General features: G+C 40.2%; 3 protein-coding genes across 11 annotated transcripts in view; all 3 read left to right on the top strand.

The window, feature by feature from the left end:
• Positions 1-1,275, top strand: part of slc25a24l (solute carrier family 25 member 24, like) — a 4,423-nt gene extending 3,148 nt beyond the window's left edge. The window contains exons 8-10 of the mRNA XM_061979864.1: positions 117-284; positions 344-482; positions 552-1,275. Coding sequence (XP_061835848.1) covers positions 117-284; positions 344-482; positions 552-739 — 495 coding nt within the window. The 3' untranslated portion in view covers positions 740-1,275. The remainder of the gene's footprint in view (positions 1-116; positions 285-343; positions 483-551) is intronic.
• A 1,670-nt stretch (positions 1,276-2,945) lies between these two features.
• On the top strand, positions 2,946-32,100 carry fubp1 (far upstream element (FUSE) binding protein 1). Of its 6 annotated transcripts, XM_061978940.2 has the most exons (20): positions 2,946-3,090; positions 3,541-3,664; positions 10,665-10,700; positions 10,787-10,823; positions 10,914-10,960; positions 11,047-11,118; positions 11,196-11,253; positions 11,341-11,503; positions 11,580-11,678; positions 11,764-11,964; positions 12,046-12,148; positions 12,335-12,574; positions 12,647-12,807; positions 12,890-13,041; positions 13,116-13,192; positions 13,290-13,415; positions 13,654-13,728; positions 14,161-14,223; positions 14,506-14,672; positions 31,849-32,100. In XM_061978940.2, exons 1-20 carry the CDS (start codon positions 3,004-3,006, stop codon positions 31,930-31,932), a joined length of 2,172 nt encoding a protein of 723 aa, XP_061834924.1. In that variant the 5' UTR covers positions 2,946-3,003; the 3' UTR covers positions 31,933-32,100. The 6 variants fall into 6 exon arrangements, with proteins under 6 accessions (XP_061834924.1, XP_072771333.1, XP_061834919.1 ...); XM_072915232.1 differs by lacking the exon at positions 13,654-13,728 and having other exon boundaries at positions 13,284-13,415; positions 31,849-32,096; XM_061978935.2 differs by lacking the exon at positions 13,654-13,728 and having other exon boundaries at positions 31,849-32,096.
• Positions 32,101-45,227: 13,127 nt separating this feature from the next.
• usp33 (ubiquitin specific peptidase 33) overlaps positions 45,228-72,089 on the top strand; it is a 39,712-nt gene continuing 12,850 nt past the window's right edge. The window contains exons 1-12 of one of the 4 annotated variants that reach the window (XM_061978926.1): positions 45,228-45,376; positions 50,061-50,161; positions 55,922-55,975; positions 56,070-56,132; positions 60,639-60,788; positions 60,975-61,083; positions 61,180-61,249; positions 64,133-64,246; positions 65,481-65,559; positions 67,259-67,697; positions 67,770-67,910; positions 71,154-71,269. In XM_061978926.1, the coding sequence (XP_061834910.1) occupies positions 50,078-50,161; positions 55,922-55,975; positions 56,070-56,132; positions 60,639-60,788; positions 60,975-61,083; positions 61,180-61,249; positions 64,133-64,246; positions 65,481-65,559; positions 67,259-67,697; positions 67,770-67,910; positions 71,154-71,269 (1,419 nt within the window). In that variant the 5' untranslated portion in view covers positions 45,228-45,376; positions 50,061-50,077. The remainder of the gene's footprint in view (positions 45,377-50,060; positions 50,162-55,921; positions 55,976-56,069; positions 56,133-60,638; positions 60,789-60,974; positions 61,084-61,179; positions 61,250-64,132; positions 64,247-65,480; positions 65,560-67,258; positions 67,698-67,769; positions 67,911-71,153; positions 71,270-72,089) is intronic. The other 3 variants (XM_061978927.1, XM_061978928.1, XM_061978930.1) reach the window with 3 other exon arrangements.

Below are 72,089 nucleotides of genomic sequence, written 5' to 3' on the forward strand. Positions count from 1 at the left end.
AGGACCGCTATGATATCCTGATATCTTGCTTACATTATTTTGAAAGTTTTGCAGCATTCACTCTCAATATCTGACAATATTGCAATTTTTTGTGTGTATAAATATTTGACCAACAGGTGTTGAAAGTGAGACTCAACCTGCAGCGAGTGGGCACCTATCATGGTGTGATGGCGTGCGCCCGCTCCATCTACAAGGACGAGTCCTTGACCTCGTTTTACAGGGGATTCAAACCCAGCATCCTCTGCATGATCCCTTACGCAGGCGTGGAGTGTGCCGTCCATCAGGTGAGACCAACATCCAACATAGAAAGATCATTATTTATATTTGTTTATGTCACCGTCAGTCTATCATGAACTGGGCCCGGAGCGATCCAGCCTACAGCAGCGACTCCAGGCTGTTCTTTTTCAGTTTTGTGGCCTTTGCTAGTGGGCAAATGTCCAGTTACCCTCTGGCAGTCATAAGAACGCAGCAGCAAGCAAAAGGTACAAGCGTCCATTAGACTTCGGACATTTTTAGACAATTTCACCACCAGCCGTCTTGTTTTTTTTCAGCATTTTCCTCACAGTCACATGCCAATTCGAGCATACTGCAAGGCCTTCTCGGGATTTATCAAAGCCACGGACTGAGGGGATACTACAATGGAATGGGAGCCAGCTTCGTCAGGGCTGTTCCTTGCGCCTTAATTAATTTCACATTGACAAAAACTTTTGAAAATGTTTTTTCCTTGGCAGAAACCTGAGATTTGGCGGTTTATGTTTCTCGAGGAGGAAATGAATGGGTGCTCACTCAGATCAGCCGCATTGGATGATCTTGATTTAAACTTTAAAACTTATGCAACTGTACCAGAGGCACTCTATAGTTGTTTTTTTTTAATGTAAATGTTGTTGCAGAGTGATTGTGTAATTGTTTAGGTATAGTCTTAGTTTAGGTATTCAGGAGTCAGGTGTCATTAGGTGTTTAAGTGTATAGAATACATGTATTTAGTGTAAATAGCTACAGATATTTCAATGAACTAAAGACAACAGCTCTCCACTGTGTGGGGTCATTTTTTTCATCTCATCCCTCATGAATCATGATAATAGATTAATAAAAATTACGGCAAGTGTGGGAGTCAAGTCAGAATATAAGGGATCAAAAGTTACTTTTTGGTTGGCCAACGGTTTACGTTGTATTGCGCACCCTGACGGCAAGTGTGGGAGTCGGTTCTGAAGTATGAAGTAAAGAGACGTAACTTCATCACCTCGCCTGGTTATTGACTCCAACCCAGAATATTACACTGCCCATACCTGTGCTCCTTCAAAGGCTGTGCTGCTGGCTGCAAAGCATTGCACTTTCAAATACAACAATGAGTAGAGAGGAGTGTTATGTGTGTGTATGTGTAAATAAATGAACAGTGAAATTCAAGTATTTATTTTAATTTTATTTATATGTATATATATATAATAAAATACATATTTATACATAGCTATAATTCACTGAAAGTCAAGTATTTATTGTATCTATATATATATATATATATATATATATATACCGTATTTTTCGGACTATAAGTCGCGGTTTTTTTCATAGTTTGGTCGGGGGTGCGACTTATACTCAGGAGCAACTTATGTGTGAAATTATTAACACATTACCGTAAAATACCAAATAATATTATTTAGCTCATTCACGTAAGAGACTAGACGTATAAGATTTCATGGGATTTAGCGATTAGGAGTGACAGATTGTTTGGTAAAGGTATATGTTATAGTTATTTGAATGACTCTTACCATAATATGTTACGTTAACATATCAGGCACTTTCTCAGTTGGTTATTTATGCCTCATATATCCATCCATCCATTTTCTACCGCTTATTCCCATCGGGGTTGCGGGGGGCGCTGGAGCCTATCTCAGCTACAATCGGGCGGAAGGCGGTGTACACCCTGGACAAGTCGCCACCTCATCGCAGGGCCAACACAGATAGACAGACAACATTCACACTCACATTCACGCCAATTTTAGGGCCAATTTAGTGCTGCCAATCAACCTATCCCCAGGTGCATGTCTTTGGAGGTGGGAGGAAGCCGGAGTACCCGGAGGGAACCCACGCAGTCACGGGGAGAACATGCAAACTCCACACAGAAAAATCCCGAGCCCGGGATTGAACCCAGGACTACTCAGGACCTTCGTATTGTGACGCACTAACCCCTCTGCCACCGTGCTGCCCATATAACGCCTCATATAACGTACACTTATTCAGCCTGTTGTTCACTATTCTTTCTTTATTTTAAATTGCCTTTCAAATGTCTATTCTTGGTGTTGGCTTTTATCAAATACATTTCCCCAAAAAATGCGACTTATACTCCAGTGCGACTTATATATGTTTTTTTCCTTCTTTATTATGCATTTTCGGCCTGTGCGACTTATACTCCGGAGCGACTTATACTCCGAAAAATACGGTATATATATATATATATATATATATATATATATATATATATATATATATATATATATATATATATATAGTGTCCTTGGGCAAGACACTTCACCCCTTGCTCCTGATGGCTGCTGGTTAGCGCCTTGCATGGCAGCTCCCGCCATCAGTGTGTGAATGTGTGTGTGAATGGGTGAATGTGGAAATACTGTCAAAGCGCTTTGAGTACCTTGAAGGTAGAAAAGCGCTATACAAGTATAACCCATTTATCATTTATTTATTTGGAGGTCTCCTGGTTGGCAAGTATGGGGGGAATTGAGTTTTTAGTTAAATTTTAATCTAATTTTAAATTAATTAAATTAAATTACATTTTAATTAGTTAAAGTTAGTAAAGTTTCTTGTCAATGAAAACTAGGAAGAAACACATGAGTTTAGAAGCGAAAAAACAACTATCGTAGAATGACGTCACGTGCACCCAAGTATCGCGAGACAACCGCCCCCCTCCTTCCTCCTCCTGGATGGAAGCGTCATCCTCCCGCGTATGTAAACCGCCATCTTGTAGCGCCGCGGAGGTGAAGAGCACCAGATATGTCCGACTACAGCAGCGTGGCTCCGCCGTCGTCTGGTGGCGGAATGAATGATGCTTTTAAAGACGCGCTTCAGCGGGCGCGACAGGTAAGAAAGCTACTACAATGTTTACGTTGGGTCTTAGCTCCGTTTTTGTCGTGTGAATGGCGGATTTAGTCGGGTTCTAGGTTTTTTTCTTCTTTTTTTCTACTGGCGACCTCGCCTTGAGCTAAGCTAGTTAGCTCGCGATGTTAGCGTGGCGTGACCCCACGCCAGCAAATACTGTAAAAGTCAAACACATACAACGCGACTGTAAATATTCCATTTATCTAACCACACACGTACCCCAATACTAGCTATATGTGTGTTGACTATGTGCGTGTAAATAAGCCAGGCAGCACCAATACGACCTTACGGTCATTCCTTTGTTGCTTCAGACTTCCGGATAGGAGAGCAGCACAAGGCCACAGCCTGCATGTCTTCCCCACACTGCTACATCAAAGAACGTGCGACCGCGAAGCTTATATATATATTTTTTTTTTTGTGTGTGTGTTTCAGATCGCAGCGAAAATAGGCGGCGATGGAGTTGCAGCACCCCCATCGGGTGATTTCGGCTACGGGGGCCAGAAAAGGCCCCTGGAGGACGCGGGTGGGTATTTACCAATGCCTAACCTGAATATCGGTCAGTGGTTCAAATCTAATCCAATGCAAGTTTTGTTAACAATGATGCTTGCCTTGTGAATGTTGTAATGGTTATTAAATGGTAATTAAACGAATTGCTTAGCTTCTTACACCTCAACCCATAAGCAGGGTCATTTTTGTCCTAAAAGGTTGTAATATGTTTGTTACTAGCATTGGCCTGCATAGTGAAAATATGAATTGTACCAATTGGGGATGTCCGATATTGGATTTTTTGCCGATATTGTCCAACTCTTAATTACCGATACCGATATATACAGTCGTGGAATTAACACATTATTATGCCTAATTTGGACAACCGGGTATGGTGAAGATAAGGTCCCTTTAAATAAAAAAAAAAGATAAATTACAAAAGAAAGTCCATCCATCCATCCATTTTCCTCCGCTTATCCGAGGTCGGGTCGCGGGGGCAGCAGCCTAAGCAGGGAAGCCCAGACTTCCCTCTCCCCAGCCACTTCGTCCAGCTCCTCCCGGGGGATCCCGAGGCGTTCCCAGGCCAGCCGGGAGACATCGTCTTCCCAACGTGTCCTGGGTCTTCCCCGTGGCCTCCTACCGGTTGGACGTGCCCTAAACACCTCCCTAGGGAGGCGTTCGGGTGGCATCCTGACCAGATGCCCGAACCACCTCATCGGGCTCCTCTCGATGTGGAGGAGCAGCGGCTTTACTTTGAGCTCCCCCCAGATGACAGAGCTTCTCACCCTATCTCTAAGGGAAAGTCCCGCCACCCGGCGGAGGAAACTCATTTCGGCCGCTTGTACCCGTGATCTTGTCCTTTCGGTCATAACCCAAAGCTCATGACCATAGGTGAGGATGGGAAAGTAGATCGACCGGTAAATTGAGAGCTTTGCCTTCCGGCTCAGCTCCTTCTTCACCACAACGGATCGATACAGCGTCCGCATTACTGAAGATACCGCACCGATCCGCCTGTCGATCTCACGATCCACTCTTCCCCCACTCGTGAACAAGACTCCTAGGTACTTGAACTCCTCCACTTGGGGCAGGGTCTCCTCCCCAACCCGGAGATGGCACTCCACCCTTTTCCGGGCGAGAACCATGGACTCGGACTTGGAGGTGCTGATTCTCATCAAAAGAAAGTACAACAATATAAAAACAGTTACATAGAAACTAGTAATTAATGAAAATGAGTAAAATTAACTGTTAAAGGTTAGTACTATTAGTGGACCAGCAGCACGCACAATCATGTGTGCTTACGGACTGTATCCCTTGCAGACTGTATTGATATATATTGATATATAATGTAGGAACCAGAATATTAATAACAGAAAGAAACAACCCTTTTGTGTGAATGCGTGGAAATGGGGGAGGGAGTTTTTTTGTGTTGGTGCACTAATTGTAAGTGTATCTTGTGTTTTTTTATGTTGATTTAATAAAAAAATTAAAGATACCGATAATGGAAAAACCGATACCGATAATTTCCTATTTTACATTTTAAAGCAGCACGGTGGAGGAGGGGTTAGTGCGTCTGCCTCACAATACAAAGGTCCTGAGTAGTCCTGGGTTCAATCCCGGGCTCGGGGTCTTTCTGTGTGGAGTTTGCATGTTCTCCCCGTGACTGCGTGGATTCCCTACGGGTACTCCGGCTTCCTCCCACTTCCAAAAACATGCACCTGGGGATAGGTTGATTGGCAACATTAAATTGGCCCTAGTGTGTGAATGTGAGTGTGAATGTTGTCTGTCTATCTGTGTTGGCCCTGCGATGAGGTGGCGATTTGTCCAGGGTGTACACCGCCTTCCGCCCGATTGTAGCTGAGATAGGCTCCAGCGACCCCGAAGGGAATAAGTGGTAGAAAATGGATGGATGGACATTTTAAAGCATTTATCGGCCGATAATATCGGACATCTCTCGTACCAATCATGCAACAACCATTAAATTAAATCATGCCTTTCGGTCAAAGGTAACAGTGTACTTTTTGACCCGAAAACGGCCTTTTTTTTCTCCCGCTTGGGTTAAAGTCCATCCATTTTCTACCGCTTGTCCCTTTTGGGGTCGCGGAGGGTCGCTGGAGCCTAGCTCAGCTGCATTCGGGCGGAAGGCGGGGTACACCCTGGACAAGTCGCCACCTCATCGCTGGGCCAACACAGACAGACAACATTTACACTCACACAGTAAAAAAGTTAAAGTATCAATGATTGGCACACACACACTTGGTGTGGTGAAATTTGTCCTCTGCATTTGACCCATCCACTTGTTCACCCCCTGGAAGGTGAGGGGAGCAGTGGCCAGCAGCGGTGCTGTTCCTGGGAATAATTTTTGGTGATTTAACCCCCAATTCCAACCCTTGATGCTGAGTGCCAAGCACTCTGTTATAGTCTTTGGTATGACTCGGCCGGGGTTTGAACTCAACCTACCGATCTCAGGGCGGACACTGTAACCACTAGGCCACTGAGTAGGTTGAGAAAGATAGGGTCGTTTGATGAACGATAGGGTTGTTTTATGTTCATGGTTTTCCATCCATCCGTCCATTTTCCTCCGCTTATCCGAGGTCGGGTCGCGGGGGCCGCAGCCTAAGCAGGGAAGCCCAGACTTCCCTCTCCCCAGCCACTTCGTCCAGCTCCTCCCGGGGGATCCCAAGGCCTTCCCAGGCCAGCCGTAGACATAGTCTTCCCAACGTGTCCTGGGTCTTCCCTGTGGCCTCCTGCCGGTCGGACGTGCCCTGAACACCTCCCTAGGGAGGCGTTCGGGTGGCATCCTGACCAGATGCCCGAACCACCTCATCTGGTTCTTGATGTGGAGGATCAGCGGCTTTACCCGGATGACAGAGCTTCTCACCCTATCTTTAAGGGAGAGCCCCGCCACAGTGATCTTGTCCTTTCGGTCATAACCCAAAGCTCATGACAATAGGTGAGGATGGGAACGTAGATCGACCCATAAATTAAAAGCTTTCACAAACATGTTCTCGTTCACATTTTTTAGAAAAAGAGCTAATCTTATACTTTGCCTAAAATGTTAATATAGACAGCATAAATGTCAGGACCGAACAAATCGAAATTCGATTTCGATGATGGCTTCTCGTGATTTTGAAAATAGAAAAATTGGAAAAAACGATTAAAGAGCCGTGCATCGTGCATGCAAATTCCGGAGTTTGTTGCAGTGAAACAGAAGTTTGGGATCTCACCATGGTTGCTGTTTTTATTTGACACAATGCAAGTATGGCTAATCCATAATCACTAAATTCCATAGAAGTAAGGCATGTCATTTCTGGCCAATAAAATTTAATCCGTAATAATATCAGGGAAGTTGATATAAAAATAAGTGAAATGTTGTCATTGTTAGGAGAAGATACATCTATTCAAGGAAATCAGTCCGGTAGCGCTCACTTATCCCCAACACAAACGCCGGCCCTCCTGAACTAAACAATTTTGAGTTGACCGCTTGAAACGGTTACTAAATTCCGAAACTAAAACTAGCAGGAAAAATCCATAAGCCCATAAGTTATGACATTGTGGATGTTATATTAGTCTACATACAGTGGTCGCAAGTTGAAAGACTTTCTTTTTTTCTTTACTTGTCAAGCTGAGAACAACTGCACAGCACACTTCCCCTCCTTCACGATAATAGCGCGGTGCGCCACATCTGGTCTAACTGCGGTTTCAAAAAAGTACCATACACAAGCATAATGTACTTAAAACACTTATTGATACATTTACACAATTATTATGCTTTGACCTAAAATATTGGTCAAAGATGTATTGCCCCAATAAGTGTGATGATTTTTGCATTTATTTGCAAACATTTTGTTAAATTTTATTTAGCACAAAAAGCACACACTATGCTGGTAAAAAGGTTTAAATGGTTAGCTGAGTTAAAAACAAACTGGAAAATTTTAATTGTATGTTTTTTTTAATATTGACATTGTTTAAATGTATTGTTATTGCTGTTATTTTACTTGTTGTGGTTTGTTACTCATTTATATTCAGTTTTTTAAACTATATTTAAAGTTGAGTTTTGGTGGTACAACAAATACTCATGTTTTCAAAAATAATGAATAATCATGATTATTATTTTTGTCATCGTCCAGCCCTAATAATAGTTACAGGGGTTATCCTTAAATGTAATCGATCAGGACGCACCGCCATGGAAAAATAAAAGAGCCAAGGTGCATGATCTTGTGTCAAAGCGCGCACACAAAATACTTACAAGCAATAACATCGTGGAGAAGAAGAACGACAAAAAAATAAAATTCTACTGGTTAATAAAGAGGGTGTGTGAAGCGCAATATATGGGTATTTGGGCTTCAAAACTACCGATAAAGGTGATGCTTTAAACAGGGAGGAGCCGCCCTGCAAGTACTTCTTTAAAACACACCTTGCCAAATGTGGCGATTAGTATTACCACCTTTGCTTTAAACATTATTAAATAATAAGCATTCAGATTTGCACAAGGATTTCTAAAGAGTGACCAGTAATGTAGTTGTTAATCCTTTCCTGCTGTTCGGCTCCCATGCAGGCCGTTGTCGAGGAGCACAAGGCAGACGTTCCCTCCAGCGCCAATGTTTTCGTCGGGGGTAACACCCTTCACTTTACCCGGCAATATGTCTAAGCTACGCTGCGCTTCCGGGTCAAAATGACGAGGCCGCCAATTTGTGACAATATGGGTGCTTTATTATTAGTTTTGCAGGACACAACTGGACACTTTCATCTTTCTACTGCACAGTGCACAAGCTACCTCTCCCTCTTTACTCGCCCACTCACTCACTGATGACACTCAGCCAACACATTGCCATTCTCGCAAACACACATGCTACTCATAAGTTTACCAGCTCCCCTGCTGTGCACATGTAGATACATTGACGCGCACACAGCTGCTTTAGCAGAGTTAAAACCGCTCAATTAGCGTCAACCAATGCAAGTAAAATGAGTGAATTTTGTAACAAATTCCTACAATTTGTGTTATCTTTAACAATGTGTGTTTTACTTGCTACATGACTTATCTGTTTACATTATCCATACTTTTGTTTATAGTCATAAGAAAAATACAATTATTAGTAATAGTACAGACAAGGAGTGGCTACTATAAACTTTCTGTTGCATTCTAACCTAATCTTTGATTATGGCAGACTATATGTAGAATGGAAAATTGTTCTGAGTGCTACAAGAAAAGCCCAATGTCTTTAATGCATTTTTTATGTATATTTTAACCTTGTAAGATTGTTCTTTGAGTGCAATAGGAAACACATGTTTAATGTATTGTAAGATTTTCTGTTAAAATAAAGCCAATCCTGACATTTTTTGTAGTCCCCTTTCATTTGGAAAAGTATCGATATACATTTTGGTACCAGTACCTAATTATTGGTATGGGAACAACCCTGTAGCCTCCAGAAGAAGTTACACAAAGTGTGACGCTTTTTTAAAAACTTTTATTGCCACTCTTTATTTTAGCAAGCGGCCCAATTCCAACACGGATTCCCTCTCGTTCAGACATGTCCGTCTCCTTTCTCATTCTGTCATTCCCCCTTAACTTCAGGCATGATGTGTTCATGATCATGGGAAAATGAACAGCAACATACACGTTGAACACCAGCAGATTGTTATAGTATGAATGGATATATATATATATATTATAGATAGATGGATAGATACAGAATAGTCACTTATTTGTGCACTATTTACTGGTGATGCACCGAAAATTAGGCCACCGAAAAGGACTTTGTCTCCAGCAACACCACTGCCGAAACCAAATGTTATGATATAGGCTAGATTAGTGCGATTGTCTGCAGACATATTAGAGCTAAACCTGCAGACAGCCAAGTACAAAATGTGTAAATATTACAGGACGGTGTTAGCTTTTAAGGAGAGACATCTTGAGTGTTTTGAGACAGTAGAGACTTGTGGTATACATGGAGTGACAAGTAGTCTTAAAACATGAGTACCATCTTAAGTAACACCACATAAAGAGGCTAAATTTATTGCTAGTTTAAATAAAGAAAAAGTAATTAAAAGTATCTAGATAGTTGAAATATCCTCAACAAATTACATTGTACAATAAACAGCAACAATTGAAAAAACAGCAAAATGATATATAAAAAAATGTCCGTACTAGTAACAGACATGTTTTTAAATGTGTGTATATTTTTAGCCTTTTTTTTTTTTTTTTTTTTAAGAAAATGTATGCATCATAATGATCACTCCCCCACCGCCACAGGTCTCTTGGCAATCTGGTGGAAACCCTGCCACATACTCATTATAGGATGGAATTTTGCAGGACTGTGGTATTTTGAGTGGGTTTTTATAGCCCCCAATACATTGGTGTTTGTCTATACTAAGTTGTACAACTAAGTTTTATTTTCTGATGCACTGTAAAGGTGCTATAAAACTCAGAGGATGTGTTAAGGTTTTAAACATTGCTTTTTGTGTGTAAATGGGGCTGCAGCTATCGGATTATTTTAGTTGTAAAGTAATTAATTTATCGATTTAGTTTTGTTCGAATAATCGGATAAAATGCACTGAATAGCTTCAATGCGTATTTTAGACCAAATATTAAAAATAATTTTTCTGCTTACCTTTTATTCTTTTTTTATAAATGCACATGGAATTGCATTTTTAACATGTGTGCTTTAATAAAAAAAAATCATTTAGTAATTAAAAAAATTCCACTGTTTGTCGCCACACAGATCGCAACAAGCCCATGCCAAAGCTTTCTGTGAGAAACTACCCGCGTATTTAAAATACTGGGGACTTTTTGCGGTGCGGATTTGATACATTTTATTACTCAAAGCAACAGAATAATACAATTTGTTCCCCCTAATCGATTTAATCATTGCAGCCCTATTTGCAAAGTGGGTCACAGAAGTCTGGTTTATTTGCAAAAGCTTTTCAGTAAATATACTATTAAAAGTATCTAAATGGGAATATAGGTTCAGTCTCCCCTTAGTCATACAACTGCAGAAAAGGCTGGCCTTTCCCGTGTATGGGGTTAAGTTGGTGTTAATACACTTACTGATGCTTATGTTATGTCGTCGCAGACCAACCAGAGACGAAGAAAGTGGCAACCAATGATGGTGGGTTTACTGACAGCAACAGTTAGTGGTAACCTTGCAAATGTATTTATAGCCTGGTCGTCTCATTACAATTCATTTTCCCCCAGCTTTTTCTGCCATGGGAGGAATGGGTGGCGCCTCAAGGTGAGCTAATTGAGTAGGGCACAACCCAGGCTACCCCACCCTGCAATGTCCTAATAAGTTAATCAATTTAATCCTTTTTCCATCTCTCAGGGCAGTGTCCGAAGAGTACAAAGTTCCTGATGGAATGGTTGGCTTCAGTAAGTTCATTCAGCACTTACTTGCTAGTATCTGGTCAGTGTTAACAATGGAATATGTGACATTAAAGCGTTTTATTCTCTTTCAGTTATTGGAAGAGGTGGCGAACAAATATCACGTCTGCAGCAGGAGTCTGGATGCAAAATACAGATCGCTCCTGGTACGTTTGGATTTGATCCATTCACTGAAACAGAGAAAGCTAACTTGTTTTTACGTGTTCGAATTACTGCCTTATAGACAGTGGAGGGATGCCTGATAGGTCAGTGAACTTGACAGGACCACCAGAATCCATCCAGTAAGTACTAAATGCTTTATGCAGTATTTTGATGCTATTATACTGCGCTTCCTTGTGTGACATTATCACCATTTCTTTTCCGAATAGGACGGCAAAGAGGTTGCTCCAGGAGATTGTTGAGAAGGGACGGCCAGCCCCAGCATTCCACCACAATGACGGCCCAGGCATGACAGTTCAGGAGATTATGGTCCCTTCCACTAAAGCCGGCCTGGTCATTGGGAAGGGAGGCGAGACAATCAAGAGCCTTCAGGTATGTGTTCGGAATGGAACAGGCCAATGTGGTTGCCAGTACTGTCAGCTCATACACTCGTTTGTCAATTTTGCAGGAAAGAGCTGGAGTAAAGATGGTCATGATCCAAGATGGCCCTCAAAACACAGGCGCAGACAAACCTCTTCGTATTTCAGGAGAGCCATTCAAAGTTCAGGTGGGTCATTGTGCTTCTTGATAGCAGCTGCTAGTTTTTTTTCCCATGGGAAGACTTTGACCTTGACTGAAACTGTCTTTGGTAGCAAGCTAAAGAGATGGTAATGGAGCTGATCAGAGACCAGGGCTTCAGAGAGCAGAGGGGCGAGTATGGCTCCAGGGTCGGAGGAGGTGGAGGCGGCGGCGGTGGAGGAGGAGGAGGAGGAGGCGGCGGTGGAGGAGGAGGAGGAGGAGGCGGCGGTGGTGGTGGTGGTGGAGGAGGAGGAGGAGGAGGGGAAGGCTTGGACGTAAGTTGGTTTCTTTCTGAGGCAGGCAGACGGGTGTTTTCCAGCAGAATTGTCAATGCATTTTTTTCTCTGCCTCCCAAGGTTCCTGTTCCCCGGTTTGCAGTTGGAATTGTCATTGGTAGAAATGGAGAGATGATCAAGAAAATACAGAGTGACACTGGGGTCAGGATCCAGTTTAAACCAGGTGAGTTACAAGACCCACCTTGGATTCCCTTTTTGATGAAGTATTGGTCTATGATGAAAACTCATGCACCACGCTGACAAACTGATGGATATACCTAATCTTAAATGATCTGAGACTAAAGACATATTAAGGAGAAACCAGTTGTTTAGAATGATGACATCTAATATCTTTCTTGCTGCCTTTCAGATGATGGCAGTGCACCAGACAGGATAGCACAGATCATGGGTCCTCCTGACCAGGCCCAACACGCAGCAGAAATCATTACCGACTTGCTGAGGAGCGTCCAGTCTGGAGGTGGTCCTGGTCATGGTGGCGGAAGAGGCCGGGGTCGTGGGCAGGGCAATTGGAACATGGGTCCCCCTGGTGGCCTGCAGGAGTTTACTTTCACTGTTCCAACCATGAAGACTGGCCTCATCATTGGAAAAGGTAAGATCACCTAGGGACCTTCTGACATGGCAAAGGTTGGGTCTAAATTATTGTTGTGATGACTTCTCTTAGGCGGTGAGACCATTAAAGGCATCAGCCAACAGTCTGGAGCAAGGATTGAGCTGCAGAGGAACCCTCCTCCAAACTCTGATCCAAACGTAAAAATGTTTACAGTCAGAGGCTCCCCCCAGCAGATCGACTATGCCAGACAGCTGGTAGAAGAAAAAATTGGGGTAAGTACACGTGTCTGCATAAGAGTATAATCAAAAATAGATCTGTAAATGTTGTCTCATTTGTTTTTTTGTATTTGTTCAGGGACCCGTCACTCCAATGGGTGGCCCACATGGTCCCCCTGGTCCACATGGAGGTCCAGGTCCACATGGTCCTCCCGGACCACCAGGACCCCCTGGAGCTCCCATGGGCCCATACAACCCTGGACCTTACAACCAGGGACCCCCAGGACCACAGTAAATACAGTACAATAACTGATGTGGTTCATAATTGCAAAGCTTAACTTTTTGTATTCCCCCTGCCCCCAAAGTGGTCCCCCAGCACCTTACCAGCCTCAGGGGTGGGGAAATGGTTACCCCCACTGGCAACAGGGACAGCCTGACCCAAGTGAGTAGCCGACACTGCAGGTTATGTAGTTTGCCTTGAATGTCCTAAAAGACAGATTTCTCTGAAAGTGTTTTTGTGTTTCCTACAATGGGTTCAGACAAAGCAGCAGCTGATGCCAATGCTGCAGCGTGGGCTGCCTACTATGCCCAGTATGGACAACAACCACAGGCTCCAATGACCCCCACCAGCGGAGCACCGGGCACTACTCAGTCCAATGGTCAAGGTAATAGTCGTGGATGAGCATAGGAGAAGTATAGTGTAGTGGACTAGTCTTAAACCTTCTTTTGGTTTCCAGGAGACAAAAAAAAAACAGTTTACCAGACTTAAAAACATTTTTTTTTTAATAAGAGGCCAGGGACATGGTATATTGTCCACCATATTTAGGATAACAGCCCCCCAGGCAGGTGGAGGAAGATCTACTCAGAAGGATTTAATAATTACAAGTACCGTTTTTTTAACAGGTGACCCACAGGCTGCAGGTCAGAGTGGACAGGCAGATTACACCAAGGCCTGGGAGGATTATTACAAGAAAATGGGTATATGACTGTAGTCTCAGTGTACACCAACAATGCGACAGTCTAAACAGCAACAAGGCTGTCAGCTTTTGTCTATCAGTTGTCTGGGTGGGAGTGATTAGTATTTCAAGCTTGTTGTGGAGCCGTTCTTTTCCAGTACATCTCCACGCGGTTTGGCCCTGGACGGCTTGTGCTGTTTAGACTGCACCATACTCAATGTCTCCTGGAAGGAGTTTTGGACAAACCTCCTGAGATTAGTTATAGTCCTATTTCTAAGATTATCTGTTGGACATGCTATATTTGTCTTAATTGCTGCAATGTGTGCTTCAGCGTTCTATTGATTGGACAGTGTCATGTGTACAGTATGTGGGCTTTGCATACTTTGAATGCTGTTGCGGATCCCGGGTGATGGCACGATGTACTGAAGGACAAAGTGTTGTCTTTTCTCTGCAGGTCAACAGAATCAACAGCCTCAAGACTACACTAAAGCTTGGGAGGAGTACTATAAGAAACAAGGTGGGTGTTGTTGTGACTGACTTAGATTTGAAGGGCAGCTGTTCCCCTCATGCAGCGCTTCTGTAGTGAAGACGCTGCTATGACAGCCTCCCAATACAAAAGCAGAAGGTTTCTGACCCCCCATTTATAAAGATCAGTGGTGGGTTCGTTCCCCTTCTTATAAACCATTTCCTTGTGTGGTAGAGCTCAACTAAATGTCTATTCATTAATTAGCTGCTAACGTATCCGTGTCTGATTTTGGTTCGTCTTGGTGCCTCATCAAATCTTCCCCTCCACTCCCAGGTCAAGCTGCTCCTCAGGCAGCGGCACCAGCCTCTGCGGCGCCAGCCACCCAGGCCGGTGGCCAGCCCGACTACAGTGCCGCCTGGGCGGAGTACTACCGGCAGCAGGCGGCCTATTATGGCACAGGCAACCCTCAGAGCATGGGTGCAGCGCCACAAGCCCCTCAGGTATGCCCCCTCCCTCCTAGATTAGAATGTGCATGGAAGAGTCCATGATTGCTTCCTAACCTCCTCGCCCCCTGCAGGACATTACAGGGTTCCAGTGAGTGCAGATCCAGCGTCGTTTAACCAAACCATTCCTTTCTAAACAGGATTAGCTGTTTATTTTGGGAGTCCACTGTTTTCGCTGTTAACATGCAATGTATCTTCTATGTATTTCTCCTGCACAGGGCCAGTAATGTGAAGTGGACATAAAGTAAATGCTTCATTGTCGAAAACAAATCCTTTGTTAAATGTTTGGATGCAGACGCCTTGATGAAGATCTTAAATTTCCTTGGTTTGAAAGTGTTTCACATAGATGGCAGAGTACCCGCCGAGCACGTTCTCCATTTGTTTTTGTTTTTCTTTTGTAAATGCTTTGTTTTTAGTGAGTTAACTCTTCATATGGTCATTCCAGCCCTGTATCTACATTAAATGTGGTTAGAAGTCATGTTTATTATTAAACTGTAGACATTACCATGTAAATCATCTCAGTTTTAAAAAATGCTATTGCCTGTTGTTTTTGCAATAAAACTAACTGAAACCTCCTGTGTGGGTAAGTTGGGAAACATCTTAGAGAAAAGGGGGCTATATTTCTTATTTTAGGGGCGTGGCGTTAGAAAGGTTAGCAGGCCGTGTGTGGGTTTCAATGTGATTGACACAAAGTGATACTGTCCTGTTTCTCTCCAACTGTCTATAAGACACTCCATGGGTTCTTGTTGATTCTCTTCTTACCCTTGCTGTTTGCTTCCATGCTTTGACTTAATGCTGTAGACAGACATCAGAACAGAAAGTGATTTGTTACATTAACTGTTGCGCAGTGGCACGCTTTGGTGACATGGTGGAAATCGTATGCACTGTTTGTTTTACCCTGATAGACACTTCCTCCCCCACAGGCAAGTGTAGACAAGTGGTAAGCAAGTATTATTTTTATGTCCATTTGTTACTCCCGAGAAAAAACATGTTGCCTAATTAGTGTCCCTATTTTGTGTGCACACTGTTCTTCTTCTAGGACAGTCAGGTACATTTGCCGCTGTATGACATTGATGCATTGAAACGTTTTGTCGACTGTAACCTAATTACGCTTTTTCTGAAAAATGTTTTGATAAAAAGAATGCACAAAACAAATGATTTTTGCTGTGCCACTGTTAGTCTAATATGAGATCTGGAGGCTCGCAGTCTTCATCCAAGTTGAGCCCTCCCGTCCTGTAAGTACAAAACTGTTGATGCTTGCAAAGTATATCAATATATACATTTATTTAATGTCAAATCTTGCCATTTCCCCTTTGTCTTGGGTAAGTATCCAATGTTCTAAAGCGCTGCGTGAGACTTGACTCAAATGGTCGAGACGTTGAATTGATCACTTTTGTGTCGGCTGTTTTTTATGGTAGTGGTTCTCGGTTGTTGACCTGACTGTCCTTTTTTTAAATCTCCCTGTGCCCCTTTTCTTTTTTTGCAACATAGATGTCACTCAGCGCGAAAATGAAATATCACGGCATAGCATGTTTCAGTCTTCTCTCTCTGCTAATGTTCCATTTGAGCATGTGATGTTAGTCATGGACTTGTTCGGCACAGACAAATGAAAGTTGATTTAAGATTGAATGATGACCAGATCAGAAATTAATCATTTTGACTGCAAATATCGCAAATATATATATATATATATACACATATATCTGATCTTTGCAGTGTCCCCCTTCCTCAGATCTTGCACCTTAGGTTCTGCTGCAGTAACCCAGGTAAGCAAAGCCTAAGGAGTCATTAGTGTTTAAATTGATCTATGCAAAGAAATGCTCACCTTTTCATTGCCTAACTGCAAGACCTGTACGACTTTGTTACATGACTTTGTGGACTTGACTTGAGCACAAACTTGTTGGTTTTGAGGAAATGTTACAGTAGTCTGCATTGTTTTTTCCCCTCTTCTCTCACTGGGTGAAATGAACAAAAGTGCATGTCATGTAAAGCTGATGGTCAGGGTTGATACATGATTTATTGCTGATTTTGTTTTTCCTGAATCAATTGTTCTGTGGTGGTTGTCAATCTGCTGTCAAGTGCAGTGCCGATGTGTTATTTAAATGCCTTCACTTCTCGCTCACAGTGTTGGAGGACGCTGAAGCTTTAGGTGCTAGAATCTGTCGTAGTTTGTCCCCCCCTACGCACAAAAGGAGTCAAACCCTCTGCCGAGCGTAGGCCGGGCAAGAGCTCCAGTGCTAAGGTAAAAAAAACATGAAATTGAATTGTTGTGACACTAAAGTGCAAGTCAGTCATATTTTCTGCTTGGGTTGTTTTTAATGATGCTATGAGTGAACTGAGCTGTCTTGATTGGTTGTCATCATGGTTGCAATGCTTAAGAAAGTTGGATGAGGACAGGAACTGAACTTAAAACATGTTTTTTTTTTGCTAAATATTAGGCTAGTATTTTAAAATGTCCCACTCAGGCTCTGCCTTTTTTTAAAAACCAAAAAAAAACTTTCCTGATGTGGGGGAGGGAATGAGGGATAAGAGAAAGCATGCCTTGGGAGGTTAAAAAAAATCTTGTTTTGTGTATATTCACACTACTGTTGATTCTTGTTCACTAATAAAGGTGTGACAAATAATCTGGTGCTCTAAGTGGCTCTTTAGACCATCTTTTATTTCATTTTAACAACTTTGAATGTGGATGAAAAACATTTAATGTTCTACAAACTGATGTGCATACATTGTAACGTTTAACTTGTGCATTAATTCTCAAGCGCCAGTGATAAGGACTTCATGATTAAAATCCATGGTTGCTTTTTTCCCCCTCAATATTCTCTTAAAGACATTATTCCCTTAAGAAGCAACTTGCAGACAAATTAGGTAACACAAACACACTTAGTAGATGGACATCTACACACAATATTGCAGAAATGTTTAAAAATGTTACTCAACACTTTGCTGGTGGCAAAGTCAAGTCAGGATTTGTATCACTCTATTAATGGGATATAAATGATGTTACATAGTCATTAGCTTGTTCAGTAAGCTTTTGGTTTAACTGTAATCTATAGCATAAATACAGTTGGACACATTCAGGGGAAAACCACAATACCGACAAAAAAAATATTGCTTTGAAGTAGGCAGTTGCACAAGACCGTTACACTGCTGATCACGTGATATCGCAATGTGTGAGTCTTCAAACTTTCAGTGCCGTGTCACTGAACATAAGCCTCCATGGGGGCGCCGGGCATCAGCTGCAGTGTGGCAACATTGTGACTGCTAGCAGCTCGCAGGGAGTCTGCACCCAAGTAGGACAGCAGCAGTTCAGAGCGTCTGTGTAGCAGGTGCAACATGTCCTCAGCCAGACTTTCCACTGACGAGTAGCGCACCTTGTCCAAATCGAATATGTCTTTGAGGAAGTGCAGCACCTGGTCCTATAAATAAACAAACATTATAAATATACATTATTAATCCGCATTTACACAAGTGGAGCGTGTTGAAAGAACCAGACCTTGAAGAAACAGCAGAAGTCATGCAAGGGAGTTTTTGGTCCCAGGAAGCCCCATGCCAGGACTGGACTGATCTGCTCACACAGCGTGTAGAAGCGGGCGATGAAGCCATCTGCAACCTGCGCTCGTTTCATACAAAAACATTTTTCAACTTTCTGACCAGTTGGGGAAGAAGAGTCAGGCATGCCTCACCTTCATGTGCTGTCTCTTCTGCTTCAGGACAGACCAGCAGCTGGACGCCACAGCCTGTAACAACAATTTACTTTAACCCTTAGGCCCAAACCAGGCAATGTGTGACTTTTAGTTTGAGGCCTAATGGTCTGAAGTTTTGCAGGAAGTTAACTTTTAATTATTTTTTAAATAAAAAAAATAGCATCTTTTCTGATTGCAATGTTAGATCAAGATACAAGTACCGTATTTTTCGGACTATAAGTCGCAGTTTTTTTTCATGGTTTGGCCGGGGTGCGACTTATGTGTGAAATTAACATTACCGTAAAATATCAAAATTATTTATCTCATTCACGTAAGAGACTAGACGTATAAGATTTCATGGGATTTAGCGATTAGGAGTGACAGATTGATTGTTTGGTAAACGTATAGCATGTTCTATATGTTATAGTTATTTGAATGACTCTTACCATAATATGTTACGTTAACATACCAGGCGCGTTCTCAGTTGGTTATTTATGCCTCATATAACGTACACGTATTCAGCCTGTTCACTATTCTTTATTAATTTTAAATTGCCTTTCAAATGTCTATTTTGGTGTTGGGTTTTATCAAATAAATTTCCACAAAAAATGCGACTTATACTCCAGTGCGATTTATGTTTTTTCCCTTCTTTATTATGCATTTTCGGCCAGAGCGACTTAAACTGACTCCCATTTTAACAATTGTTTGAACGGACCGTAATCATAGTATTATTTTTACATGACAACCGAATTAATTTAATTTTTGCTGCCTGAAAAACATACTTTTGTGCCGTAATTGCGCTCATTAACCAGATTGTGCTAGAAAACCATGGTTGCGTAATTCTAAATGAGTTAAAATGCTGATATGCAATATAAATAATGTTGGGCCGTTTTATATGTACATCTGCTGTTATAAAACTTGTGTGAACCTAACCTATCTCAAATACTCCACTAAGCAACTTATTTTTTAAGAATTCTCACGTATTTTGCATTTTCCCCCCATTAAAAAAAAAATTGGCACAAAAGGGCAACAAAAACTTTATGCATGGATCTAAAGTTAAGATTTTAAGTGTTTAAAAGTAAACCAAAAAAAAGATTGCTGATTTATGACACTTATGAAAAGGTCCCTTCTGGAACCAAGGAGCATGTATAGTCAATCTTAAACTTGCAGCATTATTCTGCTGTATATATGCAGCCCCAAATTATGCGTTTTTTAAGTACAACTGCTAGCATGCTAATGTCTAGTTTCTCACAATAAGAAAGTAAACACTAAAAAATAAATGTTTAGCATTCCTGGCTGTCAATCATAGATACCTCGCATGCCCACCACAAAACCAATTGATTTAAACACAAATACTACAGTTGCAAGAAGGATGTTGAACCAGAAAATGAAATTCTACACTTTCCCAAACCGCTTTTAATGTTTCCTGCGTGTGTGAGGTTGAAACGTCCTCTGGCAAGCATGATTTTTCCGTCTAGTCTGAAATCCATTTTTTTATCTCTGCAAAAATAAAATTATTCGTTTTTTCCGACCGACAATGTGTGTTAAAATCTTGATCGGCCTCTTTGCCATACCTGACAACTACGGTTTTCCCGTAATAACTAATGCTTTTGATAATCCAGTGGTAAAAAGTCCTGTTTTCCATTAAAAATCGAAGCTACGTAGCAAAGCGACTCCACAGGCAGGGGACAAAATATACGGGAAACATCGAGGATTGGATGGTTTACGTATAAGAAAATCCATGATTGGTTGGTTGGTTTACTATGATGAGTCACGATTGGTTAAGATAAGGGCAAAACTTTACGGAGAGGCCAATCAGAGGCAAGTTAGTCATCAAACCAGGAAGGGAAATCGCAATAGACGCGCACAACCCAAATTACAAGAATATTCAAGCAGCCGATTTATATATTAAACAAAACTAGTGGAAGATGGCAGAGTAAGAGAGAACCCACAATGTGTTTACTTGGCCACTTTTGGACAAATGTCTGGATAAAACAATGCCCAACACATTAATTTGAGTTGTTTACCATGTAAGCCCAAATCAAAACTGCACTCGACATGGAATACACATTTAAGAACACACGATTGTGGCAGACATCGTGATGACTTTGGCTACAGTATAGCATGTCTAAATGCTACATTTCATTTTCATTGGTGTTTTAGAAGAAGACAGTAGCTGACAATGTGTTCATTATTTCTACTGTTTTGTTTTGACATTGAATAGTAGAATCATTTGGAAACAAACATGACTGCAAGACATTTGTTATTTCGTGCTATAAATCACAAATGGCTATTCAGATAAAGGAAGTTAGCTAATAGAATAAACATTGTTTGTACTCTTTATGATTTTTGCACTTGGAGCAGTTAAAGTGGAGAGGGAGTCGAAGAGATAGAAATTGGCTATAAAATCCAAGGCAGAATCCACTAAAGCAAAAACAAGGAAAATACAAGATGCTCAGAAATATGCCAGGAAGGCTCATGTCAGAGCCATCAAAGCAAAAATGCCAAAGTAATGTGTAAATAATTACACATTACTTCACAATACATCTGGGGCTGTGAAGTGAACACTAGTAAGGTTGTAAATACTGTATAGAGTAGGCTAACCCATGTGGTTCCTCTGGATATGAACACAAGTTGTAATTATTGTAGTGACTAAATAACATAATGACTGAAACAGATAGTGATTAATGGGTTATGTATTTATGTAACGCTGTTGATCATTTTTCAATTCTTTAAACACAAACATCTTTAAATGGTGCTTTGCTAATTTTTGCATGTTCAATTGCAAGCGGCCCACATAGAATGCAAGCATTCCATAGCGGCCCCCGGCTTATTTTCAGGTCTTTTTCATTAAGTTCACCTCACTGTGACATACACAAGATAGGAGTATAATGCCTCACCGTCTCCTTGAAGGAGCTGTTGAGCCAGCGGTTGTTGATGACATTCTGGATGGAGATGGGCGGGTTTTCCAGGTCCTCAAAGGAGTCCATGAGGATGAAGTCCAGCACGATGTCGTAGAAGTTTAAGTGTTTCACCTGACGATGCAGTTATCGTCAGGCATGAGGGGTGTCTTCAACAACAAAAAGGGTATACATACCCCACGTGTGGCCAGCTCCACCGCTGTGTTCTCCCAATGCTCCGTCTGCTCCAAGAATATCATCATCTCCTCAAACACTTGCTCAAATCTATCTGGGCTCTAAAATATACACAATGATAGTATTAGGTTCAAGATAGCGACATGCCTGTTAGCATTTAGTGGTATTTTGTCTGCAATCAATCAAAAACATCCAAGACTTAAAAGGGCAACTGCACTTTTTTGGGGAATTTTGACGAGACAAGAAGAAAAGTTTATTTTTATTGGCAGTCTAACATGTCAAAATGAACTTTGTCTAGGTGGCTAGCAATGCAGCTAATGGGAACAATCCATTCTACTTCTGAATTATTTTAAAAATACATTCAAAAACGGCCAACAATACTTCATTTACGTTCCGTAACCTGTAGAATAATCACACTGTAGTGACTTTGTTACAGTCAGAGTCAACACAGGATTCTTTTTTCCAGTGGAGTAACACCGGTGTGCTTTGGTATTAGCTGTAAAAGCTAACTACGGCAAGAGGTAAGTTATCTAGTAGTACGGTACAATTTACTAGTATTCTTGTACGCCAGCTAGTAGTAGGGTACAATTTACTACTATTAGTGTACGTCAGCTTGTAGTACGGTACACTTTACTAATATTAGTGTACGTCAGCTGGTAGTAGGGTACAATTTACTAGTATTAGTCTACGTCAGCTAGTAGTACGGTACAATTTACTAGTATTAGTCTACGTCAGCTAGTAGTACGGTACAATTTACTAGTATTAGTCTACGTCAGCTAGTAGTACTGTACAATTTACTAGTATTGGTCTACGTCAGCTAGTAGTACTGTACAATTTACTAGTATTCTACGTCAGCTAGTAGTACGAGCAAGACACTTATCCCTTGCTCCTGATGGGTGCTGGTTAGCGCCTTGCATGGCAGCTCCCTCCATCAGTGTGTGAATGGGTAAATGTGGAAGTAGTGTCAAAGCGCTTTGAGTACCTTGAAGGTAGAAAAGCACTATACAAGTACAACCCATTTATTAGTCTACGTCAGCTAGTAGTACAATTTACTAGTATTAGTCTACGTCAGCTAGTAGTACGGTACAATTTACTAGTATTAGTCTACGTCAGCTAGTAGTACGGTACAATTTACTAGTATTAGTCTACGTCAGCTAGTAGTACGGTACAATTTACTAGTATTAGTCTACGTCAGCTAGTAGTACTGTACAATTTACTAGTATTGGTCTATGTCAGATAGTAGTACTGTACAATTTACTAGTGTGAGTTCCTCAGCTTGTAGTACAGTACAATTTACGTCAGCTAGTAATATGGCACAAATTTACTAGTATTAGTGTACATTATCTAGTAGTACAGTACAATTTACAAGCACGAGTGTACATTAGTAGTACCATACAATTTACTAGTATTAGTCTACGTCAGCTAGTAGTAGGGTACAATTTACTAGTATTAGTCTCCGTCAGCTAGTAGTACTGTACAATTTACTAGTATGAGTTCACTTCAGCTAGTAGTACAATACAATTTACGTCAGCTAGTTATATGGTACAATTTACTAGTATTAGTGTACATTATCTAGTAGTACAGTACAATTTACGTCAGCTAGTTATATGGTACAATTTACTAGTATTAGTGTACATTATCTAGTAGTACAGTACAATTTACGTCAGCTAGTAATATGGTACAATTTACTAGTATTAGTGTACATTATCTAGTAGTACAGTACAAATTACAAGCATGAGTGTACATTAGTAGTACCATACAATTTACTAGTATTAGTGTACGTCAGCTAGTAATACGGTACAATTTACAAGTACAGGTGTATGTTATCTAGTAGTACGGTACAATTTACTAGTATCAGTGTACATCAGCTAATAGTACTGTACAATTTACGTGTACGAGTGTACGTTATCTAAGTAGTACGGTACAAATTACGAGTAAGAGTGTACGTTATCTAGTAGTACGCTACAATTTACGAGTAAGAGTACGTTATCTAGTAGTACGGTACAATTTACTAGTATTAGTCTACGTCAGCTAGTAGTACGGTACAATTTACTAGTATTAGTCTACGTCAGCTAGTAGTACGGTACAATTTACTAGTATTAGTCTACGTCAGCTAGTAGTACTGTACAATTTACTAGTATTGGTCTATGTCAGCTAGTAGTACTGTACAATTTACTAGTGAGTTCCTCAGCTTGTAGTACAGTACAATTTACGTCAGCTAGTAATATGGCACAAATTTACTAGTATTAGTGTACATTATCTAGTAGTACAGTACAATTTACGTCAGCTAGTAATATGGTACAATTAACTAGTATTAGTGTACATTATCTAGTAGTACAGTACAAATTACAAGCACGAGTGTACATTAGTAGTACCATACAATTTACTAGTATTAGTCTACGTCAGCTAGTAGTAGGGTACAATTTACTAGTATTAGTCTCCGTCAGCTAGTAGTACTGTACAATTTACTAGTATGAGTTCACTTCAGCTAGTAGTACAATACAATTTACGTCAGCTAGTTATATGGTACAATTTACTAGTATTAGTGTACATTATCTAGTAGTACAGTACAATTTACGTCAGCTAGTTATATGGTACAATTTACTAGTATTAGTGTACATTATCTAGTAGTACAGTACAATTTACGTCAGCTAGTAATATGGTACAATTTACTAGTATTAGTGTACATTATCTAGTAGTACAGTACAAATTACAAGCATGAGTGTACATTAGTAGTACCATACAATTTACTAGTATTAGTGTACGTCAGCTAGTAATACGGTACAATTTACAAGTACAGGTGTACGTTATCTAGTAGTACGGTACAATTTACTAGTATCAGTGTACATCAGCTAATAGTACTGTACAATTTACGTGTACGAGTGTACGTTATCTAAGTAGTACGGTACAAATTACGAGTAAGAGTGTACGTTATCTAGTAGTACGCTACAATTTACGAGTAAGAGTACGTTATCTAGTAGTACGGTACAATTTACTAGTATTAGTGTACATCAGATAGTACAATTTACTAGTATTAGTGTACATCAGATAGTACAATTTACAAGTATTAGTGTACATCAGCTACTAATACGGTACAATTTACAAGTACGAGTGTACGTCAACTAATATGGTACAATTTATTAGTACGAGTGTACTTTATCTAGTAGTACGGTACAATTTACCAGTATTAGTGTACATCAGATAGTACTACAGTACAATTTACTAGTATTAGCGTACATCAGATAGTATTACAGTACAATTTACAAGTATTAGTGTACATCAGTTAGTAGAACGGTACAATTTACTAGTACGAGTACTTTAGTAGTACGGTACAATTTACTAGTATTAGTGTACATCAGATAGTACTACAGTACAATTTACTAGTATTAGTGTATGTCAGTAGTACGGCACTAGATGGCTGCCATTATACACATTTAACATTGTAAAAGGGCACCTTTCTAATCTTACCTTCTGTGCTTTGACGATGATAGAGGACAGAATCTTCTTGCCGGTGTCTGCCAGGAACAACCTGGTGGTCTTTTCACGCAGAATGAGCTGGAAACAACACAAAAGTACTCGCATTGTTCCAACTTTTACCTGAGGTGGGTTCCAGCTCACAATAATCCCAGTAATTTGATTTTGATTGATTGATTGAAACTTTTATTAGTAGATTGCACAGTACAGTACATATTCCGTACAATTGACCACTAAATGGTAACACCCCAATAACTTGTTTAAGTTGGGGTCCACGTTAATCAATTCATGGTAAGAGCAGTAATATTTGACTAAGTACAGAGCTGCTGATTAATTAGTCACTAATGATGGAAGTGATTCACAAGAGCCAGAGCGCCACCTAGGATCATGGCGGTGGCCAACAAGCGTGTGTCTGCCCTACCTGACAGGCCTGCCGCACACAGTGCAACTTGGCCAGGAAGTCCACGTCACCCAAGCACTCCAGTATCTCTGTCCTGACAAAAGTGGAGTCAAACTGCTTTCAGTGTCTCCACCAGGCATCTGGATTACAATGTAGTGAGTGTTTACCTCAGCACCCTGCAGGAGATCTTGCCCTCCTCCGCCATCTGCAAGGCCTCCTCGTAGAAGGGGTTATTAGTCAGCATGTAGCGTAGCTCTCTGTGCTCTGACAGCTACGACACGGCGTGATATTACTGAGTGCCATCATCGCTAATGTGAGACGATCCTTTGGTTTTGGCTCACCTCAGCGGCGGACACGAAGGAGTCGGTGGAGGCGATGCTGATGCTGTCCTTCAGGCACACGTCGTCCTGCTCGTCTTGGGCCAAACCGTCTGACGGGGACAGGCAGAAAACATTTATGCCTACCGTATTTTTCGTATTATAAGTCGCAGTTCTTTTCATAGTTTGGGGTGCGACTTATACTCAGGAGCGACTTATGTGTGAAATTATTAACACATTACCGTAAAATATCAAATAATATTATTTATCTCATTCACGTAAGAGACGTATAAGATTTCATGGGATTTAGCGATTAGGAGTGACAGATTGTTTGGTAAACGTATAGCATGTTCTATATGTTATAGTTATTTGAATGACTCTTACCATAATATGTTACGTTAACATACCAGGCACGTTCTCAGTTGGTTATTTATGCCTCATATAACATACACTTATTCAGCCTGTTGTTCACTATTCTTTATTTATTTTAAATTGCCTTTCAAATGTCTATTCTTGGTGTTGGCTTTTATCAAAATACATTTACCCAAAAAATGCGACTTATACTCCGAAAAATACGATATACAAATAAACTGGGATTGATTGATCATGGTGCACTCCTACAATGAACACAATAGAACAAACCTGTAAGTGCTTTTAATGCCAGATTAGCGCTCGCTGCTCGTTGAGGAGAGCGATACGTACTTTTATTTTTGTCTCTTTCATGTGAGTGCAGAACATGTTGCTGAGCTTTTTTTTATCTAAACAATCTAGGAGTCTGAATACTCACTAAATATTACTAAAATGGCCTTGTGTGTTAAGAAGCAGAGTTACAATGCCATGTCCTGTCCGGAGTTGTATTAACCGGCTGCATTTATAGACAGTCCCCTTAGAATGTCTTTATTCGTGAGGCCACGTGTGGGTCACAAATAATACCATCGCAGAAAGGCGGTGATGATTACGGGACGTAGCGGTAACTGACCCTGGCTCCGGGCGTCGGATGAAGGCTCAGACATGCCCAACACGCCCTCAAACTCCCCCTGGAGGCGGTAAGCCCTCTGCAGCAGAAACTTCAGTCTGTAGATGAACTCTGCACTGATAACATCCTGAACCTGACGAACAGGAAAGAGAATGTACACAGGAAGTTGTTGGGTGAGCAGCAGTGGCGTGTCCAGACTTTTTTTCCCCCAGGGGCGGCACCCATAAAACAGTCAGTCTACCCCAGAAGCAGCTGTAGCTACTATAGTTGTTTACCACAGTTACCAAGTACAGCATACTTGCCAACCTTGAGACCTCCAATTTCGGAAGGTGGGGGTGGGGGGCGTGGTTAAGATATATATATATATATATATATATATATATATAATAAATACTTGACTTTCAGTGAATTCTAGCTATATATACTGTATGTATGTATATATATATATATATATATATATACATATATATATAAATAAAATAAATGAATTTCAGTGTTCATTTATTTACACATGTACACACACATAACACTCATCTACTCATTGTTGAGTTAAGGGTTGAATTGTCCATCCTTGTTCTATTCTCTGTCACTATTTCAGAACACACACATTATACAAATATACATTTTAAAATCAATAAGAAAACGGGAGCTCTAATTTGGGAGTCTGAATTTGGATCAGAAGTTCCTATATAAACATTGCGCACTCACGTCGCCTTTTTGTATTGATTACTGCAGCTGTGCACTGGATTCATTCACAAATACAAACTACAACTCACAAACACTTTAGAGTTAGGCTCCACCATCAGAATGTGTACTTAAACTTATAAAGATCACATGGATATTATTCAGTGAGTTGCCAAAACTAACCTGTTATACAGGAGGAAAAAGCACACAGGACGTTTCAATTGTTCACAGACTGGTCGCGCTCATCAGCATGACAAGACACTTCCGGTCTGCAGGTGATAGCATTCAATTGGGAAGAAACGCCCTACTGCCCCCTACTGACCAATGTGAATACTGATAAATGTGTAATGACAGCTCCAAAAACGAATTCAAACCACAAAATAAAATAAATAAATCAACACAAAAATGTGACACATTATGGGTGGGTCACATATGCATGTACAGTAGATGGCAGTATTGTCCTGTTTAAAAGTGTCACAACATTGCTGTTTACGGCAGACGAACTGCTTTACGGTAGACGAAAACTTGACTGCTGTTGTTGTTACCGCGCTGGGAGGACGTTAATGAAACTGCCTAACAATAAACCCACATAAGAAACCAAGAACTCGCCCTCGATCATTAGTTGTTTATATTGTGGGAAAGCGGACGTGTGAACAGGCTGTCAACATGTCACTCAAGTCCGCATGGAGCTAGAGGGGGCGTGGCCTCCAGCTCCGCCTGAATTTCGGGAGATTTTCGGGAGAGGCGCTGAATCGGGAGGGTTGGCAAGTATGAAGTACAGAGTGAATCTTGTAAGAATATTGCTGACATTAAGCTATTACAAAACGTCGGACAACTTGCAACATTTGGCGCAAAATACAAATATTACAATGTACTGCAAAGTGAACTGGACTGTGTATCCAGTAAAACAAAATACATCATTCTGGGCCATAAACATACATAAAAAAAATGTACAGCCTTTGCCACTTACTTAAAAAGGCATTTTTTGGAGCATGTGCATGAAACTGAGCTGCAAGGGTTAACCATAAATTATCAATTGAATTGGTCTTGTCATAGAAACAAGATTGTCTCTAAAATGGGCAGGACTGTTTCGGTTATTAGAATATGTGCCTATTTTATGACTGATTTTTCATTCACACAAGTTCCCCAGTCACTGTGTCTCATCTCGATAATTGCTTTGACGTGATTTGGTCATGCGCTTCAAAAACACCAACTTACGCAAAATAAGGCGGCACGATTAGCATACTTTGGACAAGTAATGACAGTATGCACCACAATCTATAATGGTTATATGTTGATAAGCACTGACTAAAAAACCTGCTGGTATTTTATTTATTTTTTACTATTTATACTGCAACAAGGCCAACAATCTTACACTCTAAAATATAATGTTTGTAACAAACATAAGCACTCCACTAGACAACAGACTAATGGAAACATTGTTGAGCCACGAACAAGAACATGTGCTATGCAAAAAAACTGTTGTACAGAGCTGCTTCCCAGTGGAATCGGCTACTTTGTGTATCAAATGAGTCAAATAATGTAAGGCTTTTAAAAATAAGCTTAAAAAAGCTACTCCACTAAATAATTTTTTATTCCCATTTAGTCTTTATTTTACATATGATGATTGTAGTACTGTCTAGGCATATCGTTTCATAAGCATATTCTTTGTTATGGAGTGTCTTTTCTATATATGTATTTAAATTTTATTCAGATGTTATTGTCTTGACCCCGGGAAGATTAGTGGCTACTGTGTAGAAACTAATGGGGATCCATTTTAGACAAATAAACGGTATGTGAAATTTCCTCTTTAATAAAGTACAATTGTAACATAAACATTGTATTTAAATTTAAACAGGTTAGGTCCCTATTCAAAATGCACTCTTTACATATATGGCAGCAGAATTATTTAAAATATCACAAAGTGTGCCTTTAAGAGTATTTGCACTACAAATAAATGATCTGGACTGAGTAGAACTAGAATCACGGTGGAATAACAAAGATGGTGGAACTGAAATAACGTTCAAAACTGATGAATGCGCCTCTTCTTGTGTTGGCACGCAAACAATTTAAACGCGCTTGTGTAAAAAAAAAATATTGTAACTAAAATTACTTAGGTTTAGTAAAGGACCAAGGATGTCTGGACCTCGCTGCTCATCATCGGTTAGCATCAATCAAAAAGAATGCCCGCCACCCGGATATGTGCGCGCAGATATCGATTGCCCACCAATACCTGTATGTGCGCCGCAAAAGATTACCCGCCACCTGGATATGTGCGCGCCGAATCCGCCTTTTAAGATTGCCGGGCAATATATGCGCGCCACACAGGAAGACGGCGTCGTCTACGCAAGTTACGCGATGCGTACACACCAAGCTTTTGATTGCCTGCCACTACAATATGAAATATAATCGAGAAACATTGAATACTAAAAGTATGTGAATCCTTCTTACCTTGTTTACTTCCCTGACCTCCTAAAAGATTTGTAATCCATCAGATATATCTAGCCATCCATCCATTTTATATCGATATCCAAGTGTGCAGAGTGTTTTGCATATATTACCCATCAGGTCTACTAAATGGACTAAATGGGTGTATTTGAGTTGTGTGGTACGATTAGACATTTTTCATAATATCCACATAGTTCAGTGGGCAAATTGTGTGATTTTGTATCCATCCATCCATCCATTTTCTACCGCTTATCCCTTTCGTGGTCGCGGGGGGTGCTGGAGCCTATCTCAGCTACAATCAGGCAGAGGGCGGGGTAAACCCTGGACAAGTCGCCACCTCATCGCAGGGCCAACACAGATAGACAGACAACATTCACACTCACATTCAACACACTAGGGCCAATTTTAGTGTTGCCAATCAACCTATCCCCAGGTGCATGTCTTTGGAGGTGGGAGGAAGCCGGAGTACCCGGAGGGAACCCACGCAGTCACAGGGAGAACATGCAAACTCCACACAGAAAGATCCCGAGCACAGGATCGAACCCAGGACCTTTGTATTGTGAGGCAGACTCACTAACCCCTCTTCCACCGTCCAAATTAGTACATATATACGGAATCTGTGCAGTATGTTCTTTTGTGCGGCATGTGGTCAGTTCCAACTCCTGCGAATTATGCCTAACGGATGGTGTTCATATCTATTAAAACGAGGTTCCAATGTAAATTTAGAAAATCATCGCACCACCTGTAATAATCAAATTTTAGGCGTACCACTGGATGGAGCCAGAGTGGTACACGTACCACAGTTTAAATAAACACTGCTTCAAATTGCTGTAATTTATTTTTATTATGTAAATGTTATATTTTTATCAACATGTGATAGCAGGGACCCTGCCATTCAAAACTAAGCTGCTCCATTACTAATGAAAAAATAGTACAATAGCAATAGGAGAGACTATTCATCCCTGAACACCATGGAGTTCATGTAGGCTTAATGATGCAGTTACCTTATTATATCAACTATCAGAGACAGAAACTCTTCATTTAACATAAAGTCCTTTTTTGCTGCTTCAACACAGCTCAATCAACACAGAAAAAGGTCAAGTGAAATAACAGACAGGGCTTTGCTGTTCGTAACACGCACACACCGCAAAATGAGATAACGTTACGCTAAAAGCTAATTAGCCTTCACCTCAAGCCAGGATTGCGAGCAAGCTGAGCTGCCGTTTGTTTCTAGAACGTCAACGGGTTCATAGTGATGTTACTAGTAGTTGACTGGGAGGTGGTTATTTTAATTTGGGGAGAGTCCGCTGCCTGATGCTTACCTGCTAAACACCTACTGTATCTGATAACCCCACTGCAGAAGCACTGACTACATGCGCTCTCAATACGCAATGCTGATTGGCTGTTACCACTCTGTGTGTAACCAATCAGATGGTTGTGTGGGTGGGACAATGCTGGGTGCTGTGTAGAGTACTGACAGAGACAGAGGCAGAAGAAGTGGAGCAGCTTGTTAAGACTTTAGCTTAGGCGGCTACTTAATATGTTCGTGTGGAAACTCGTTTGGTACACCTCCGAACCGAACCAAAACCCCTGTACGTAAAGGTTCAATACAAATACACGTACCGTTACACCCCTACTAAACTGTATACTATATTAATTACTGACAAGATACAGAAGCACATACTTCCACGTTCTGCTCGGCGATGGCGTCTTCTGCTCCCGTCTTGACGGACACTCGGCTCAGGTCATCGTCCCCCTGCTTGCTCCTGAACGTCAAGGCCTCCTCCCAGCGCCGCAGAGCTTCCTCGAATAAGTCCATACCTGCCAGAACACACACTACAAGTCTTAGCACACATCAAAATAAGAGTCATAGTTAATCCACAAGTCGTTACCCATAAGGTAGAGGTTTTCAGGTGTGGTGACCACGCTGCAAAGGTCGGCGTTGCCCAGTCGGTCCCAGCAGCTGGGCTCCATGGCACAGGTTCCGCTGCTGGACGAGTCCATGCTTTGCAACTGTGGAGAAAAAAAAGCATCAGTTCCACAACTTTGGTTTTTGCTCATTCCTGCTCACGAGTCTGTGTTACGGTTTCTTACAGACGCCAGGCTGTGAACAGAACCAGAACGTTCCCTGTGGGCCTGAGCAGAGAGGACCGCTGCGGAGAAGCCAGACTTGGACTTGAGGGAGAGCGTGATCTGCTGACTGGTGTTATCTGGATAGACGCAGGTGGGCCAGTGTGAAGACAGGAAGCAACGTTTTGATTAAATGTTTATATAACGTAAATCAAATATTCATGCGTTAAGGACATATTTTATAATGTGTTGAAGCTACGATGAAATAAATACAGTTTTGATTTCCCTATATGCATACAGAGATGCTCAATTTACTGTATAAATATTTTTTGGCATTCTTGTAATTGTTTGAGAATTTTATGCGGTCTTATATTTTCAAACATTCTAATAAAAAAAATGTTATATATATATATATATATATATTTTCTCTTCTCAAATAATATAAATATAATTATTTTTTGTAATTTCTAAACTTACAAAAAAAATATTGTAACTATTTTGAGAAATGTTTTTATTTAAGTATTTTGATAAACATTTTTTTAAAAGTTTGAAAAACTAAATAATGTATTACAGTATTTTAATTGAAAAATGCAAGCAACATTTAAAAAATACAGAAATTAATTATAATTTAGAATATTTTATTTAATTTTTTTAAGTTACATTTTTTAAAAGTATTTTAATAAAAAAAAATTACAAATATGTATCATACTTCTAAGTATTTCATTTGAAAAAGTAAAGAAATTACTAAATTTATATGAAGTTCCTAACTTTTTTAGATTTTATCAAGGTACTGAATTGCCTTTGAGTATGAAAAGCAAAAAATGTATTTGTAGCCTGCCGCTTTATTTTGGTACATTAGTCTACCATCACGTAATCCGATTACATCACATGGAGTACGCCACTGATGTCTGAGGGTTCGTGCCTCACCATCCTCCATTGTGGCGGCGGCAGCTGAAGAGAAGAGCTGGATGGCGGCCTGCTCCCATGGCGGCGACGCAGTCTTCTTTCGACCCCGCCTCCTCTGAAAGTGGCGGGCAAGGAAGAGTAGCGAGACGGCGCCGAAGGCAGCTGCCGCAACCACCTTCTTGGTGCCTGGGCTTACCTGGCGGACGGAAGTGATGCACAATCGTCATTTGTGGACAGCTTGCGTGCAGTGAGCCTGTCTATAGTCAGAAGCATGAGGGAGATTATCCAGCAGACGAGTGAAGATTACATCAACGCTGTGATGACTGTCAAGACACGCCATCGTTTTACCACCTGTTTACATAGCCTAAACAACTCCAAAACTACTCTGATTTCAAGTTAGATTTTTCTCCGCGCTGCATTTACAAAAGTAGTATGACACAGCACCAGGACATGCTAACTGGAATAGGTCCATGTTCATTTCTGCCAAACAAGATAATATAGATTACATTAGTCTTGCGTTTACACCTTCATATTCCACATTTAGTATATGTCCAATGACAAAGAATAAGATAGCACGCTCTCTAAAAAACCTAATAGAACACAGTGGAACCCGCTTATGTAAGCCAGTGTTTTTAAACTACTGTGCCGCGGCACACTAGTGTGCCGTGAGATACAGTCTGGTGTGCCGTGGGAGATTATTTAATTTCACCTATTTGGGGTATAAACATTTTTTGCAAACCAGTAATTATAGTCTGCAAATGATGTGTTGTTGTTGAGTGTCGGTGTTGTCTAGAGCTCGGCAGAGTAACCGTGTAATACTCTTCCATATCAGTAGGTGGCAGCAGGTAGCTAATTGCTTTGTAGATGTCAGGAACATGGTTTGTCGTGATCACAATATGCAGACGACAGCAGGAGGCAGCATGCAGGTGAAAAGGTATCTAATGCTTAAACCAAAAATAAACAAACGGTGATTGCCCCTAAGAAAAGGCATTGAAGCTTAGGGAAGGCTATGCAGAACGAAACTAAAACCGAACTGGCTACAAAGTAAACAAAAACAGAATACTGGACGACAGCAAAGACTTACTGTGGAGCAAAGACGGCATCCACAAAGTACATCCTAACATGACATGACAATCAACAATGTCCCCACAAAGAAGGATAAAAACAACTGAAATATTCTTGATTGCTAAAACAAAGTAGATGCGGGAAATATCGCTCAAAGGAAGACATGAAACTGCTACAGGAAAATACCACAAAAAGGGAAAAAGTCACCAAAATAGGAGCGCAAGACAAGAACTAAAACACTACAAACAGGAAAACAGCAAAAAACTCAAAATAAGTCAGGGCATGATGTGACAGTACACCTACTTTGAGACAAGAGCTATATTGATGCATGCTTGGTTATGGATTAAATTCATATCCAACAATTGCGACAACGACTTTTTACTGTCAATATTGGCTGCTGAGTTTAATTTCTTAATGTTTTCTGCTGGTGGTGTGCCTCTGGATTTTTTCAATGAAAATAATGTGCCTCGGCTGAAAAAAAGGTTGAAAAACACTGATGTAAGCAACCCATCTATGTGAACGGACTCAACAAATCCAGTTTAAATGAACATTGATATAGAATTTGGGTAACGAGCCTTCCCACCAATAGTTGGCATAGCGAATGTCACAGTAAACCCTGTAAAATCCGACAAAAAAAATCCGGTCTTACTTGCTAGCATTAGCTTACAGCTAGAGATGGACATTAATTAGTTTTACAATTGTGGGGAGGAAGAAAGTGAGTGAGAAGGAGAGTGCTGAAAAGATTAATAATATTATTTGAATTAAAATAAATAAATCATCAAAAACACGACCGAGCATGTATCACCTTGGTGAAGCAGTTGGAGCGTAGCACTGCTCGTCTGCACTATACTGAAGCGGAATGAGTCGATAACATCTTGTTAAAATAATATCTAAACGGCGGACATTTATTCATGAAAATATGGAGAAGCTGATGATGGTGTGTTTGACAGAGAATCAGCGAGGAGATATCGTAGACGTCCACTCCAAGTAAATGCTGTACGTTATTATTATTTTACTTCATAAAACTATAGTAGTTGTTTAAAGGACATTCTATTGTATTGATTTTCATACAATATTTCTTATTTAAAATATAATTTTAAAGACGTACGTTTTACATTACATGTTAAAATTGTGGTTTTTGGGGGAGGCAAGCACCAATTATTATACTGATTTTAATTGATTTCAACAGCAAAGGCGAGTTTTCTAAAGTACGAACTGCGTCACAGAACCAATACTCGTATCCCGAAGTACTACTTTTTTCGACATAAAATCTGAGAGCCAATAAGGTGTATATAGACGATAAATGATAATATATTTGTCCAACGATAGAGCTTTTAATACGTTATATCATGCATGTTGAGGACACATTCTAGCTGTGTTCCACAAATCTGACAGCAAATAGAGAAGGTCCTCGACGCAAGGTAACATTCTCTGTAAACTAAGGTTCTTACAAGAATTATTATCATATTCCCACATCTGCGGTCCTTTCCAGGGTTTCACATCGTTGCCATTGGGTTGAGTTTTTCCCCATACTTGCCAACCCTCCCGGAAGACTCCCGAAATTCAGCGCCTCTCCCGAAAACCTCCCGGGACAAATTTTCTCCCGAAAATCTCCCGAAATTCAGGCGGAGCTGGAAGCCACGCCCCCCTCCAGCTCCATGCGGACCTGAGTGACGTGTCAACAGCCTGTATTCACGTCCGCTTTCCCACAATATAAACAGCGTGCCTGCCCAAACACGTTATAACTGTAGACTTATCGAGGGCGAGTTCTTGGTTTCTTATGTGGGTTTATTGTTAGGCAGTTTCATTAACGTCCTCCCAGCGCGGTAACAACACACAACAACAGCAGTCATGTTTTATTCTACCGTAAAGCAGTTTGTCTGCCGTAAACAGTAATGTTGTTGTAATATATTGAGTTGGAGGCAATAACCAGGCGAGGTGATTAAGTACGTCTCTTAACTGTAGACTTCAGAACAGACTCACACACTTGACGTCAGATGCGCAACACCACGTAAATCGTTGGCCAACCAAAAAGTAACCCCAGTACGCTATAGCCAACATTCACCAGGAGATGGCAACAGACAAACATAGATCACTCTATTACATTCCTCCCCTTTTAGAAATGTAGAAGTTACTCAAAATAAATAAACAACCCAACCAAAAAATGTAGCAGCTCAATTAAAAAACTGTACTTAAGCCACATTCTTTTTTTTTTTTTAGTACTGAACTCTTAACCCTCATTTGTAAACAATAACATGCTTATTATACAAACAGTATTTGTACACCTTTAACACAGATTTTTATACTGTCTTCAGAGATTCAGTTTTTTTGGTGGTACTCGAAACCTTTCTGGTCAAGTATTTCTTACACACACACACATATATATATATATATATATATATATATATATATATATATATATATATGAAATACTTGACTTGGTGAATTCTAGCTGTAAATATACTCCTTCCCTCTTAGCCACGCCCCCCCCACCTCCCGAAATCGGAGGTCTCAAGGTTGGCAAGTATGTTTTTTTCTTGCCCTGGTGCGGGATCTGAGCCGAGGATGTTGTTGTGGTTTGTGCAGCCCTTTGAGACATTTGTGATTAAGGGCTATATTTGCAAACTTTAATTGATTGATTGAATAGTTTTGATAAAATAATGCAACCGGAAGTGATGTAACATGTTTATGCAAATATCCGCAGCTATATTAGAAACCTTTGTAACCTGTTTTGAAATGGTTTGATTATCATTTACATACCAAAGAGTGATGTATATTGTTGGAATATATATTGCAAAAACGATTTTTTTTTTTAAAACAATTATTTTTAGCATTAAAAAAATATACATATATGTGTCAACAATTATGCAAATTATGTGATGATGTCACATTGACCAGGCCCCTAGCTAAATGCATATTGGCAAGCTGGGGAAAAACCTGAACAGAAACCTTCGGCGGCGTTACGCACCTGCAGCTGTGCCAGAGAAGCACACACGGACAGCGGCAGGTGGATCACGCGCAGGGCGGCGGCCTTGGCCGACAGCTGGGAATAGGCGAGGCTCTCGTGTGTCATTGCGCCGCTCTAACCATGACTCCGCTCTACCCCACAGGCTCTCGCTCGGCTGGAGCTGTGCAGGACATACAATGCAGCACAAAAGAGAAAAATGGTCATTAATGAATATTGCTTAGATTTTACGGACATCACGTCGGGCTCACGTCCCTCCCATTAAATATGCGTGGCGGTCAAGCTAGCTCTGTTCTCAATGGGTATTAGTCGCATTTAAGCCTTCCACAAAGAAAAAATGCCCTTTGCTTGTCTTGTTTTGGCTGTACGAATCGTTTTAAATTGTTTCTTCAGAGTTCCTCGAGAGGTGATCAAAAATGGGCGGAAGAGTGCAAAATTTTACGAGATGACGAAATAGCATGCAGCTCACACTCCGGTCCAAGGGACCAGAGTCAAAGAATGCATGAGTTTGCAGTGATCACTTCATTAAAAGTTTGATATATTTTTTACGTTTATTGTTTCTCATTAATATGTTATTGATATTATTTGTATTTCTTAAACACATGTTTGCTACAAGTGTTTCAAAAAGCACCAACTCTGTGAGTCTAGATAAAAGAAAGCAAATGTGAGCAAAACCTAAAAGAGTTCAGCTTTTAACCAAAGGCAACAATCACAAAGGAAGCTTTCAGCACATACACAATGTTGACATATATAGTTATATTTTGATGAAGACGAGTAAAAACACGCTACATACACACACATAATGTGTGTGTGTGTGTATGTATGTATATATATATACACAGTCGCGATCAAAAGTTTGCATACACGTGTAAAGAACATAATGTCATGGCTGTCTTGAGTTTCCAATACTTTCTATAACTCTTATTTTTTTGTGATAGAGTGATTGGAGCACATACTTGTTGGTCACAAAAAACTAGTAAAGTTTGCTTCTTTTATGAATTTATTATGGGTCTACTGAAAATGTGAGCAAATCTGCTGGGTCAAAAGTATACATACATCAATGTTAATATTTGCTTACATGTCCCTTGGCAAGTTTCACTGCAATAAGGTGCTTGTAGTAGCCATCCACAAGCTTCTGGTTGAATTTTTGATCACTCCTCTTGACAAAATTGGTGCAGTTCAACTAAATGTGTTGGCTTTCTGACATGGACTTGTTTCTTCAACATTGTCCACACGTTTAAGTCAGGACTTTGAGAAGACCCTACCAAAACCTCAATTCTAGCCTGATATAGCCATTCCTTTACCACTTTTGACGTGTGTTTGGGGTCATTGTCCTGTTGGAACACCCAACTGCGCCCAAGACCCAACCTACGGGCTGATGATTTTAGGTTGACCTGAAGACTTTGGAGGCAAACTTCCTTTTTAATTGCCCCATTTAAAGCACCAGTTCCATTGGCAGCAAAACAGGCACAGAGCATAATACTACCACCACCATGCTTGACAGTAGGAATGGTGTTCCTGGGATTAAAGGCCTCACCTTTTCTTCTCCAAACATATTGTTGGGTATTGTGGCCAAACAGCTCAATTTTTGTAGAAATTATTGGAAACTCAAGACAGCCATGACATTATGTTCTTTACAAGTGTATGTAAACCTTTGATCGTGACTGTGTGTGTGTGTATAATATATATATATATATATATATATATATATATATATATAGAAAAAACAAATACAAATTATCTTAAGAGCAATCTGTTAGATAAAAAGCAGTTAAAAAGTTAAGAACAGTTTAAACAGTTCAAAGTCTCATGCTGGGTTAAAAAGACAGTGAGTAAAAATGGGTTTTAAGAAGAGTCTTAAAAGTAGCCAAAGAAGGGGCCTGTCTCACATGGAGAGGGAGATCGTTCCAGAGTTTGGGACATTGGTTGCACTTTATTAAAATAAGATGTGTATGCATTGGCCATTAGTTGTTGTTGTTTACTTCCTAGTTTGTATCCATAATTTATTTATATCTAATTCCCTTACGAGAAATAACAGGAATATAGGAAACTTCACCTGCAGTGTCCAATATCCAGTATTTATTTCACAGTCACACTGGTTTAATTTTTTTTCCCCTAAAAAGTTGCTGAAACGATTTCAACTCACTGAATAGTTTCGGATCGTATAGTTCTCAAACAATTATTGTCCCTGAATCGTATTGGCAACCACAAATTCTGAATCAAATCCAGTCGGAATTGTTACACCCCTAGTCAACATGTAAAGTAGTGTAAAGCAGGGGTGTCAAACGTACGGCCCGAGGGCCGGATCAGGCCCGCAAACAGGTTTTATCCGGCCCGCAGGATGAGTTTGCTAAGTATAAAAATGTACCTGAAATGTTTGAATGAAAGAAACAGCTGTTCTAAATGTGTCCACTGGATGTCGCAATAGCAATTCTTTGTATCTTTGTAGATGATGCTACATACGTACAAAATAAACCACGTGATGTTAGTACATCAGTCGAGGAAAATGATCAAACTACATAAATAACATACTGTAATTTATCTTGATAGATTAAAATTAACACCAATGAGTTGACTGATGAACACTATCACATAATTAATTCAAACAATATGAATAAAGATAGAATACTGTTAACCGCAACATGTAAATGTAAAAAAACAAAAACCCAACGACATTATGATTTGTACATTTTCAGAATGTGCTTGTTCTATTTTTAAACAACGATCTGAAGTTGTGTCTATTTTTAAGTTATCGTGCCGTGATTTTACCAGTCCGCCCCACTTGGGAGTAGATTTTTCTCCATGTGGCCCCCGATCTAAAATGAGTTTGACACCTCTAGTGTAAAGGAATACTCAGTAAGGCAGAGCTGGGCAAATATTTTGACTCGTGGGCCACATTGAGAGAAAAAATGTGCCTGGTGGGCCAATGTGTATGTGTGTATAAATGATATACCGTATTTTTTGGACTATAAGTCGCAGTTTTTTTCATAGTTTGGCCGGGGGTGCGACTTATACTCAGGAGCGACTTATGTGTGAAATTATTAACACATTACCGTAAAATATCAAATAATATTATTTAGCTCATTCACGTAAGAGACTAGACGTATAAGATTTCATGGGATTTAGCGATTAGGAGTGACAGATTGTTTGGTAAACGTATAGCATGTTCTATATGTTATAGTTATTTGAATGACTCTTACCAAAATATGTTACGTTAACATACCAGGCACGTTCTCAGTTGGTTATTTATGCCTCATATAACGTACACTTATTCAGCCTGTTGTTCACTATTCTTTATTTATTTTAAATTGCATTTCAAATGTCTATTCTTGGTGTTGGCTTTTATCAAAAATGCGACTTATACTCCAGTGCGACTTATATATGTTTTTTTCCTTCTTTATTATGCATTTTCGGCCAGTGCGACTTATACTCCGAAAAATACGGTACACACATTTAGCTGTAAAAACCTGCTGTACAGTATGTGTGTTTGGGTCCCTTTTTTCCCAGGAACACTAATACCAAAAGTCACAATGTCCGATAGAATTCTAAAAAAGTTATGACAGACCTGAGACCACCTCAAAAAAAACGAATGGAATTTTACAGTTTTTTTACTGAATGAGACACCCAAAATGTACATTAAAATAAAGAAAGTGGGATTTACAATATTAACTATGAACAATAAAACACTGAATATTAACAACACACGAACATCGCTCCTCGATAGACATCTTTTACAATCAAGAAAAACACAACAAAAATGTAACAAACAGCAAAATATGAATGCAAAGTGTATCACTTTTATGCAGAAATTTGTTGTAAAAATCTGCCTCCACATCTGTTTCTGACACACGCGTTTCGGGCTGGCTGCTCTGAAAACAAACCCTGCCCACTTTGCTTAGTTCCTCTGTAGGGATGATGTTCGAAATCGGTTCTCCCGGTTGTTCGATAAGAAAAGAACCGATTCCATGGACTCGAATCCCTTTTTGAGAACCGGTTCCCGTTATCGAGGCCACTATAGTTAAGAAAAAGAGTTGGTTCTTTATTCGAATCCCTGGGAACGAATCCCTTCCCACGTACAGGAAATGCCCTGTGGGACCTGCAATGTTATGCCCATTTGATTGTAGACTCTTACTGACACCTTGTGGCGATATGAAAATACTACGCGTCATTAGTTTGGGCACTTCCGGGTTGAGACAATTGAGAAGTAGACAAGTTGTGTTAGCTCTTACAAGCCTTGGAAAAGATAAGTCTGTAAGTAAACTGTTTAACTTGTTTATGTAACTCAATATTAAGGTGGAAAGTGTTTAAGTTTGATACTAAGATGTTTATCGAAAAACGATTTTTGTGCACTGTTTCAATGGATGTTTTGAGGACTTAAAATGGCTGCGAGTCGTGTATTTTCACCATCGAAATAGTTTCAACACTCAGAAGTATTTGTTTGATGATAGTACTGTATATTTGTGTGAAGCTAATATTTACATATTGTGTAATACATTTCAGTATGTTAATTGAATCACATAGCTTATACATTTGTCATTGTGTGTATTTCAGTTTAAATTAAAAAAAAAAAAGTAACAGTCCAGTGCAAGACAAAAGTAAAGATAGGAAAAGACAAAGCAAGATCAACAACAATAAAGAGCCTAAATGGATTAATCTGCTTTGGATTGTTTGTTAGTTGTCTGCCAAGCTGTATAACCTCAACATGTATAGTGAGGGCAGAACAGGCGATATGCAATTATTGCCAGGGTTTGCTCTCATGTAAGGGGGGAAGAATTGTTGATTGATGACTGTGGTGTTCTTAGTGTCATAGTGTGTGTAGTTAGTATGTTCCAATAGCAGCAGAAGTGCACTTTTTGGAGAGCTGTATTATTTTCAGTTTTGTGCCCAAGGGACTGATTTTATTTAACACTATATTATTATTTATACACCTATAGTGATCACAGAGACAGGTTGTTTTTGTGTTACTGTATATATTTGTTTTTCTGAAAAGTCCCACTTAATATACTTTGGGTAACAACAGTCAATATGTTTTTTTAATTTTTTTTAGGAGGGGTAACAGTCAATATTGATTTAATTATTTTATTCTTATAAAATAAAAGTGAGCTTTTGTTAAACCAAATAGTGTTTTTTTTTTCTATATACAACAACCTATCTGGATTCGATAAGAGAGTCGATAAGGAATCGGTTCTATAAGAGGATTCGATAATGGGCTCGTACTCAATTTCTTATCAAACATCATCCCTATTCCTCTGTGAGCTGCTGTGATGTAGATTATCGTAATAACTCTCGTATAACACTCAAAAGCGCAGCTTTCAACCATTATAATACTGTCCATAGTTCAAGACTTACGATAATTTAAAAACAGCACTGCACATCACAATGGCGGCCACAGTTTTGATGTTAAAGGTCTAAAAAAAAAAGTATGTAGAACGTCCGGCGGGCCGGATTGAAAATCTTAATGGGCCGCATGTGGCCCGCGGGCCGTATTTATCCCAGGTCTGCAGTAAGGGATAAGGAGAAAGGAGTCAGATTAAACTCTGCTTATTATGCTTTGATTTAGAATGTCCAAAAAGATTTTCAAAATAAAGGTGCTCCACTTTCAGCAAATAGGAAAGCCCTAATTATCTACCAGCCAATATCCAATTAAGTTTGCTCCACATGCTCATTCAGTTTTTCCCAATGGAAGACTAGCTCAGACTATAACTATGATTAATCCTTGTTTACACGTGTGGAATTGTTTTTTTTACAAATAGAAAACAAACCAGTGTGCTTGTATAATATGCAAAAAAAACAAAAACGGTAATAATTGCATTAGCAACACGCGTGATTACTTGTGTCCGCGGTGTATTATATCAGATGTTATTTTTGAAGAAGTAAGGCTTAAAAAAGTAAGAAGACATCAAAACAATTAGCTTAGAAATGACATGTAGTGAGTCTGCGCGACTGACAGTTAGCAATGCTAACAGTAGCTAACACACTCATAACATTGTTACACGTAATTACCCCGTTCGTTCATAACAAGACAAGTGTAAATATGAAGAACAGCGCCTTAAATACGATTACCAGTTCATGTGAAGGCTCATCCACGACAAAAGCCGCCAACGGTGCACCGGGACGACCGCCTGACCTCAGTTGGAGCCGACGTGAAGGACTCGCTGATTAGCCAGCTAGCTCTACTTTTCAAAATAAAAGCACGTCACCAATAACATGGAGTTAACGCGCCCCTAGTGTACGAACTCAGGTATTGCAACTCTAAGTGAAGGTCATGCTTTCGCAGCCAGTTGTTACATAACAGAGTCTATGCATGGGAATTCAGTCAAATAAAATGTGCATTTGCTGAAAAAACGTTGTGTTTCATGTGTGCTATTGAGTGTTACCTCAAACATTAATCCCAATTCTGGATGTAAAATAAATAAATATTAATTAAGGCTCTTCTTCTCCTTCGCTGTGTTTTAAAACATTTTTTTCTATTTATTGTTTGAATTGGTTTTACCCCTTAACATCGTTTTTAATCATATTTTTTTAATATTGTTTTTATATTTATTTATTTTGTTTGTATTCAGTTATTGGTGGAGCTAAGGATAGTATTTGAATCTTGTTTTTAATATTTTTGTGCAGCACTTTGGAAACAAGCGGTAGAAAATGGATGAATGGATATTCCATCTTTTGTTAGGACATTAGAATTACCTCTGGGTAAGATAAACATGGTTTACGCTAGTACGAAAGGGTAAACAGCCCATACTGGAAAAAATACACCCATCCATCATTTTTGCTATATAAATAAAGTGGATTGGATTGGATTGGATTCTTGTATTACCCGATTAGCAGAGTAATAATTGAGTGCCCATGCAACACCCCAAATTTAATCCGAAAATGTTCTAAATGGGAAAAATACCCAACAAATGATCACAATATGCTGGAGGCAGCGTGCAGGTAAAAAGGTATCCAATGCTTAAACCAAAAAAAACAGAAGGTGAGTGCCGCTAAGAAAATGCATTGAAGCTTAGGGATGGCTATGCAGAGCGAAACTAAAACTGAACTGGCTACAAAGTAAACAAAAACAGAATGCTGGACAACAGCAAAGACTTACAGCGTGTGGAGCAGAGATGGCGTCCACAAAGTACGTCCGTACATGACACGACAATCAATAATGTCCCCTCAGAGAAGGATAACGTCCACACAACTGAAATAGTCTTGATTGCTAAAACAAAGCAGGTGCGGGGAATGGCGCTCAGGGAAGAAATTAAACTGAAACAGGAAAATACCAACAAAACAGGAAAAGCCACCAAAATAGGAGCGCAAGACAAGAACGACTTTTCGCTGTCAATATCGACTGCTGAGTTTAATTTTTTGTATGTATTCTGCTGGTGGTGTGCCTCTGGATTTTTTCAATGAAAAAAATGTGCCTTGGCTCAGAAAAGGTTGAAAAACACTGTACGAGATCAGTGTTGTTCAACCTTTTTTGAGCCAAGGCACATTTTTTGCGTTGAAAAAAATCCGGAGTCACACCACCAGCAGAAATCATTAAAAAATGAAACTCAGCAGCCGATATTGACATTAAAAAGTCGTTGCAATTGTTGGATATGACTTTAAACCATAACCAAGCATACATCAATATAGTTCTTGTCTCAAAGTAGGTGTACTGTCACCACCTGTCCCATCACGTCCTGACTTATTTGGAGTTTTTTGCTGTTTTCCTGTGTGTAGTGTTTTAGTTCTTGTCTTGCGCTCCTATTTTGGTGGCCTTTTCTCTTTTTTTGGTATTTTCCTGTAGCAGTTTCATGTCTTCCTTGACCGCTATTCCCCACACCTGCTTTGTTCTAGCAATCAAGAATATTTCAGTTGTTTTTATCCTTCTTTGTGGGGACATTGTTGATTGTCACGTCACGTTCGGATGTACTTTGTTGACGCCGTCTTTGCTCCGCAGTAAGTCTTTGCTGTTGTCCAGCATTCTGTTTTTGTTTACTTTGCAGCCAGTTCAGTTTTAGTTTCGTTCTGCATAGCCTTCCCTAAGCTTCAATGCCTTTTCTTATGGACACTCACCTTTTGTTTATTTTTGGTTTAAGCATTAGATACCTTTTTACCTGCACGCTGCCTCCCGCTGTTTCCGACATCTACAAAGCAATTAGCTACCGGCTGCCACCTACTGATATGGAAGAGTATTACGTGGTAAGTCCGCCGATCTCCAGACAGTACAGACACAAACATTATTTGCGGATTATAATTACTGGTTTGCAAAAAATATTTTTAATCTAAATAGGTGAAATTAGATCATCTCCCACGGCACACCAGATGTACCTCACAGCACAATAGTGTGCCGCGGCACAGTGGTTGAAAAACACTGTACTAGATAATGTTAACGCCAACGATGCCTCTGCAAGAGAGAGATTGTCTATCTTGTGCCAAAAGTTGTTCTTTGGGCTGAACGTGCTGGGAGGGTTTTTAACCTGAAAGGGGCGGGGCCAGCTGTAACGTTAGCAACCACGCAGAACGGCGAAGAGCGGCTGACGTTTCTTCACAGGCAAGGCGCTCTGCGAATCTAAACAACCCGAATCTTTTAAAAACATTTGAGTGGATCTTATCTCATTTTCGAGGATCGTCGATATTTTAACGTAAAGGTAAGAGACGACGAGTCGCCACCGGGCGGGGTTAGCCGCCGGGCTGCTCGAGGCTAACGTTAGCTCAATGCTAACAGGCGACCGTCTCACTTCCTTATACCCTCTTGGAAGTGACTTCAACCTTTTATTTGTTTTTATTTCCCGCCAGTGTTTGTTATGGCGGGAAATAACAAAACAAAACAATACATATTGATACTAAAATATCGATGCTAATGTTAGCAGAGAGCGGCTTCCGACACCCAGACAGCCTGTGGCGCTGTCAAAGCATTGGCTGCTTTTGACAGCTTGGCCCCGCAAGCACATTAAAGGTCCACATCCCAGTCAATAATCTTACATTCGACACATTTGGCCAACATATTTTAATTCCTGCGTGTACCATAATTTGACAGAAGTTATGCCTCCAGGTGACGTTACATTTTAAGCCCCGCGGCTAATGCTCTCTTCCTATGTGGGTGATCTCGTTGGTTATCAATTTCTACTACGTGATTGTGCTTATTATAAATTATTATATTTTATTTTAAATAAACCGTCAGAATCTGACTCGATTAATTAATTCAAATATTTGATGAGTTACATTGTTTTTGGTGTGCACTCCTGGTTTAGGTCGGAGCCCCGCCCTAGTTTAGCTTCTTTCTTAAAAAATTCAGGCCACTAATGCCTGATCAAAAATAATAATAATAATAATAATAATACAGTTAATTAAATAAGAAATGAAAATAATAACACCAACATCTACGGGCATCTAATGGCTAAAAAAATACATACTCTCTAATAGTGGTTCTTAACAGAGATGTCCAATAATATCGGCCTGCCGATATTATCGGCCGATAAATGCGTTAAAATGTAATATTGGAAATTATCGGTATCGTTTTTTAAATTATCGGTATCGTTTTTGTTGTTTAAAAAAAAAAAGTATTAATTTATTTTATTAAATCAACATAAAAAACACAAGATACACTTACAATTAGTGCACCAACCCAAAAAACCTCCCTCCCCCATTTACACTCATTCACACACAAGGGTTGTTTCTTTCTGTTATCAATATTCTGGTTCCTACATTATATATCAATATATATCAATACAGTCTGCAAGGGATACAGTCCGTAAGCACACATGATTGTGCGTGCTGCTGGTCCACTAATAGTACTAACCTTTAACAGTTAATTTTACTAATTTTCATTAATTACTAGTTTCTATGTAACTGTTTTTATATTGTTTTACTTTCTTTTTTATTCAAGAAAATGTTTTTAATTTATTTATATTATTTTATTTTATGATTTTTTTTTAAAAGTACCTTATCTTCACCATACCTGGTTGTCCAAATTAGGCATAATAATGTGTTAATCCCACGACTGTATATATCGGTTGATATCGGTATCGGTTGATATCGGTATCGGTAATTAAAGAGTTGGACAATATCGGATATCGGCAAAAAGCCATTATCGGACATCCCTAGTTCTTAACCTTGTTGGAAGTACCGAACCCCACCAGTTTCATATATACGCATTCACCGAACTCTTCTTTAGTGAAAAATTAAAATGTTTTTTTCTTAATTTAATCTTATTTTATAAATATTAATCATGAAATGATGTTATTATATTAAGTAAATACTAATAAAGATATATTTCACAAGCAGAAAGTTACAGGAATGTACACATGATCCCATGTTTACATCTCATTGTGCAACATGTGAATGTTTTAGTGCAGTGGTTCTTAACCTTGTTGGAGGTACCGAACCCCACCAGTTTCATATGCACATTTACCGAACCCTTCTTTAGTGAAAAAAAAATATATATTTTTTTCAAATTCAAGACAAAGTTATATGTTTTTGGTAACACTTTAGTATGGGGAAAATATTCTAAGTAAGAAAGACTTAAATTAGAGTTTTTTGCACACTAGGGGAACATATTCTAAGTGACAAAGACTTAATTTAGAGTTATTTGGTTAGGCTTAGAGGGTTAGGACCAGGGTTAGAGGGTTAGGGTTATAATAAGGCCATGCCGAATAAGGCATTAATAAGTACTTAATAATGACTAGTTAAGAGCCAATATGTTACTAATTTGCATGTTAATAAGCAACTAATTAATGGTGAATATGTTCCCCATACTAAAGTGTGAGAATCATTCTTGGTGATTTAACCCCCAATTCCAACCCTTGATGCTGAGTGCCAAGCAGGGAGGTAATGGGTCTCATTTTTATAGTCTTTGGTATAGGCCAAATGCCTAGTATGTGAATGTTGTTTATCTGTGTTGGCCCTGCGAGGAGGTGGCGACTTGTCCAGGGTGTACGCCGCCTTCCGCCTGAATGCAGCTGGGATAGGCTCCGGCACCCCCGCTACCCCAAGAGGGACAAGCGGTAGAAAATGGATGGATGGATGCTTGAGAGTTTTTAAGATTAAAGAAAACCTGTAGTGCTGTTATTGTTTAGCTAGAGTATGTCTGTCTATCTGTGTTGGCCCTGCGATGAGGTGGCGACTTGTCCAGGGTGTACCCCGCCTTCCCCCCGAATGCAGCTGGGATAGGCTACGGCACCCCCGCGACCCCAAAAGGGACAAGCGGTAGTAAATGGATGGATAGATCATAATTTCAATAGTTTTTCTTTTACGTTGGGCCTTTTTCTCTATTTTTCCCAAATTACCGTATTTTTCGGACTACAAGTCGCAGTTTTTTTCATAGTTTGGCCGGGGGTGCGACTTATACTCAGGAGCGACTTATGTGTGAAATTATTAACACATTAGCGTAAAATATCAAATAATATTATTTAGCTCATTCACGTAAGAGACTAGACGTATAAGATTTCATGGGATTTAGCGATTAGGAGTGACAGGTTGTTTGGTAAACGTATAGCATGTTCTATATGTTATAGTTATTTGAATGACTCTTACCATAATATGTTACGTTAACATACCAGGCACGTTCTCAGTTGGTTATTTATGCCTCATATAACGTACACTTATTCAGCCTGTTGTTCACTATTCTTTATTTATTTTAAATTGCCTTTCAAATGTCTATTCTTGGTGTTGGCTTTTATCAAATACATTTCCCCCAAAAATGCGATTTATACTCCAGTGCGACTTATATATGTTTTTTTCCTTCTTTATTATGCATTTTCGGCCGGTGCGACTTATACCCCGGAACGACTTATACTCCGAAAAATACGCTAGTTGTTTTGTTAAATTTGTTACCTACATTTAGTCGCAAATTGATATTTCCCTGCACTTTGGACACCCTTGCATTACGTTCACCTCACCATGTAAAAAGTATTTCATATTCCAACTTTTTTTTAGGACATTAGAATTACCTGTGGGTAAGATAAACATGGTTTACACTAGTACGCAAGGGTAAAAAGCACACACTGGAAAAAGGACACCCATCCATCCATTTTCCTCCGCTTATCCGAGGTCCGGTCACGGGGGCAGCAGCCTAAGCAGAGAAGCCCAGACTTCCCTCTCCCCAGCCACTTTGTCCAGCTCCTCCCGGGGGATCCCAAGGCTTTGCCAGGACAGCCGGGAGACATAGTCTGCCCAACGTGTCCTGGGTCTTCCCCGTGGCCTCCTACCGGTCGGAAGTCCCCTAAACACCTCCCTAGGGAGGCGTTCCGGGGCCATCTTGACCAGATGCCCGAACCACCTCATCTGGCTCCTCTTGGTGGAAAAAAGACACACTAACAAAATAGTCATATATTTATAAATATGAACATTTATTTATATTTATTTATTTATTTATAAAATACAGTCACAATATTACATGGATAAACTCATAATTAGGGCTGCAACAACTAATCGATTAAATCGATTATAAAAATTGTTGCCGATTAATTTAGTCATCGATTCGTTGGATCTATGCTATCCGCATGCGCAGAGGCTACTTTTTAAAAATGTTTTATAAACCTTTATTTATAAACTGCAACATTTACAAACAGCTGAGAAACAAAAATCAAAATAAGTATGGTGCCAGTATGCTGTTTTTTTCCAATAAAATACTGGAAAGGATAGAAATGTAGTTTGTCTCTTTTATCCGATTATTAAGCGATTAATCAAAGTAATAATCGACAGATTCATGGATTATCAAATTAGTTGTTAGTTGCAGCCCTACTCATAATGCTAAGAGAACTATTCAAAATTCTACCAGAATTAATTAAAGAAAAATAAAAATTCCTCAAGTTTAGAGGGGGAAAGTCACATCCATCCAATTTTCTACCGCTTGCACCTCTTGGAGTTGCGGGGGGAGACTGGAGCCTATCCCAGCTGCACTCGGACGGAAGGCGGGGTACACCCTGGACAAGTTGCCACCTCAGGGGCCAACACAGATAGACAGACAACATTCACACATAATTTAAAGTGGCAATAGCACAATTATTTATTTGTAGTTTTACCAAAATGAGATTGTCATTTAATGAGAATAATGATTATGATATTAAAATACATTTATGAGAATTAAGTCATCACTTATAAGTCTAGAAAGGCAAACCAGCGTTCCGTTGAGACGCCGCTGCACGTTGACAGCTGTGGCGTGACATACCGGCCTGATAACAAGAGCGATTGTTCAGTGGCGCAGGCGCATGACTCAGCTTTATCCTGCTGTCATCAAGATGGATGGACAGGACCCTTAGTAAAGGAAAATTCATGTGTTCTTCATATCGAGAAAGGCATCATCAGCTGATGCATTCTGAATCTTTTTCTTAGCTCCCGTGGGCTGAGCGATGCCTTTGGCCACCAGCTGCGACTGCCCCCACCTGGACTGTGTGGGGGAGATCACCAAGGAAGAACTGATCCAGAAGTCTCATGTGAGTCAGCGTGTTGTCGTGCATTACGTCTGCAGAAAGACGTGTCTTTCTTGGAAATGTAATACTGTGAACCTAAACAAGGGGTTTTAGTTTGCTACAGTGGACTTTTTCATGCGTTTCTGTTGAAAAACGTTTCTATGGTTTACCATGAATTGATTAACGTGGACACCAACTTAAACAAGTTGAAAAACTTATTGGGGTGTTACCATTTAGTGGTCAATTGTACGGAATATGTACTGTACTGTGCAATCTACTAATAAAAGTTTCAATCAATCAATCAATCAATCAATCAATCAATCAATCAATCAATCAATATGGTACTAGAAAAACGGAACCTTTTTCACTGAGGTCCCAACTTTATGGCACCAGTGGAACTTGACCAGTGGTTCTCAACTTTATTTAAGGCCTTGCCCTATGCCTGGGCCCATAATAAATTTTGCCTGGTAATATATTGTTCAACAAATTATTGCCTATAAACAATATTATTGTCAGAGACCAAATTAAGCACTAATGTAATCATATCTAATAATAATAATTGTTATACAAGTATTCCTTTCAAATGCAATAAACCTTGATTTCTCTTTTTTACCATTGTAATTGGAAGGTCAGTAACTTTTAATCATCCTAAATAAGTAAACAAATAATACAAATAAAAGTGACTCTCAATTAGACATGTCCGATAATATCGGCAGCCTGATATTGTCGGATAAATAGCCGATAAATGCTTTAAAATGTAATATCGGAAATTATAGCGGTATCGGTTTCAAAAAGTAAAATTTATGACTTTTTTAAAAGGCAGCTGTACGGAGTGGTACACGGACATAGGGAGAAATACAAGGCGCCAATAAACCTTAAAGGCACTGCCTTTGCGTGCCGGCCCAATCACATAATACCTACGGCTTTTCACACACCCTCAAGCGAATGAAAGGCATACTTGGTCAACAGCCATACAGGTCACACTGAGGGTGGCCGTATAAACAACTTTAACACTGTTACAAATATGCGCCACACTGTGAACCCACACCAAACAAGAATGACAAACACATTTCGGGAGAACATCCGCACCGTAACAAAACATAAACACAACAGAACAAATACCCAGAACCCCTTGCAGCACTAACTCTTCCGGGACGCTACAATATACACCCCCCGTTACCACCCCTCCCCCACCTCAACCCCCCCACACCCAACCCCGCCCACCTCAACCTCCTCATGCTCTCTCAGGGAGAGCATGTCCCAAATTCTAAGCTGCTGTTTTGAGGCATGTTAAAAAAAATAATGCACTTTGTGACTTCAATAATAAATATGGCAGTGCCATGTTGGCATTTTTTTCCCATAACTTGAGTTGATTTATTTTGGAAAACCTTGTTACATTGTTTAATGCATCCAGCGGGGCATCACAACAAAATTAGGCATAATAATGTGTTAATTCCACGACTGCATATATCGGTATCGGTTGATATCGGAATCGGTAATTAAGAGTTGGACAATATCGGAATATCGCATATCGGCAAAAAAGCCATTATCAGACATCTCTACTCTCAATCTATGTTAGCAAAAATTGCACTTCAAAAGTTATTCAGGTGTTTGTGGGTTAGCCAGCTGTCCCACCTCTGCCCAATTAGACAAAATATTGTGAATGACTGACAAGAAGGTGGTCTCTTCTTTCATTTAATTCTGCTATTAAATAAACACACTCAGATACTGAGAGCGATGCACAGAGTGAACCCTCTTGCACCCTGTTTGGAAGCAAAAGACGAAAAAAACCCACGGATGGACATGTCAGGGCATTCAATCAGTCGCAACTGGACTGTTTGGTTTGTCTTAGAAGACGTTGGGGACGGCGTGACTCGGTTGGGGGAGCGGCCGTGCCAGCAACCTGAGGGTTCCTTGTTCGATCCCCGGCTTCTATCATCCGAGTCACGTCCGTTGTGTCCTTGGGCAAGACAGTTCATCCTTGCTCCTGATGGGTCGTGGTTAGGGCCTTGCATGGCAGCTCCTGCCATCAGTGTGTGAATGTGGAAATAGTGTCAAAGCGCTTTGAGTACTTTGAAGATAAAAAAAGCGCTATACAAGTATAACCCTTTTACCATTTACGTTTCATCAGTTTGTGCTCCTAGACTTAGATCGGTCAGATCTAGTCTCGCGGCTAGTGCCAAATCCCCAAAAATGTATACCAGGAGGGTGTGCCTGGACAAGGATGGTTTTGTCCTATCGTAGTGTGGAAAAGAAATGTTTTGATGCAAACGAGCAATCCTAACCATCAAGGGTAATTTCCCCTCTTTAACATTGTGGCAGAACGATCGCTGTGGATCGACTAATCAATCCAATCCACTTTATTTGTATAGCACATTTAAACAACAGAAATGTTTCCAAAGTGTTGCACAACAATATTAAAAACAATATTCAAATATTATCCTTAGCTCCACCAATGACTGAATGAAAACAAAAAATAAATAAACATAAAAACAATATAAAAATAAATATGATTAAAAACGATTTTTTTAAAGGGTAAAACCAATTAAAACAATAAATAGAAATCAAAAATGTAAAAACATAGAGGACCACAGAGGACCACACAACTCACGTGGTGTTAAAAGCCAACGAATAAAAGTGGGTCTCAAGACAAGACTTAAAACACTCCACTGTGGGAGCAGTTGGAACATGGAGGGGCAGAGTATTCCAGAGCCCTGTCTCCCCTGGTTTTAAGTCTGGTCTTGGGCACAACGAGTTGGAGCTGGCTCTCGGACCTCAGAGCACGCGCAGTAGTGTAAATTTGGATGAGGTCCGAGATATACAGAGGTGCCAGTCCATGTAAAGCTTTAAAAACAAACAGCAAGGTTTTAAAATAAATTCTAAAATGAACAGGGAAGCCAGTGCAAAGTCTCAAGAATTGGGGTTATATGCTGGCGTCTCCTGGCCCCTGTTAAAAATCGTGCTGCCGCGTTCTGGACTAACTGCAGCCGGGAGAGAGCTTTTTGGCTAATGCCAGCATAAAGTGCATTTGCAGTAGTACTGGCCACTTGAAATAAAAGCATGCACGACTTGTTCAAAAAGGTTAAAAGATAAAAACGGTTTTACCTTAGCTAAAAGACGAAGATGATAAAAACACGATTTTAAAACGCCATTGACTTGTTTGTCAGGTTTAAAATCGCTGTCTATAGTGACGCCAAGACTGGTGACTTTGGGACGCACATCATTTTGCATTGGTCCCAAGTCAGTGAGGGCTGGACCTCGGGTTGTAACGGTACGTGTATTTGTATTGAACCGTTTCGGTACGGGGGTTCCGGTTCTGTTTGGAGGTGTACCGAACGAGTTTCCACACGGACATATTAAGTAGCGTAACGTATGTTGTGTAAACAATGCACACCGAGGCACAACACACGGCATGCTAGCAGCTAACGGGCTACGATAGACTGACCATACGTCCTCTTTTCACCGGACATGTCCTCTTTTGCGGAGCTGTCAGGGCGGAGTTTCTTAAATGCCTCAAATGTCCGGCATTTTGAGTGAGGGTTGCGTGTATTTTCAATGTACGTTCAGGGTTAAAAAGGGGTTAAAAACACAACAAATTGTGCGCGCAGCAGCATTGGTGAGGGAGGGGCAGAGACAGACAGAGAGAGAGAGAGAGAGTTATGATAAACGTGCATGCGTTGCCAGGCTCTGCTTTTTATCCATAGATTTATCACATTTAATTTTTTATTATCTATAGCAGGTGTGTCAAAAGTGTGCCCCGGAGGCCATTTGAGGCCCACAGCTAATGTTTTAAAGGCCCACGGCCCATTCTAAAAATACTATTAAAATAAACAAAAACATAACAAAAGTGAAATAAAAAATCTTGAAAGTTAAATGTAATTCAGAAAAAGTTGCAATGTTGACTAATAAAACAAAGTTGTTGTTTTTTCTTTCAAACTGTCATTGTTGCTCAAAACATAATATTGAATCAAACTCAATGTTATTATGAATTATTGACCTATCCAAGGTTCCCATTACTTCACATCAAATATTCCACTAAGAAAAATATTTTTGGTGGAAGATTTTGCAAATTTGGTAAATAAATAACCCAAAAATTTATATTTTGTTGTTTTCTTACTGTACCGAAAATGAACCGAACCATGACCTCTAAACCGAGGTACGTACAGAACCAACATTTTTGTGTACCGTTACACCCCTAGCTGGACCAAAAACTAAAATTTCAGTTTTTCCCTCATTTATTATTAAAAAATTCTGGGCTAACCAAGCCTTGACGTCACATAGACAGTTGAGAAGGGGTGTCAGGGGGCCGTGGCCTTTTGACTACTACCAGTCCAAAATAGTCGGAGTCCCCCCACCTAAGCATTCCATTCAGTTGAACTGGATGAATGAGAATATTCATAGACAAAGATGGCAATTTATCAATGACGGCAAAATAATCAAGTTCATTTTCATATATCCTTCGATGAATTGATTTATTGACTATTGGCCCAGATTAACCTTGCAATACTAAAAAAAGGTTTAATATGCAAAATAATCAACAAATAGGTCAGAGCTGGCTAGCTACACTGCAAAAAGTCAGTGTTCAAAAACAAGAACAAAAAATACAAAAATTAGAGGTATTTTATTTGAACTAAACAAAATTATCTGCCAATAGAACAAGAAAATTTGGCTTGTCAAGACTTTCAAAAACAAGTAAAATTAGCTAACCTCAATGAACTCAAAAATACCTTAAAATTGGTATATACAAACTAATAACAACTGTACTACTAAATGAATACGTATTTTCTATTGTTTCATTGAAAATAAAACAGCAGGTGTAAAAGAAAGGGCATCTCTATCCTCCTTCAAAACCACACTAAAAGAACACCTCCAGGCAACTTCAACCCTAAACTAACACCACCCTCAAATGTAGATACTTCTTATGCTTTCTGATACCTCTCTCTCTCTCTCTATGTCCACTACTTGCTGTACATATCCTACCAAGTCAGACCTACACTGTTTCAATGTCCATTTCTCTGATGATACAATTGTTGATGACTGAAGTGATGATAACAACCAAGCCTAACCCCCCCTCCACATTCCATACCCAGGATTGTAAATAATGTAAATAATTCAATGTATATACTCTGATGATGATTATCTTGTGTGATGACTGTATTATGATGATAGTATATATCTGATAGTATATATCTGTATCATGAATCAATTTAAGTGGGCCCCGACTTAAACAAGTTGAAAAACTTATTGGGGTGTTACCATTTAGTGGTCAATTGTACGGAAAATGTACTTCACTGTGCAAACTACTAATAAAAGTCTCAATCAAAAAAAAAAAAAAAAGCAAAGTCCATTTGGCTGTCATCTGTTTTAATATGAGACACAATTGTGTCAAAGTCATGATTTTTTTTTCATGCTTGAAATAAGAAATTATTACTTTAAAAAAGTAGTTTTAAACTTGTGTGTTTTGATGACACGGCTTTGCAACAGTTAATATTCTAGTTTCAAGCATGTTTTACTCAAAATAGGTCATACAATCTCAGCAACAAGCTGTAATATCTTACTGAGATAATTTAGGACCAAAACCCTTAAAACAAGTACCGGTAAAACACTAACATAAAATCTGCTTAGTGAGAAGAATTATCTTATCAGACAGAAAATAAGCATATATCACCCTTATTTGAGATATTTAATCTTACTTAGATTTTAGTTTTTGCAGTGTAGCTAGTGTTTTACTCTTTCATATCATATAATGCTGTCATTGTGACCAGAGTCTCCATGTTTCTCCAGGGCCAGTGTCAAGACTGTAAAGTCGGAGGACCCAATTTGTGGGCGTGTTTGGAGGTAAGACGTGGCTCACGATCAAAAGCAACAACATTCTGTAGCTTTTGTCCCTCTCCAGCAAATCAACATGTTCTTCTGTTGTCGTCGTCTCTAGAACGGCTGTGCTTACGTAGGCTGCGGAGAGTCTCACGCTGACCACAGCACGGGACACTCGCAGGTGAAGAATGGTTTGAATGTCGATTCCCCACCGCCTTTAGTTTCATTGGAGTGCATCACGTCGGCTCATCTCCACATCCAGTGCCAGATCATCTATTATTAAATGGGATTCCTCAGGGAAGAGAGAGGGGATGGAGTGCCGCTGTCACTTCAGTGGTTACAGTATCTGGCCGCTTGGGTGCCTGACTCGCCCTTCCCCCTCCCTGGCTGCTGGCCATGCAATATAAATGTAAACTCACAAAAAAGCTCCTTGACACAAATGAAAGCTGCACAATGGCTGACACGTGTGCCAGTGAACATGTTTAATGTCGGCCGATCTCCTCCCATCCACACTAATTGACAAATTATTTTTCAGTCTCACGTGTAACAGCGGTAACGGACACTTTACAGCAGCTGATGCACAGCCCTATAAAGCCACTTATTGCAAGCAGTTCATAACTTACTGTCTGCTGGGTTTCCTCTCATAAATGATTTACTGCCATTCCTTACTTTGTCATCTGGCCCCCTTCTGACAACGTGGCACCTCTAATGCCACCACGTTAAATAATGCACGAGCGGTCCGCTTTGTTTGACTCCCCAACACGTTGCTAAAATAATCGCTTAAATGTTCCAGTACTTTAGATTTATATTCTGTAAACGCGTCTCTTCAATTAACCGCAGTGTGTCTTACAGTTGCAGAGAGTGTGGTCTATCAAAGGAAATAACCGCAAAGGTCTCTAATTAGAAAACATTGAAGCGGTAGAAAATGGATGGATGGATTGAGTGAACAGCTGAGGCTGGAAGAAGTATCTTTAACAGCTTTGTCTACCCATACATGTGCTTTAAAATGTAGTTGAGAAAGTCATGAGTTTGTTATCTTTCACATTTGAACCTATACAGCAGTGTTTTTCAACCACTGTGCTCCGGCACACTAGTGTAACGTGAGATCCAGTCTGGTGTGCCGTGGGAGATGATCTCATTTCACCTATTTGTGTTAAAAATATTTTTTGCAAACCAATAATTATAATCCGCAAATAATGTGCCGTTGTTGAGTGTCTGTACTGTCTGGAGATCGGCAGACTTACCACGTTATACTCTTCCATATCAGTAGGTGGCAGCAGGTATCTTAATTGCTTTGTAGATGTCGGAAACAGCGGGAGGCAGCGTGCAGGTAAAAAGGTGTCTAATGCTTAAACCAAAAATAAACAAAAGGTGAGTGCCTCTAAGAAAAGGCATTGAAGCTTAGGGATGGCTATGCAGAATGAAACTAAAATTGAACTGGCTACAAAGTAAACAAAAACAGAATGCTGGACGACAGCAAAGACTAAACTGTGGAGCAGAGACGGCGTCCACAAAGTACATCCGAACATGACATAACAATCAACAATGTCCCCACGAAGAAGGATAAAAACAACTGAAATCTTCTTGATTGCTAAAACAAAGCAGACGTGGGGAATAGCGGTCAAGGAAGACATGAAACTGCTACAGGAAAATACCAAATAAAGAGAAAAAGCCACCAAAATAGGAGCGCAAGACAAGAACTAAAACACTACACACAAGGAAAACAGCAAAAAAACGGCGTGAGGTGACAGGTGGTGACAGTACACCTACTTTGAGACAAGAGCTATATTGATGCATGCTTGGTTGGTTTAAAGTCATATCCAACAATTGCCACAACAACTTTTTATTGTCAATATCGGCTGCTGAGTTTCATTTTTTAATGAGTTCTGCTGGTGGCGTGCCTCCGATTTTTTCAATGAAAAAAATGAGCCTTGGCTCAAAAAAGGTTGAAAAACACTGCTATACAGTACCAATTCCCGGTATCGGGAAATTGATACAGGTACCAATTTTCGGTACTTTTGTTTGTGTTTATGTGGTAAGAAATGTTAAAGGGTCATAATGTTCAGTGAAAATTTTGCAGTTTTTTTTTTTATACACACCATCTTTAAGCCTCTTTCAGATTGTCTGTTCAGAATGTGCCGTTCTGTGGGCAGCTTAATTTACGTGCCAAAGTTCCCTCCAGGCCAAACACCCTTCAACTGAGGCTCCACTATATCGAGTCTAGTGACTGATATAAATTAGAACTATACGCTACCTTTTTATTAGAACTGGCAACAGCGGACGATAGGTGCATGTACAAGCCAGTCTGCTCCACAACAAGAGGATGGAAAAAAATAAGAAACTTTCTGACTACAACTTTTGACTAGACCCGGATAAAAATGCCAGACTCGCGCAAAGTTCTTGGGGTAAACCATATAGAGATATCCACTAACGCAACCTTGGCAAAATACGTCACAACTGTCTCAAATTCCAAGTCTTGTACTCAATACATACCAGCTGTTTGTTTGTAATGTGCAAAATTAGCATAGAGCCTGCGCATTTTAAAAGTGTAGTCTAACTTTTGATCCCTTTCTATCAAGCATGCTTGCTTTGTTAGCATGTAAATTTACAACATGACCAAGAGCAGGGTTGTCAAACTAATTTTAGCTCAGGGGCCACATGGAGCAAAATCTATTCCCAAGTGGGCCGTAATGGTAAAATCATGGCATGATAATTTAAAAATAGAGACAACTCCAAGTTGTTTTCTTTGTTTTACTTTGGCCAAAAATAGAACAAGCACATTTTAAAAACGTACAAAATCACAAATAATCCTCTGGACAAAACACTTCAAGTTTGTTGAACATTCTGAGGAAATTTCTGCAGCTTCAAACACACAATGAGCTTAGAATTCGTCTCAGTGTATCTACAAAGCCAGGATTAAACTTAAAATCACAGTCTTTCTGGGATTGAACAAAAAACACAACATGTAAACTCTTTGAGGTATCAAATACCTCCTTTGTCATGTCCACGTATCAATCCAGTGCTAACTCAACAAACCGTAAGAAATGCAGGTAAAACTATTCAAAAGGGTTAAGTTCACTTTTCTCGTGTTTGACAGAGACATTGTGGGGGAGTAAGGGTGCCAAATAACGATGTGTTCGAAGCAGAAGACATAAAACGGCAGGTTTTAAGTTTGATGTGGGTCGAGGAGTAGGAGCCACAGTCACCCTTTACTGTGTACCTCCTGCTTGGACTCGGTATAAACCGTTTGCTTGCCTAACAGAATTGCTATTATGACATCCAGTGGACACATTTAGAACAGCAGTTTCTTTCGTTAAAAAAAAAGCAGCTAATCTTTATACTTGGCAAAGTCATCACGCGGGCCGATAAAACCTGTTCTCGGGCCTCAATCAGCCCGCGGGCCGTACGTTTGACACCCCTGACCTAGAGGAAGTCTTCTAAGAATAAGCCTGTTTGACACAAAGTGCTTGAGTCTACAAATATACGTGACATCACGTGCAAAAGTATCAAAATATGGTACCGTTTGAAGTCACGTGAATTAGTACCCGGAAATACCAATGGAATTCGGGCAGTACCTATAACAGTACCAAATTTGGTACTTATACCAAGTTACAATATGGACAATCAAGTCATCAGTTCTGTTGCTGCTGTATTGTTAACAACTTACTAGGGATGTCCGATAATATCGGACTGCCGATATTATCGGCCGATAAATGCTTAAAAAATGTAATATTGGAAATTATCGGTATCGGTTTCAAAATTATCAATATCGGTTTCAAAAAGTAAAATGTATGACTTTTTAAAACGCCACTGTGTACACGGACGTAGGTAGAAGTACAGAGCGCCAATAAACCTTAAAGGCACTGCCTTTGCGTGCCGGCCCAGTCACATAATAGCTACGGCTTTTCACACACACAAGTGAATGCAAGGCATTCTTGGTCAACACTGAGGGTGGCCGCATAAACAACTTTAACACTGTTACAAATATGCGCCACACTGTGAACTCACACCAAACAAGAATGACACACATTTCGGTAGAACATCCGCACCGTAACACAACAGAACAAATACCCAGAACCCCTTGCAGCACTAAGTCTTCCGGGACGCTACAATTTACACCCTCCCGCTAACACCCCCCCCCCCCCCCCCCCAACACACCTCAAACCCGCACCCCCCCAACCTCGCCCACCTCAACCTCCTCATGCTCTCTCAGGGAGAGCATGTCCCAAATTCCAAGCTGCTGTTTTGAGACATGTTAAAAAAAAAATGCACTTTGTGACTTCAATAATAAATATGGCAGTGCCATGTTGGCATTTTTTTTCCATAACTTGAGTTGATTTCTTTTGTAAAACCTTGTTACATTGTTTAATGCATCCAGCGGGGCATCACAACAAAATTAGGCATAATAATGTGTTAATTCCACGACTGTATATATCGGTATCGGTTGATATCGGAATCGGTAATTAAGAGTTGGACAATATCGGAATATCGAATATCGGCAAAAAAGCCATTATCGGACATCTCTACAACTTACTTATTGATAAATGACAATGTGGTCAACATAGTTTCCTTTCCACTTTTCTCATGCACTCCAAACCCTTACTAAAGTTAATAAAAAGAAACTTTTAGGATGTAATGAATACTTTCTCATTTATTGTACTTGATGCCTTTGTCTTACTGCACACAGGAGACAGGCCACAACCTGACGGTGAACCTGACCACACTTCGAGTGTGGTGTTACGCCTGCGGCAAGGAGGTGTTCCTGGACCGTAAACTCGTCCCTCAGCCCCTGCAGTCCAGCAGCAAGCTCCTCCCCTCCTCTCCGATTGCGGCCCAGGTACACACCCTCTCATGTCCTCGTTGCCAAAAGAGTCGTTGGAGTGTTTTATTATCTGACAGGGCAGGTTTACAATGTGTGTTTATTGCATAATTGCACCGTTACATAACTACTGTTACAAACTCCTTTGAGCCTAATCATTGCCAAGATAACACATTGTTGTTGCTGTTGTGTACGTCCCAAAAGACACACAACAGGGCTGCCGTGAGCCCCTCCTCGCTCCGAGTGTCCCCAAATGGTGTCTGCGAAGACCTGGACATGGAGACCGAGGAAGAGGACGACATCCGAGCTCGAGGTCAGCAGGACGATTATTATGGACGTACACATAAATATACCTATAAAGCAACTGTAACAGTGGGTCTTGATTGTTTATTTTAATTCCTCCTCGCAGGCCTAACGGGACTAAAGAACATCGGCAATACGTGCTACATGAACGCCGCCCTTCAAGCCCTGTCCAACTGGTGAGACATGGTTATCTCTTTTTCCTTCCCTCTGTGTCCCTCCCCCCCGCCTACATCCTCACATATCATCTGTACTTCTCCTTCACATTCAACATTTCTTCACTAGTTGCCAGTGAGGGAAGCAACATTGCGCCAATTTCAAAAGGCATACACAGCCTCTTGTTGCTACCTGTTTTTGTCTTATCGCGTCCAGCACCGTTGCGGCCAGTGAAAGTAACAACCCTCTGCCGAGGCACTGCATTCCCAAAGGCTGACACACATTGTTTTTAATTCAACTGACGATTGCTCCTCAAATTTAGATGAGTGAAAGTGGTTAGAAATTTGCAAGCTAAATCAATTTCCAGGATTGGCCGTGATCAATTTTTGTGGTTACAGGCGTCTCTCGTTTTTATCCTGTCTAATTGGTTCCGGACTTGACCGTGGTCAATTCATTTGAAAAAAGTAGAATTTTAATTTATAAATGGAATGTTTTTTTTTATAGTTGCACCATTAACAACTTTACTACTTTTTTTTAAATAATATTTATTTATTCATTTGATAGGGAAGTCATTAGAGATGTCCGATAATGGCTTTTTTGCCGATATCTGATATTCCGATATTGTCCAACTCTTAATTACCGATTCCGATATCAACCGATACCGATATATACAGTCGTGGAATTAACACATTATTATGCCTAATTTTGTTGTGATGCCCTGCTGGATGCATTAAACAATGTAACAAGGTTTTCCAAAATAAATCAACTCTAGTTATGGAAAAAAATGCCAACATGGCACTGCCATATTTATTATTGAAGTCACAAAGTGCATTATTTTTTTTAACATGGCTCAAAACAGCAGCTTGGAATTTGGGACATGCTCTCCCTGAGAGAGCATGAGGAGGTTTAGGTGGGCGGGGTTGAGGTGAGGGGGGAGGGTAGCGGGGGGAGTATATTGTAGCGTCCCGGAAGAGTTAGTGCTGCAAGGGGTTCTGGGTATTTGTTCTGTTGTGTTTATGTTGTGTTACGGTGCGGATGTTCTCCCGAAATGTGTTTGTCATTCTTGTTTGGTGTGGGTTCACAGTGTGGCGCATATTTGTAACAGTGTTATAATAAATGATAAATTAAAGTTGTTTATACGGCCACCCTCAGTGTGACCTGTATGGCTGTTGACCAAGTATGATTTGCATTCACTTGTGTGTGTGAAAAGCCGTGGATATTATGTGATTGGGCCGGCACGCAAAGGCAGTGCCTTTAAGGCACGCCCCCAATATTGTTGTCTGGGTGGAAATCGGTAGAAATTCGGGAGAATGGTTGTCCCGGGAGATTTTCGGGAGGGGCACTGAAATTCGGGAGTCTCCCGGGAAAATTGGGAGGGTTGGCAAGTATGACTGGGAGACGCAACTGCTTTGTACTTCTCCCTACGTCCATGTACCACTCCGCACAGCGGCGTTTTAAAAAGTCATGAATTTTTACTTTTTGAAACCGATACCGATAATTTCCGATATTACATTTTAAAGCATTTATCGGCCGATAATATCGGCAGTCCGATATTATCGGACATCTCTAGAAATCATAATACAAGGTACTGAGAAAACAGACACCCCCCTAAGCCCCCAATTATTATTATTTTTTAAATAAGAATTAATTCTGCTTCCCAGTTTTTGCTAATTTTGTCAAGAGATGTCTCCTTAAAATGGGAAAATTAGGATATACATTTTAGAAATGATGCCTTTCTGATTGAACTTTACGACTTTCTAGATAAGTTTTTATTAACCTTATTATAGACTTAGACTTAGACAGACTTTAATGATCCACAAGGGAAATTGTTCAACACAGTAGCTCAGTTACAATGATGGAAAGTGTAAGGATGGAAAGGACAATGCAGGTATAAATAGACTAATATAGCGATAAAAAAATCTAACATATATATACGAATATATACATAATATGTGTACAGAATAATATATATACAGATATATTATATTATGTCTATAACATATATACAATATATATAGTCACCTTTACACTTGTTTTACACACTATAGTAGCCTTGAGAGCGTTTTACTTGCCAGATTATCCTCCAAGTGTCATTGCTATGGTCGTCGTCAAGGCTTTCAGCACAACCACTAAGCATACTTGCCAACCCTCCCGAATTTTCCGGGAGACTCCGAATTTCAGTGCCTCTCCCGAAAATCTCCCGGGACAACCATTCTCCCGAATTTCTCCCGATTTCCAGCCGGACCTGAGTGAGGACAGCCTGTCGTCACGTCCACTTTTCCTCCATATAAACAGCGTGCCGGCCCAGTCACGTTATAACATCTACGGCTTTTGGAGAGTGCACAACTGCACACACAACAAGAAGGAGACTATTATATATGTCTCCGTTATCCATAGGTTTATCTATAACCCATAAAGTAGGCAGGCACGGAGCTATTTCTCAGCGTGTGTTTATTCCAGCCGGCACGTTAATACACTGACACACAACATCGGGAATCCCATCATGCATTGCTTCAAAACTACGGCAAGTAGTAATGTCCAAAAAAAGATAGTGACAGAGAATAGAACGAGGATAGACAATTCAACCCTAAACTCACTCCTTTCCTGCAAATTACATTTCACAGATGCTGCCCATACCTATGCTCCTTCAAAGGCTTTGCTACTGGCTGCAAAGCATTGCACTTTAAAATACAACAATTAGTAGAGAGGAGTGTTATGTGTGTGTGTATATGTGTAAATAAATGAACACCGAAATTCAATTATTTATTTTATATATATATATATATATATATAAAGAAGAAGAAATACTTGAATTTCAGTGAATTCTAGCTATAAATATACTCCTCCCCCCTAACCATAGATATATTTTTTTCAGCACTAATAATCAGTCTGTTTTTCTGTGTCAGTCCGCCTTTGACGCAATTCTTTCTGGAGTGCGGTGGCCTGGTGAGGACGGACAAGAAGCCTGCGCTCTGCAAAAGCTACCAGAAGCTGGTGTCTGACCTTTGGCACAAGAACAGGTTGGTTGGTTGAAGTTTATTTGAAATATGCATACAGTTTCAATAAGATACATTAAATGTTTTGATTTAATGTCCGAAAAGGAGTAGGAAAAAGCAAAGCTGATTTAATCCTACCACTTTTCCACTTCATAGCAATTACTAACACATGACAGACATGCACCTGGGGATAGGTTGATTGGCAACACTAAATTGGCCCTAGTGTGTGAATGTTGTCTGTCTATCTGTGTTGGCCCTGCGATGAGGTGGCGACTTGTCCAGGGTGTACCCCGCCTTCCGCCCGAGTGCAGCTGGGATAGGCTCCCGCAACCCCAAAATGGACAAGCGGTTGAAAATGGATGGATGGGTGGATGGATGTTCTCTTCCTGTTCTCATTTTATAACACTTTTACATCAATGAACTCTAAATACAACAGTTCTCCGAATAGTCAGTTATGATTCACTTGAGATTAATTATATCTTAATTTCCAAATTCAAGACATTAATTCTAATTTTCTTTCCTTGTACCCTGTAAACACTTGTGGTTTGAACAACCTCTTCAACTGGATCATATTAGGTTATTGTTGGATTTTTTTTGCTTAATCCATTTCATGATTTAATTCCACATACTGATATGCTAAAGGTTTTAAGTGTTGTATGTGCAAACATATGTTTTAAGTTATATTTTTCTATAAGGTTATATTCCTCCTCTTTTGTTGAGAAGAATTGTTGTACATTCTTGGGTAGCAGGTTATAGTTTGCTTTGTACATAAGTTTAGCTGTTTGCAAATGTACCAAATCCTTCAATTTCAATATTTAGGATTTGATAAATAACGGGGTTTCAGTTCCCCATAACCAACGTTATGTATTATTCTAATTTACTTTTTTTTAACACAATTAATGAATGAAGTGTACTTTTGTAGTTGTTCCCCCATATTTCCTACACAATAACTTAGATATGGTAACACTACCAAGCAGTAAAGAATGTGTAGTGATTTTTGAGAATGTGTAGTGATTTTTGGTTTAGAATATATTTTGCTTTTTTCATTTAATGGTAAATGGGTTGTACTTGTATAGCGCTTTTCTACCTTTTTTTAAGGAACTCAAAGCGCTTTGACACTATTTCCACATTCACCCATTCACACACACACATTCACACACTGATGGCGGTTTTAAGAAATATTTCTTGGTGTTTGTCACTTTTCTTAAAGCTGGACTTTGTGCTGCTGTCTAACTTTTTATGTGTCTTGTCATTGCAGACCCTCCTATGTGGTCCCTACTAGTCTGTTCCAGGGAATTAAAGCCATAAACCCAATGTTCAGGGGATATTCTCAGCAGGTGTGTGATGTTTTGCAGAAGCTCTCTCTTTTTAGGCCGAAATGACGAATTTATGTTTTCTTTTGGCTTGTCATTTTCTGTGGAATATATTTAGCTGAGACGTGGCAGAGGGGTTAGTGCGTTTGCCTCACAATACGAAGGTCCTGGGTTCGATCCTGCCCTCGGGATCTTTCTGTGTGGAGGTTGCATGTTCTCCCCGTGACTGCGTGAGTTCCCTCCGGGTCAGTGACGTGCGGTCATGGAAAGAAAAAAAATGTAAAAAGTAAAAAAATTCATTAAATTGTTATATGTATCCAGTGATTATACTATAAAGTTATTTTCCGTTTAACTTCACCAGTTTTAGATTATTTTTATTCAAAATCGCTGAATTTTCACATTTGCCGTTCAAATACTGAGAAGAGACGGTGCGGTGATCAGCAGCCAGTTGAGGCACATCACTCAGTTGTACATTTCCATAGTTTAGTTAGCTGAGGTATATAATGTACAGTGTATTTTGTCAACAACTGCATGTGTGTAATGTATTTCTTGTGCTGAGCAATCATAAAACTGCTGCGAAGACGCACTGTGTGAGGCTCGCGTAATCCCGCCTCCTGGTGCCGGTTATTGCACCTCCGCCGCAGACTGCACCCCCCGACGGGAGCGCCACACCAACCAAAGCCCACACCCAAACCCTCCACGTGCAAGACCGAATCCACCCAAAAAAAGTCACTTAACAAGAAGCCCAAAAGTGCAAAAACAACATTGCTCGCGCCGGAGGAGCCGTGAACGACTGCAGGGACACAACATTAGGTACACCTGCAGACTGCAGCACGGATTTCATATTTCATTAATTCACAACTCCTCCAACACGAACACCACTGTTCCCGCACTTATAAGTAAAGGTAAGACCATAATAACGTTTTTTTTATTAAATGTGCTTTTTTGTGTGCTACAGTTTGTATGTGTAAAGTTAAAGTTCAGTTAAAGTACCAATGATTGTCACACACACACTAGGTGTGGTGAAATTTGTCCTCTGCATTTGACCCATCCCTTGATCACCCCCTGGGATGTGAGGGGAGCAGTGGGCAGCAGCGGCGCCGCGCCCGGGAATAATTGTTGGTGATTTAACCCCCAATTCCAACCCTTGATGCTGAGTGCCAAGCAGGGAAGAATACTGGTATGAGCTTTTAAACATAACCCGTTAACTGCTGCCAATCAAATAGTGAATAAGATACTCTTTAGGGTTCATATGTTTGTAAATCTGACTGTGATGAAGTCAGTGCCTCACCAGTCATGAACCTCACCGCACGTCACTGCTCCGGGTACTCCGGCTTCCTCCCACCTCCAAAGACATGCACCAGGGAATAGGTTGATTGGCAACACTAAATTGGCCCTAGTGTGTGAATGTTGTCTGTCTATCTGTGTTGGCCCTGTGATGAGGTGGCGACTCGTCCAGGGTGTACCCCGTCTTCCGCCCGAATGCAGCCGAGATAGGCTCCAGCACCCCCGTGACCCCGAACGGGACAAGCGATAGAAAATGGATGGATGGATGAATCTTCATTCGTCGCGACACGCTGAAATTATCATGACTTTGGAAGAAGTTGTCTGAAGTTCACTTTGATCTTTTTTTATGCTGTGTGTTAGTATGGCATCAAAACTAACTTTAAAACCCCCCACCAGAACTAACTTGCTGTTACGCATTGTGTGCCCGTCCCTGCAGGACTCGCAGGAGTTTCTGCGCTGCTTGATGGACCAACTTCACGAAGAGCTGAAGGAGATACTACCTGAGCCGTACGAGCAGTCCAGCGACATTACGGTAGGCGACTGCCCGGAGCAGGACAACCGTAGCCAGTCGGACAATGACTTCCAGTCGTGTGAGTCATGCGGCAGCAGCGAGCGGGCCGAAAACGATGCGCAGCCCGCCAGCATGCCGTCAGACAACGAGATGGAGATGCTGATTCCCGAGCAAGACGACATCCAGGCCAATAGGGAGTGGCAGAAAGAGAAGAACATGATCAACGACATCTACCGCTGCGGCGTTAACGATGTCATGGAGGACAACAGCGCAGGGGACATGGACAAGGATGTGGACACCACCACAGAGACCAACCCCATCATCAGCAGTCAGGGACACATTAAGGTGCAAAGCAGGACATCAGGTAATTAAAAAGAGACACTGTGTGGCTCACTCTTAATGAATGTTGATATTGAGCATCAATAATCTTCTGCAGAATCTTTTCCAGACATCCAAATATCCAAACTCGCAAGACCCCAAAGCCCAGTGCCCATGGAGGGGCACATTTCCAAAATATCCACCAGTCCACCCAAATCTTCCTCTGTCTGGCCTTGCCTCAACGCCGCACACAAGAAAGGTATGACACTATCTTTATTTACATGTATGTGGTGATTGAACCATGAGGGAGATGACCCTTTTTTTGTGCTGTGTAACTGAGCGTCTGCTAAGCTTTCATTAGCAAATAAAAGATCATTTACTTCAAGCAAGTTGAAGTTTGCTATTTTGACAATTTCCTGTGCAGCTTAAGATAAAAAATATATTTGAGACTAGGTTTGCTTTTATCCACTTTTTCTAAGCACAATGGGAGATGCCGGTAGAATGCGCCGATCTGACACATATCCTGACTTGATGTGCTGAGAAGAAATGGATGTACTTTTTAGCACCTAGTCATGGCGGGACACCCTAGAGCAGTGTTTTTCAACCTTTTTTGAGCCAAAGCACATTTTTGGCGTTGAAAAAATCCGGAGGCACACCACCAGCAGAAATCATTAAAAAACGAAACTCAGCTCACAGTAAAAAGTCGTTGTCGCAATTGTTGGATATGAATTCAAACCAAAACCAACCATGCATCATTATAGCTCTTGTCTCAAAGTAGGTGTACTGTCACGACCTGTCACATCACGCTGTGACTTATTTTGAGTTTTTTTTTGCTGTTTTCTTGTGTGTAGTGTTTTAGTTCTTGTCTTGCCCTCCTATTTTGGTGGCTTTTTCTCTTTTTTTGGTGTTATCCTTTAGCAGTTTCATGTCTTCCTTTGAGCGATATTTCCCGCATCTACTTTGTTTTTATCCTTCTTCGTGGGGACATTGTCGATTGTCATGTCATGTTCGGATGGACATTGTGGACGCCGTCTTTGCTCCACAGTAAGTCTTTGCTATCGTCCAGCATTTTGTTTTTGTTTACTTTGTAGCCAGTTCAGTTTTAGTTTCGTTCTGCATAGCCTTTCCTAAGCTTCAATGCCTTTTTCGTAGGGGCACTCACCTTTTGTTTATTTTTGGTTTAAGCATTAGATACCCTTTTACCTTTTAAATATGTTTTCTAACATTAAAAGAGCGCTGTATAAATGAAATAACACCTTTTAGTCATACTCTTTTAGTCCAGTAATGCTGCTCAGGCTGAGCCAATCAGTGTCCACGATTCTGAACAGCGTGATCTGATTGGTTTTCTTTTCTCTGGGTTTTTTTTTTCTTTCGTGGCCAATACTACTGTAGTAGTGTTTTTTTCATGTGCCATTATTGTAGTTGAAAATGCTTAAAGGAGACCTACGTTGATTTGAATCTACGTTTAAAACACTTCCTTGTGGTCTTGATAATATGTATTGGATATGCTTTGGTGTAAATTTTGCTTCACAGTCACTTTTATAACCTGTTTTTTGAGTCTATCGGCAGAATGTTCTATTCTGGAGGCATTCTCAGATTGCAAATAAGCCCACGCACAACCACTCTAAAAGTATCATGACTTATGTACATTGTTTAAATATATATCTTGAAGCTGTCACTGCAATGTTTTTTCCCAGACATGGTCGAAAATAAACTTCATTAACATTTTATTGATAGGATAGGATAGACTTTATGTATCCCACAATGGGTTTCAGAGCAGTTTCAAAAAGTCCACAAACAATAACGTAAAAATACCTGAAAAGAAGAGGGGAAAATTAAGAACACAGCTCGACATTAAAGAGCACGAGAGGTGATGCAACCAGCTGCCACTTCAGCGTAGCCATTTCTACATAAAGCAACAAAAGTAAAACGCTAAGAAAAACCAAAAATGAGTAATACAAAATAAATATTTCATATTGTGCAAATTATTACAGTAGGATATAGAGACCACACAAATCCACTCTTCATTAGGTCAGGATTATTAAAACTAAAAGTCATTGTAGAATTGCATACTCTATTAGTGATGTTCAAAGCTAGAAATAAAGTTCTTCCGAAGGACTTACAAAAGTTATTTGTGTTCACGTCTGAAGATGAGAACCACAGAAGGCCGTATGATTTTAAACATCCAATAGTGCGAACAAATTTGAAACAAATGTGCTTGTCTGTTGCTGGTGTAATAGCATGGCATTCTCTAAAGAAAGACTTAAAAAGTTGCAAGAATATATTTGAATTTAAAAAGAGTTACAAAAAGAGACAACTAGAATTATATCAAACTGATTTTGGATTTTGATTGGGACGTGTCATTGTGAAAATGCTTAAACGAAAATTAAAAAGTATGTTGGAGTTCGGGTGTTGGTGGAGGGAACAGTGATAACGTCATCGAAAATAATGTGTGTTAAAAAAGGGGGCAGATAAATATAAGAATATTATTCTTTCATCTGCTCCTTTCTGATCATGGAAATGTATAAGAAGCAAAAAACAATGAAAGTGTCAACTGTATGTGGCTTGTATATATGCATTTTCATGAAAGGAATAAAAAGAAATTATGAATATTGCACCATGCAATGACAATCAACAAAACAAAAACACCATCTCAACACCCACAACCTCTGGTTCACGCCATCGTCTGCTGGGGTGAGGTCAGCACGGCCAGAGATAAAAACAGAGCCAACAAAGCAACCGAGAGTCGACTCCGTCCTAGGCTGCCCACCAGCCTCCGGCCAATGTTTGATCTGCGCAGATGAGCGAGAATCCGTCCAGAGAGACCAAAGTGTCCAATACATGCACATCCAGCCAGCACTCTGAAGCTCGTTCATCCTGCCAGAGAGAGCGCGACCATGAATACCATGAATTGATTAACGTGGAGCCCGACTTAATCAAGTTGAAAAACGTATTCGGGTGTTACCATTTAGTGGTCAATTGTATGGAATATGTACTGTACTGTGCAATCTACTAATAAAAGTCTCAATCAATCAATCAAAACCATCCGCCATGACAACCGATTGCAAACACGGCCCAAACTTCTGCCCTCTCTTCCGCCGCTCAACGACACCTACGTCGCCCCACCATAGGTTGAATTTAATCTTTTCTAACGTATTGCTGGGAAAATCTGATTGGGTGAAGCCGCAATATTTAAAGTGCTATGTAGCGAGGGACGACAGACGATTATTGTCCAAAATTGCTCATACCTAATTTGGATACGCAGTTTTTTTTATGGAAGCCAGAAGTTAAATGTCACTTTGCAATATGTATTACCGCCGTCTTACCGGATGAGAGCTGCAACTCGTGGCTCTTTTTGCAGAACATGTTTACAAATGGCTTCCTCGTTGTTTCCTGCTTTGTTTCCTTTTACACACATTAGTCGCCAAGCTGAAGCTGCAATTACTGTCGTTATGATAATGCTCTTGTTTTGCCACTGTGTCTCATCGCTGCATCTCCACAGCAGTGACCACGTTCTGCCCACCAAAGAGCAAGTGTCAAAAGAAATACCGCAGCGTCATCTCGGACGTCTTTGACGGGACCATTGTGAGCTCCGTGCAGTGCCTCACCTGCGATCGGGTCAGTGCCTCGAAGTACAAACCCCGTTTCCATATGAGTTGGGTAATTGTGTTAGATGTAAATATAAACGGAATACAATGATTTTCAAATCCTTTTCAACCCATATTCAATTGAATGCACTACAAAGACAAGATATTTGATGTTCAAACTCATAAACTTTTTTTTTTTTTTTTTTGCAAATAATAATTAACTTAGAATTTCATGGCTGCAACACGTGCCAAAGTAGTTGGGAAAGGGCATGTTCACCACTGTGTTACATGGCCTTTCCTTTTAACAACACTCAGTAAATGTTTGGGAACTGAGGAGACACATTTTTTAAGCTTCTCAAGTGGAATTCTTTCCCATTCTTGCTTGATGTACAGCTTAAGTTGTTCAACAGTGCGGGGGTCTCAGTTGTGGTATTTTAGGCTTCATAATGCGCCACACATTTTCAATGGGAGACAGGTCTGGACTACAGGCAGGCCAGTCTAGTACCCGCACTCTTTTACTATGAAGCCACGTTGATGTAACACGTGGCTTGGCATTGTCTTGCTGAAATAAGCAGGGGTGTCCATGGTAACGTTGCTTGGATGGCAACATATGTTGCTCCAAAACCTGTATGTACCTTTCAGCATTAATGGCGCCTTCACAGATGTGTAAGTTACCCATGCCTTGGGCATTAACACACCCCCGTACCATCACAGATGCTGGCTTTTCAACTTTGCACCTATAACAATCCGGATGGTTCTTTTCCTCTTTGGTTCGGAGGACACGACGTCCACAGTTTCCAAAAACAATTTGAAATGTGGACTTGTCAGACCACAAAACACTTTTCCACTTT

This window comes from Nerophis lumbriciformis, linkage group LG19, assembly GCF_033978685.3.
Source record: "Nerophis lumbriciformis linkage group LG19, RoL_Nlum_v2.1, whole genome shotgun sequence".
Lineage (NCBI taxonomy): Eukaryota > Metazoa > Chordata > Actinopteri > Syngnathiformes > Syngnathidae > Nerophis > Nerophis lumbriciformis.

Excerpts from the sequence above, each read along its gene's own strand:
- fubp1 (XM_061978940.2), top strand. The coding sequence starts at position 3,004 with ATGTCCGACTACAGCAGCGTGGCTCCGCCGTCGTCTGGTGGCGGAATG. Across the intron at positions 11,504-11,579 it reads AGACAATCAAGAGCCTTCAG|GAAAGAGCTGGAGTAAAGAT; the intron begins GTATGTGTTCGG and ends TCAATTTTGCAG. Across the intron at positions 11,679-11,763 it reads GAGAGCCATTCAAAGTTCAG|CAAGCTAAAGAGATGGTAAT; the intron begins GTGGGTCATTGT and ends TGTCTTTGGTAG.